The sequence below is a fragment of the Camarhynchus parvulus genome, chromosome 21, assembly GCF_901933205.1.
Source record: "Camarhynchus parvulus chromosome 21, STF_HiC, whole genome shotgun sequence".
Classification (NCBI taxonomy): domain Eukaryota; kingdom Metazoa; phylum Chordata; class Aves; order Passeriformes; family Thraupidae; genus Camarhynchus; species Camarhynchus parvulus.
Window position 1 is genome coordinate 6,920,243 of NC_044591.1, and position 65,758 is coordinate 6,986,000.

The window sequence follows — 65,758 nt, forward strand, 5'->3', positions numbered from 1 at the left end:
CACTCATTCACTGGGCTGGAAAATGGTCAAGATCTTGGACTGAATTTGATACAGCTCCATTTTCACCAGGTCCCAATAGCCAGGGTCTGTATTAGAATGTCCAACTCACAGCAACTCCCCTTCTATTCTAACTCCACATTATCCCCACTCCTGGGTGTCCCTTTTCCAAAGAGTCTCTGCTGGGAGCTGCTCTGCAGCACCACATGGACCTGAAATCCAGAATTTGCCCTGGCACAAAGAGGAACAAACCATCAGACAAAAGCAGCCACAAAGCACCTGCAGCCTGTGATGCTGGGGGCTCAGCAAGATGATAACTTTGCATTAAATTTCCTATTTTATTTCCCTGCTACCTGCAACAGGAAAAAACTCAACCTCTCATTTCCTTCCTCCCAGCCACTTTCTGTTTGGTGTTTTGAGTGGCTGCTGCAAACTAGCTGCAGTCAGGAGCCAGATTTTCAGTTTGCTCTTCTTTAAAGGCCATGGGCAGAGACAAAGAGCAGAGTCTGCTGGCTAAAGGGACAGAATGTCAGGGTGAGGAGGGGACAGTGACAGCCCAGAGCTCACAGGCACGAGGGGAAGGATGCTGGGATGCCAACAGAGCAGAACCAAGTGCACAGCGCTGGCAGAAAGGACAGCACTGAGCATGGCTTTGGCTTTCTGAATTAGCCTTGGAGATTTGATGCAAAAATGTAATGGAATCTTTGCATCCTCCTTCTTTCCATGAGCGCCAGCTGCACAGGTGTGTGCTGCTCTGGACAGCACAGCAATGCTGCCAAGCCACACTTTGTGCCTTTGGGAATGGAATGAGCACACCCCCCCGTGCTTTGGGGTGCTCTGGGGAGCTGAGGTACTCACTCAGCCCCCCAGAGAAGAGTTTGCCTTGAAAGACATTCCTCCCACCCTCAGCAGCCCCCAACCAAAATACAAATACTGACTACACATGTGATTCCTTCGGTGGCAGAGACAGAAACATTTCAGAAGCCCTCTGACACTAAAAATACATTCTTCCCGTCCTCGGACTTCTCCTTTACCAGAAAGATTCCTCTCCCTGTGCCATTTCCTAGTCTGTCACCCTGGTCTCTTGGCTCCCACCCTGGAGCCAGACAAATGCAAAGCACAGAGCTCCCGATGGGCCAGAAGGGCTTTTACTGCCAACACCCGCTTACAGCCATTCCCTGCTAACGGGTCATGCCCTGACTGCTCCTCCCTGCACATTATTTATTTACCACTCTCCTCATCCTTCAAAGCTTCATTGATTGCTGCTCACGCTGTGTGCTCCCTGCCTGGGGAGCCACAGCAAGGACAGACACCAGCACCACTGCCTGCTCCTCAGACACAGTTCTGTCACTGTAAGGATGCACAGAGCAAACCTGGAGATTTGAACAGATCACTAAACAACAAACCCCTCCAAACCCACACCTCTTGTTTTCACTGCTGAATCAGAACCAGCAGAGGCCCGCAGGGATTTGAAATGTGCATCCCTCCTCTTGGCAAAATACAAATACAGGCATCTGATCTCATTCACCAGCGTGGCTGAGCTCTTGTCCCCCAGGGCTCTCATCTTTACCGAATCTTTGTCTTCCCTTATCTCTGGCAATGGGCACTGCAGGATGTTTTGTGGTAACAGATTTATCACAGGCACTGAGAATTGCTCAGTCCACAGCACCAGAGCGTTTTCCCTTCTCCTCTTCTTGAACCACTTTTGTGGGGTTCCAGCTGACCACAGGAGGAAAGGCAGCCAAGCATCTACTCAACTTACAAATGACAAAAAATAGCACATGAAATCCTGCTAAGCTGCAAAAAAATCAAGATGACAACACCCAACAAACTTGCACAGGAGAGAGCTGACAGAGCAAAGTCCCTCCAGTGCCTTTCAGCCACTTTGGGCAGCAGTGACCAGCCACAGCACAATCAAACCTTGATTCATTTTTTATCACCTCCTTGATGCTCCGTGTTTCCAGCTCATCACCAGATGGTTGTGCCTGTTACCTTGGCTGTGCTTTGGAGACCTCGTAGGTGCAAGCTGCTGTTGGTAAGCACATGTCCTGCCCCCATGTGAATTAGCAAAGACTGAGGGAGCCCAGCAAACTGGTCCAGGGAAAAGTGGCCTCCTTCCACTGGCAGGAGACTGTGAATTGTCCAGCAGTGCTCCCCACTCATTGCCTTGGGATCAGTCTTACAGCAGAAAATTAAATCCAGTCACACTACTTCTCTTATGTCACAAAAAATAGAGGAAGACGCCATAAAAAACCCAGCCAGCAGCATAACTGATTCTGAATACAATGTTTTTCTCTGGTCTGAATGAGAAGTCAGCAGCTCTGATTGCATGAGCACAAATTCCCCCAAAATTCCCCTGAAACCTTCCATTACAGAGAGAGACAACTGAACTCTAGTAGTAATTTAGGCTGGTACTTGTTTGTTTACCTCAGTGAAGATTATCTGTTAGATCTTATGGGTGAGTGAATCACCCTGTACTCCCCAAGTGCAGCTGGCTCTCCCCAGGAGAGGGGCACAGCAGCAGCAGCTCTGCAGATTGCTCCCTGCAAAGGGGCTTCTCCCAGCTCTCTTTTCCCTCCCCTCTTTGGCTGGTTGCCTTGACTGAAGAAAACTTTCTGGTGGGAGGACTAAGAAGAGCCAAGTGACAGGCTGTGTCCTCTAACATACAAGGCAGTTGTAGCTTCTGTGCTGTCTGTGTGCTCCACAGGTTTGCAAACCCAAAAGGATTTGCTTAGGTAATGCAGAAAAATCTCTCTGCAAGAGCTTAGAGAGCAAGGAAGGGATTCCTGCTAAATTCTAAACAGAGGTGCTGGGAAAGCTCATCATGGGAAACAGAACCAGGAGGACAAGAACGCTTGGAATTAATCTGGAAGACATGAATGAGTGTCACCATGAAATCACCAACCACCAAGTGACATTTAGCACATGGTAGAGACTCGCTGTCAAATCTTATTAACTGCATCCTTGTGTCACAGCAGACAGCTCTGCCCACAGATCAGAGACCACAGCATTACAGTGCAAAAATCATTCATGAGCCTGCTGCTGGCTCTGCGAGGAACTGTAGAATGAAGGAGAAAAAGGAATCCTGATGGAAATTTGTTCCCATCCTTTAGAAACCTGGACTAACCAACATTCTGTCCAGTTCCCTTACAGCCCTGGCACCAAATCCTACACGGATAAGTCAGGCAAACATTGCAGAAGCTGTGCTCACCTGTGTGTCACTGGCCATACCTGGCACCACTGGTAACTGCTGAAAAGTCCCAAAAATGGCACTCAACCTGCAGGAGCCTCTGGTGGAAGCAGCTTCAATGAGGGGATGTCTCCTCCCTCCCTGTCCTGCTGTCATGTGCATGCAAAGCTCATTCATTGTTTTTCATCTCTCCCCAGCCACTGATTAAAGGTGCATCTCATCCAATTCCCCATCCTTTCCCATCCCCAGCAGGGTCCTCTCTCTCTCTCTGCTTTGGCAGCTGTTTCTCCTTCTCCTCCCGGCCCATTTGCCTGCTGTTGTCTGGCTAATTATTTTTACAAGGCTCAATAATTGCCGCAATCTTGCCCATTTTTCATCTCCTTCCTGCAACAGCGTTTGGCAGGCAGGGACCTCCTGCAGCAGCTGTGTTCCTTGGCTGCCCACCCTCCTCCTGCTGAGAGCAGGGTGCCAGAGCAAGGCTGTGCAGCCCAATCCTCTATTTACCTTTCCCTCAGTGGTCATTAGCCAGAGGAGCAGCTTTGGGAATCACTTAGCAACGTGCCACAAACCAAAGCCCTGATGTCACCAGGAGAAATTGCATCTCAGAAACACCCAATTGTGTCATGCCCTGAGCCAAAGCATCCGGGCCCGTGGAGCTCCATCCCTCAAAAGCTGCTGCTTCTGGAGAATTGGCAGATGAGGCAGCAGCACAGTGATTTCTGATTAAAAATAATCTCCCATTCTCCAGTGATCACGCTGGCTAGAGCTCAGGGCTCCTGCTGCTTCTCTAACGTGTAGCATTGATCAAGAGCACAGCTCAGACACGGAAGTGACACAGCCTAGGTGGTACAGCAGCCCCCTACCCTTCCAGTTATTCACCTATGAAGATGAACTACAGATTTTAGACACCTTTCTCCACATTTTGCCATTTGCTTATGGTCAAACAAGACATTTTCCCCCTCTCAAAACAGCAGGGAGGAAACAGTAAATACAGAAATTACACTGACAGCACAGTTCCTAATGCAACTTTTTGGTGTTTTAAGAATGCTGTCAGGCCCCTAAAAACAGAAGTCATGGCTCTTGAGAATTTTCAGTTCTTTGTGAATTTTCAGATAAAATTGACCCTGGCTCTCAGTTTGGGAACCACTTCCCTGAGAGTTCACTCTTGTCCAGCTCTGCAAGCTGCCCAGGGTCATGGAAAGGGAGGGCAGCTCCTCACTGGTGCTCTTCAAACCAGATCCTTCCTCATTTCCCACACTTGACAAAGCTAGACTGCATGGTGGCTTTCCAAGCATCAAATCCCAGATTCTGCAGGAAGCAGCACCAGTGATTCAACATTCAGCATTATCCTGACACCGAGTACCTCTGACTGATCATCACAAGACTCCTAAGAACAGGACAAATTCTAGATTTGTCCATTCAAGAGCAGCTGAGGAAAACAACTCAAAGAGGAGAATGAATGGATAGTTCTGCTGCTGCACAGCACCGAGCAGGGCATTTATGGGGAGCACAGAGACAGCACAGCATCCCCTCCTCAGAGCCACCTCTGTGGGACAGCATCACACCTGGGGAGCACAAAAACATGCCCTGCCTTTTCCAGAGCCTGCACCCAGACCTTCTGCAGGTGTTTCCAGGGGTTCCTTCCAACTGCCAACCCTGTCCTGCTCTCTTGCAGCTTGTTGTTTCTAAGAGCAGTGGTGTGAAAAAACAGGAAGCCATGCAGAGGAGAGAGAGAATACAGATTGAGGCATGAAACTGCAGTAGCCCCAGCTTCCCCTGCACTCACCCCACCCCCTCTTCCCTTCCCACCCCCTCACCACAGGCCACATTCTCGATGAGAAATGCTCAGTTCTTGACGGGAAACTGGGTAGGGAGCTGGGCGGCCAGAGGGGAGGGAGGGGAAACCCAGCAGCAGTGCAGCTCCTGGGCTCTTGTGGCCACAGGGTACCAGGAACGGCTCACATCAGACTCTGCTCCACAGCTGCCTCCATTCGAGCCTTCAAGGAAAAGCTCATAATTCCCTTATCCTCAAAAGTTCAGATTCGCTGCTTCAAAGATCCCCTGAGACCATCTGCAGGCAGTCTGAGCTCCATCTATGGTTTGCTGCAATCCAAACAGGTGTTTGCACCACACTATGCCCATGTAATCGTTTAAGGAATAAGGGCTCTGAGTCACATCTCTCTATTGAAGAAAGCCACCAGATCCTCTTGTCTACAGTTCTCTACTCACAGCTCTCCCAGCTCACCTCACTCTGGCAAATTGTGACACGAATTTTATGTTTTGCAGGACTCTTCATTGCTCACACCCTTATCTCTTCAGTCTCCAACACAAGGCTGAGAGATTAAAAGGGTGGAAATGAAGAAAGACAAGAAGCTGGGGCAGAAACACTGGTAGGGGACAGAAAAGTCAAGCAAACCACCAAGAATACACCAGCACCAAAAACACACCAGCACCTCAGCTTCTAAGGCAGAGAAAATATTCCCAGCTTCACCCAGCACATAACTCTGGCTGTGCTGTGTCAACCAATTGTCTGGATAGAAGAGGAAAGGACGAAATGTCTTGGGCATGCTGGTGTTGCTGGAAGCAACAGGACAAAGCCAAACACCACACACAGCTTGGCCAGTGCTCGGAAATCCAGGTGAATTCAGGTGGGATGAGCCTGCACAGCCTGGGCCAGTGCACAGGGGGAAGGCACAAACGACCTGGCACCTCCCAGAGCCAGTGACAGCCCAGCATCAGATCAAGGCATTAACACCCAGACATCAGCACTGCACCATTCTTGGGTTTGGTCAGTCAAAAGTCTTTTACATCTGTACTCACCCAGCTTCATGCAGATAAATTGTCCTGCTTTTCTACATAACACATAAAACCATCGTTAAACACCAAAACCAAGGAGGAAGGACAGGCATGAGCCCACACAAATAATTAAGCAGTCTGATATCTACTGGTGGGAAAGGGGAATGCTCTATTTCCTTAGTCCGGCCCAAAGCCTCTCTGCTGCTCACAAGGGGATGTGCTGGGCTGGAGTTTATTTATAAAACCTATAAGAATGTTGACCCAAGGCTATAACTCTGAGAAAAATAAGCAGAGGTCAGGTTTTCTAAATGCAGTCACAAACCGCAGGGAGAATCTTACCAGCAAGGACCCTCGGCTTTCAGAGGGAAGCAGAGCTCAGGAGAGGCCCCAGCACTTGTGATCTGCCAAGGAAATTGGGGACCATGAGCCATCCCCTGGTTTAAGTGCAGCCCATGCTGCAGCTCTCTGTTCCAGCCACAGAATCCAGGCAGGGTCTGCAGGGAGCTTGAGGGCGCCTGAGTGAGCCTGAGGGGGATTCCCAGCACCTCTCCTTGCTGGCAGAGGTTGCCAGCCTTCCCAGACTCTTAGATTTTTTTTGTCTTTTTAAATCACTGATGAAGAGAGATGCTCCTACAAGTGGTGATTCAGAGCAGGGCCTTTATCTAAATGCTCTGAATCATTCTTTGTAAGAGACCATCCCTGCTGACAACTGAAGCAGCCTCTGGAGAGGGCAGACAGCAGTGGTGATTAACTCTTGTGTGGCAATGGCATCAGAACACCCATGTACGAGACTGAGCTGTTCGCTCAGCTCGTTATCCAAACCTGCTCCAGCAAAAAGCCAAGGCTGGTGCAGTTGGAGGAGGAAGAACACTCAATCTGCAATCCAAACCCACAGATAACTCAGCCGTGGCCATCCCTACTGCTCTGATTAGCAATCCATGAAGTCCCCCTCACCTCAGGCAGGATTGCCCAGCCCAGCACGATGGGGATGCTGCTGGAGGGGTGGGCAGGAGGAGCCCGCAGGTGCAGACGGCGCTGACCGTTCCCATCTCCGCGGGCAGACTTTCAGAACGGCTCTTTGGCACAGCACCAACGCGCATTTACGGTTCCGTTTTCCTGAGGGGCCCCGGTACCTCACAGGGAGCCCCTTTGGGCCCCGAGCGCCCATCCCCGGCGCTGCGGCACCGACGCCCCATCTAGCGGCAGCAGCACCGGGAAGGCTCCGGAGCCCGGACAGCGCTCAGCACAGCGCTCGTCTAGCGGCAAGTTGCTGTAAATGGCCGCAAATATCTGTAAAAAAAGCGCTTTATTTGTGTGCTCCCCCTGTCTGGGCCGGGCCCTGCAGCCCATCGCCGCTACCGCAACACAAAGCGCTGAGGGAAGAAAAATTCCTCACTCTGAACTCGCAACAGCCAAAACTGCCCGAGCGCCTCGCCGCCCCTCAGAAAACACCCCTGGCTACGAAATTCACTTTACACGCTCTTACAGTCTCTCGTTTTTAAGAGGAGCAATCCCGGCAGGAGCAATCTTTACTCGAGGCACACAAAAGCAGCTCTGCCCGTGCCTTTGCTGAGACCTCACCCGAGACAGCCCCGCAGCTGAGGGCAGCGGGTCCCCAGCCTCACGGAACTGACCTCGTGGGAGAAATGGTCACGGCTCAGCTCCGTCCTTCCCGGCCAGGTGCGTGCCGGGCTGCTCCAGAATCAATCCCTGGTCAGGCACAGGAGTTTGTGGGGACCCTTCCCGATCCCCCCGGGGCGGCGCGTCCGGGTCCCGTCAGCACCGAGCTGCAGGTGTGAGGGTGAGGAAGGTGAGGGGTGTGAGGGGCACCGCCCTCACAGGCCCCGCCCCTCAGCTCACCTGGGCGCAATCACTACCCGGCCCTTCAGAACTGGGCACAGCTGCTGCTCATCTACAGGAGAGGGGCTTCTTCTTAAAAAAAAAACCAAACAAACCCACCCACACACACACAAAAAAACCCCAAACAAAAAAACCCCAAACAAACAAAAAAAAAAAAAAGAAAAAAACACCCAAAACCAAACCACAAAACCCCCCAACAAAACCTAAAAAAACCAAAACAAAAAAAAACAAACCCAAAAAACAAAACAAAAAAAACCAAAAAAACCAAACAATTAAAAAAACCCCCAAAAACCCCCAAAAAACAAACAAAAAAAACCCCCAAAAACCCCCAAACCAAAAAACAAATCCACCACCAAAACCCCCAGCGAAGCCCTCTTAAAAAACCCCTCTTGGGGCCGGTTTCAGCCTGCACTGGGCCCACCACAGGGCTCCTGAGGAGGTCCCATGCACTGGACCTGGGCAATGGAATATATAACTGTATTTCCAGCACTGTTTTCATCGTGTTGGTGGAATTTAAATATGACACTTAGAATCACTTTTTAAGTATAAAAGTTACAAATTAACAACTATAAAACTGAATTTCAGTTGTATCTTCTTTCAAGAAAAGCATCAACATAATTTAAATTATGAAGGGACAACTCTTAGGAAATACTCTTTATTAATATAACATACAACAAGTGCTGCTCCTCACATAACAGTATTTGAACTCTTCTCTCTCATAAACTTAAAACATGGTTCTTATTGGAAGCATATCTTGTCTCTGAACACTTATTTGGAGAGAAAAGCATAAAAACTACTCCCCCTGAAATCAAAAGGGAAGAGATCCTTACACAGTATTTACAACATAGTTTATAAGAAACACATTAACAATGAACGTATGCAAACATACATAACAGCATCAATATAAAATAACCTGTATGAAAAATCCCGTATAAATTCACTTTAAGTACAAACCCACAAGATTTCCAGTATTAATCCAAGTATCTTTGGTGTTCGTTGGTTTAAGGTATTTTCCACCAAAAACAGACCTATATTGCTTTTCCACAGACCTTGAAATAAAAGCTCCAAAATAAATTAAGGACACTTGAAGGAATAAGCGCCCTGCATGAGGCAAGGACTGGCCTGTGCAGGACGCCCTTCAGACCAGAGGACGCGCGGCACCATTCGCTTGCCCGGTGCTGCAGCTCCCTCTCAGGCTGCCTGGAGGCTCAAACAACAAAATCACAATTTTCCCCAGATCCAACCCGCGGGGGCAGTGGAGCAGCCCGGTCCGGTCCCCTCGGGGACCAGGGGCGCATCTCGGGCCCCGCACGGCGCTTCCCTCCGGGCGGGCTTTGGCGGCTCTCAGGGACCCGGCGGCGATGCGGCGGCGCCCCGAGCCCTGCCCCGAGCCGGGCTCTCATCTGAAGGCGGGGGACAGCCGGGTCCCCAGCTCGCAGGTCCCCGCCGTGTCCCGCTCGGCGGGGCGCAGCGCCCAGGCGGGCAGCGGCAGCCCCGGGGGCACGGCCGGGCTCCGGGTCGGCAGCTCCGGGTAGCGGCGGGGCAGCACCAGCGCTGCCCAGGGCCCCTGCGGCCAGCCCGGGGGCACCGGAAAGGCGGCAGGGGCCCGGGGCGCGGCGGGGGCCCGGGCGGAGCTCGGGGAGCTGCGGGGTCTCGGCGGGGCCCGGGGGATCCCCGAGAGCGGCGGGGCCCGGAGAACGGCGGGGAGCGAGGCCATCCCCGAGAGCGGCGGGGCCCGGGGCGCGGCGGGGCCCGGGGGGATCCTCGAGGGCGGCGGGGGCGATGCGGGCGGGCGGCGGCAGAGGCCGCGGCGGCGGCGGAGGTGGTAATTCCCCCCCGGGTACATGTCCTGGAAAGCGGGGTCCAGCACCCACTCGCCGGCGCGGCCGCGGCGGCAGGGCAGCCGTCGGAAGCAGGGGTTGAGGCTGAGGTTGTGGCGGACGCTGTTCTGCCACTGGCGGCTGGGGCCGCGGTAGAAGGGGAAGCGCTCCGCGATGTAGGCGTAGATGCCGCTGAGAGGCAGCCGCTGCCCGGGGCTGGCCCGGATGGCCATGGTGATCAGCGCCACGAACGAGTAGGGAGGGCGCCGCGGCCACCCCGCCGTGCCTGCCTCGGTGCCCGGCCCAGTGCCCGGCCCGGTGATGCGCTCGGTGCCCGGCTCGGTGATGCACTCGGTGCCCGGCTCGGTGATGCGTTCGGTGCCCGGCCCGGTGATGCGCTCGGTGCCCGGCTCGGTGATGCGCTCGGTGCCCGGCTCGGTGATGCACTCGGTGCCCGGCCCGGTGGCCCGCTCGGTGATGCACTCGGCGCCCCGCTCGGTGATGCACTCGGTGCCCGGCCCAGTGACCGGCTCGGTGATGCATTCGGTGCCCGACTCGGTGATGCATTCGGTGCCCGGCTCTGTGATGCGCTCGGTGCCCCGCTCGGTGATGCACTCGGTGCCCGGCCCGGTGCCCGGCTCGGTACCACATTCGGTGCTCGGCCCGGTGCCCGCCGCCCGCTGCTCGCCGGGGTCGGTCTCGGCCATGGCCCCGCGCTCCGCTCGCCCCAGCCCCGCGGGCCCTTCTAAAGCCTCTCCCCGCCACCCTTCCGCCCCCGGCCCAGCCCAGTCTGGTCAGTTCGCGGTCGCCGCCGGGTCAGGACGGGGCACGGCTCGGGGCAGAGCTCAGCGCTGGGAGCCGGTCCCTGCCAGCAAAGCCGGTGGAATTCCCATCGTTTCCTACCCACGGCGGGATGAGCTGCACACCCGCCACGTCCAGGGGCAAACACAGCCCTGAGCCCCGCCGGGACCCGGCCCCGGTACCTCCGGGTCCCACCGGTACCAGAGGGTGGTGGAGAAGCTGCTCTGCTGCAGCAACGTGGATTCTACCAGTGTCACACCTGTGCAAGCACTGCGAGTCATTAAATCCTTCAAAATACACCTGTGTGTGCAGAATTAGTAGCGAGCTGTTGCCAGTCATTTAATTAAAATACATCCTCATTTAAAAAATGTTGATTTGATCAGCTCATGCCACCTGCCCCCTAATTTACATTACAAAATAAAACCATAATTTAAAGACCATACAATAATAGATAAACACCCCCAGTCATGATTTCATAAAAAAAGAAACCACTTAAATGCCTAATGAACACAGAAGTACGGTGTGCATAGAACTGGACCACTCACACTAAGGTGAAAACTTATCCGGTTTTATTTTTTAAAGAAAAATATTCCTCTTTAAACACAAAGCATGAACTAAAAACCTCTGAGGAACAGCTTCTCCTTCCTTGGAGCATGTTTAAACTGTACAGTGACAGAGCTCCCCAAGGAACACACACATATAACATACAGTCTTTCTTTCACAGGAAATAAGGTTTAGGACTTGAAATTGTCCTCCTCACCCTCTCTAGATACCCATTCAATCCAAAAATACTCAGTACCTCACTCCTGCCCCAGAACACAGTGATGATAATTTCTGGATGCAACATATATCTAAAAAAAAAAAAAAAAAAGGATGGGCCAAATTGGCCCATTCTAGCCTTTTAACAGATGTCTGTGAGAGAGGTTAAGGGTTAAGACCATTGTTATTTCCAGGAATGGTGCTTGGAAGAAAAATATAGCAGCATCCACAGGCAACAGAAGCCCTTCAATCCAGCTGCCCTGTTACAAGGACCCCAGCCAGTTCAGCAGGGATTTGCAGATGTTCCCAGCACCCAGGAAGAGGGAGTGGGAATTAAACATTCACAGGCTTCATCTGTTGCTTGAACAAATAGCCTAAAATTCAGTGAATCTGGCCTACATATGCCAGCAATGAGGTTTTTTCCCCCCCAGAGACCAATTTAATGTCTAAGATTTTATGTTAAAAGGTATGATAAACTTCAGAAACCAGCAACTTGTTCTACCCACTCCCTCTATCCCATCAAATAGATATGTGCATAAAATTTCACATCTGCCAAACTCCCCAGACTGCGGAACTGGAACCAGACTCCAAAATACAAATTCTTTCTAATTCAGAACAGCAAAATCATCTAAAGTATCTGCAAGGTCTCAGAACATGCCTAACAAGCCCATGGCCAAAGAAGAAGTACCTGGACATTTTCAATGGAAAGTAGGAAATGGAAAAGGTCTGTAAATAAATCTCATTTATACTCTACTTCATCATTAATTGTTGGTATTATTAAGTCACGTTCAGATCTTTATCAGGCCATTTTGTAAAGATCTTTCCCACTCCATACACTCCAACAGTTTTTACAGTAGGAAAAGTATTAGAAAAATAAAATCTCCCCCCTGAACAACACTGTATGAAGATCAACATCATCAGTCACAGATATTTTTACAGGGGACCAGATAAACTTCTGCTTCCTCCAAACCAGCTTTGTACAGAAAAGAGCAGCACGATAGACACAGTATCTACGAGCTAGATTAAGGCCAACAATATAAAGACAAACATGGGCTCAGATCTTCTGAAATGAAGAAACCTTGCAAATGTTTTTGTACATCTGCACGCACACACACACTCACACACTCACACTCACACACGCTCGTGTGTTCCTCAAGCAAAGGCTTCACAACCGTGAGAGCACCACGGGAGAGAGTTCTAGCACCAGAATGAAAAACTTCCCTCTGCAGTAATAAACCCCAAAGTCTCTCTATTGCTTTGGACAAGGTCACCAAACCCCCTCCCAAGAGCAGTTTGAGTGAGCAGCTCAGAGGTGCAGCGACAGTTACGGTGTTCCTGCTCCGAACGCTGCTGGGAAGAAGAGAGGTGTGGAGATGCTGCAGCTCCTGGGCTGTGGAGAGGAGGAGAAGGTTGGTATTGCAGTCTGGTCCAGCGTGGTGGTGAAACTCAGCGCAGCTGGGAGGTGGAAGGGGGAGGTTTGCATACAGGAAGTCACAGTGCACTTCTGCTGGGTGATAAGGACAAGCACAGCCACGGCATCTTCTGGCAGCTTGTCTCTGTGTGTAGGACAGGGATCACACACTGCACCAGAACATCAGGAAACCCGGAGAGCAGAGGCTGAAATAGGAGCTTGGCAGCTGCTCTGCCATCATCCTGCCTGTACACATGCTCGGGTGAGCATGCAAAGTCTATAAAAGGGACAAAAATCTCTTTACTACAAGGTTATGGGTCCGGTTTGGCTACAAGGAACAATTCATGCAAGTTACAACAGAATTCATCGTCCATCTGCAGCACAGCTTTGCGCTGCAGGGCTCTCCTGGCTCTGGGCCTGTGTCCAGGAGGTGCTGGCTCTGCAGCCCTGCACAGCTCTCTGAGGAGGCCGAGGGAGATGCAGGGTCAGGAGCGACCTTTCCTCAGCCCCTCAGATCAGCGCCTGTGTGTGCAGGCACAGCAGGCACCAGTCTCACCCACAGGGAGGGCAGGAGCAGCAGCTGGAAGTGGGCAGCTCAAACCATGCAGGGAGACTTGGAAAGCACAGAGACACTCAGTTTTTCAGTGCTTGAATCAGCAGCAAAGTCCCATTTCTGCTGTCACATGCACGCTGATCAGTCTGGCTAGGGCTCCCATGGGCTACCAAGTGAGGCTGGGGAGGGACTCAACTAAAACATGCAACAAAATAAAAAACAGAGTGAAAGGAAGGGTGATCATCACTGCCAGGTGGGGCTCAGGTTCAGAGCAGAGAATGGTCAGCAGCAAATACACCTTGCTCTGTGCACATGCAGGAACACAGGAGAGGAACAGCAGTGAGCTGGAAGGGAGGGAAAGCCACAGTAATCACCAATTCAGGATGCAAACACGGGGTGGGGCAGTGAAATTTGAGGTAAAGGAGCCCAAAGGAAGAGACAACAGAAAAACTCTTAATAGATCCATGTCCTGCTTCAGGAAATACACAGCTAATGCCAGTCAACTCTCTTCTCACCAGGTGTTTTTCATACACTGGTAAATCATCTCCCTACACTTGGTTTTTGGGAACTAGAACATCAAGATCAGGATTTCTTTTTTTCCCCTAAGATGCACTAAATGATTCTGAGTGTTCAGCACAATATTCTAAATGGCCCCTGAATTCTAAGCAATGCTGAAGGCTTGCCTAAAAGCAGAAATACCCAAATTACAAACTGCTTTTGAAAATCTACTACTTTCCTTGGGCTAGAAAAGAAGAATCTATCCAGAAAGCTGAATTGTCCAGAAGCAGGTTTGGCATTTCTCACTGAGAGCACCTGGGCATTTTACTAAGTAAGAAACATCTTAAACAGTTACTTAGCAAACCCCAACATCAGACTGAGGTGTCAGGTTTCTGGATAGATGTATACAATCAGACAGCTCCTCACCTACCCCTAACAGAACAGATTTGTGCGATTTACAGCAAGAACAGCCTCTGCCACTCACTGCTTCAGTGAAAGCTCCAGCAGAGCTGAGACCTGAAGCCCTTTGTGGTGCAAATCACACCGGGATCCTTTCTTTTTGCCACTTCAGAGTAACAGTCAATGCCTGCTGGGGCTCCCAGGCTCCGATGCAGCCAGCACAGGGTGTCTGTCTGGGCTGTGCAGCCCTGCAGCCACAGGGCTGGCTGGACACAGGCACACACAGGGCTGAGAACCAGCACGGCCACAAGGAACTGGTGAAAGAGGCCTCAGGGCCAGGTCCAGCTGGAAGCACAAGGACATCTAAGATGCAAGAACATGACAGAGCAGCCAAGGTCACCCATGTGCTTAGGCAAGCTTAAGGCAACTAAAGAAAGTTCACTGACAATATAGAGGAGAATGCCAGAGAGAAGAGGAACCACTGAGCAGAGCCTGGGGATGCTGCTACAGTAGCCAAAGCCCAGCACCAGCTACTAAGCCATCCCTCTTCTTCAGCTCATTTGCTCTAATTCTCCCCATTTTACCAGCACCATCAGCACGAGGTCAATATGTCAGAAAGAAGAGCTGGGGTAGGTTCCTAAAAACGCAGCTCACACATCTTCAGGCTCGTGTCTCAGGTCAGTTCTTTTGAAAGGAAGTGTGTGGGCCATTGGACTGGCCTCCTGCTTTGAGCTGGAGCTGGGAATGCTGCCTGCCATCTCCAGGGACAGTCCTGGGATATGTTCTACCTGGAAGGGATGGCAGCAGCTGCCCAGGTTCCTTTTCATGCCAGTTGAGTGTACAGCAGTTTTTCAATGAACAGCATGCACCGGTGGCATGGCCTTGGCCATGAAGCCGTGGCTGAGTTGCTCTCATCTCCTCGGGACCAGGCGGAACCAGAGGGACAGGGAGGGCTGGCAGCAGTCAGCGCAGGCTCCTGTAGACATAGGCTGATGTGAAGACAGCATTGAGGGTCAGGCTCACGGCCAGCAGGCCCCGCAGGGCAGAGGTCCCAAAGCGACCTTGGCAGAGGGGAGAAGACAGAGAAAAAAGGGAATAGTAAAAAGAGATGTTAAAGATCTGATAAGTAAAAGTGAACATATGTTGTGTATGTTGTTGCCATGTACTGTTTCTCTCTGGCCGGTGTTTCAGCACAAGCAGAAATTGCTGAAGCACTTTTCCTGTCAGGCAAGACTCCACTGGTCTCTTTTAGCTCTATTTTCATCTCATCTCATGCTCTTGACACCTGCATCCCCACCCCTCTTCTTCTGTCTTTGTCAGTGCCCTTCAGACAGTCCAAAGAACAGCAACAGCTTTGTTAAGATCTTAGAATGGCAGGCAGAAGGTCCATTTTGCAACTACTTATTAATTTGATTTCCAGGAAAGATCTCAGCTACCCTCACAGAAATGTTCACACGTGCATGAAGCAGTCACCAGACTTGCACTCACCTCTCCAGCCTGCCAAATCTTCCCCTTTGGTAGTTGTGTCTACCACACAGGTAGATGAGTGCGATGAGTGATCCTCCTTTTTGATGGAATTATCACTGCAAATACTCCCCCCTTCCACAGCCGATCTCATATCTGCAAGGAGAGAAAGACAGGAGAATTCACCAGCTGGCTTTCTCCTGCAGGTTCCCCAGGTTGTGGCCTGGATGCTGCAGGGCTGTTCCTCTGCAGGGCTGTGCCTCTGTTCCTCTGCAGGGCTGTGCCTCTGTTCCTGTGCAGGGCTGTGCCTGTGAGCTGCCCCCTCCCGCTCCGTACCGGGCGCGCTGCGCTCGGGGAGGCTCCCGCGGGGGCAGCCGGGCAGCTCGGGGCCGAAGGCGTTGCTGTCGGGCTGCGAGTGCTCCTCGGAGCCGCTGGGGAACAGCAGCAGCTTCTGTCCCTGCAGGTTGAGGCGGGCGGGGCTGATGAGCGGGCGGCGGAGGCGCAGCGAGCCCGAGCTGGAGGTGACCGAGCCGGCCACCGAGGGCGCCGGGGACGGCAGGCGGGACGGGGCTCGGCTGCCCACCAGCAGCGACAGGGGATCTGCAACACAAACAGCGGCAGGAGTTACAGATCCTCCGAACAGAGACACACATGGCTCTCCCAGAATTTTAAAAGCCGTGAGAAACTTAAAAGAAAGAATTCAAAATTATTATCTCTCTGTCTGTAACCATTGTTTATAGTAATAGTTCTCCAGAGTGTGCTATTCACAGTTCACCAATAGTGTGAGAGATTTCTAAAAGCCAATCAAGACTTAAGTCCACCGTTGTTTCTATAAAACCTGTATATTTTAATAATAAAGTGTCTTTTTCATACCTTCTAATGATAGAGCCTCTGTATCACCTTTAGCTGTCCCCAATACCATTTGGTAATAACACCCCATGGACAAACCCACTAGGTTATCATCCCACTGCAACAGGCACAGTTCTCTTTAACAGGACTGCAAGGAAAAGGAACTGGAGTTGCAAATGTCCACCAATGTGTCTTGTACTAAAATCCATTATTTATTTATTTGAGTCCCCACACTGCAAAATACAGAGAAATCCCACAAGTACTTTAGTACACTCAGGAGCGACTCAAGAATCAGGTTATCAGGAGCCTGGTGAGCTTTGTCTTAGCTCAGCTGCGTCCATCCAGGAGAGCCTGCACAATCCATTCTGCAGGCGAATGAACTGTACTGGCACGTCCCTGAGAGCTGCAGTGCTGAGGAGCAGGAGGTTTGCACAGCCCAGGGTGTGACAGCAGCACAAACAGCCCAGGGATCCGTCTGGGCCAGAAGGGCAGCAGACAGGTCACGGAGCAGCCAAACCAGCACCTGCTGCTCTCTGCTGGGAAAGCTACAAAAGAGCCGCCCTGGAAGCAGCTGAATTCTCCTGTCCAAGCAGGCTCAACTCTGCTCTAATCAGCAAAGGGCTCCTTGTTTTGTCTCATTGATGCCACCGTGAGCTCTCCCAGGGAAAACATCCAACACACACAGCAGCTGACTTTTAACGCCATCCCACCTCTAGCTGGGGCTCTCCCTGCAGTATTTCTAGCAGCAAAATGGACATTTTCACTGGAATGCGAGCAGGGAGGAAAGAATTCAACCAGACCACGTGTTTCAACCCACTCAGTGCAAATCCTGCAAAGATTGTTGCTCTGAAAGGCCTGGAGCAGTACCTGACATAGGGGATTCCTTGGAGTAGGATGACTGCGAGGCCGGCCGGCTTCCACTGAACAAGTAGCCAGAATCTAAAAGCAAAAACGAAACTATTTGAACCCACTTGGCTCAGCTGCTGCCAAACCCCAAACCTTAATGCTGCCAAACCATAGTGCTGCATATACTGCTCTATGCCACAGGAGCAGCCATCCCTGAACAGGACTACAACATGTGAATCCAGAGCCATTCCCTCTGGGACAGCTCCTGCCCTCACCTGGATCCCCCCCAGCCCAATTCCTCCTGGAATCGCAGCCCCAGTGCCCCGTGCCAGCCCTGACCTCACCTGGATCCCTCCCAGCCCAATTCCTCCTGGAATTGCAGCCCCACTCCCCGGATCCCTCCCAGCCCAATTCCCCCAGGATTTGCAGCCCCACTCCCCGGATCCCTCCCAGCCCAATTCCCCCAGGATTTGCAGCCCCACTCCCCGGATCCCTCCCAGCCCATTTCCCCCAGGATTTGCAGCCCCAGTGCCCCGTGCCAGCCCTGCCCTCACCTGCCCGGGCCAGCGAGGGGATGGTGCCCAGCGAGAGCGCCCTGTTGAGGCGGCCGGGCAGGGAGGACGAGCCCGTTCTGCGCGGGGACCTGAAGAGCTGCTGGTTGGTCAGGTGCAGGATACTGGGTGGAGTTGGGACAAACAGAGACGTGGCAGGTGAAGGGAAGGCTGTGCCAGGGCTGCTGGGAAAGACGGTGATGGAGTCCCCAGAGAGGTACCTGCAAAGGACACGCATGACAGACGCTTAGCAATGAGAAATCCCAGCAACTGCCTCTCTCGTGCTTGCAGAACACTTGTTTTGTTACCAGGTTTGGACTAGCTTTTCAGTGGAGGAGTGCTGAAGTTTTATGGGAATGTTCCTACACTCTGGGAAAAGAAGAACTGCCCAACATTACGTAAATTATTGTGCACCAACCTGTCCCACAATACAGGGTGGAACAGTTTAGGAATGCCAGTGAAAATACCCTGGATAAGGAAATTACCCAGAGAATGCTTTAAGAAGTCCAGATGTTAAAATACAGGAATTTTGTATTATTTTTAACAATTGAATGAAAATACATGAAAGAAAGTCTAGAATATGAACCAGAATCTCTGTTCCCCTGAAAGATTTTTTTAGTTAGAAACACGTAATAGAACTGTCAAATAAATCATGATGAAGAACTGAGTATGAAGTGCACATGTTTTTAAATGGAGATATCTGACTTTGCAGACACAATTTAGCAGATACAGTATTTGGAGGCTTAATCTCACTTCTGATGGAAACAGAGGCAGATGAGAGCAGCAACATGGTTACATGGCTTTTCTTCTGTCAGAGGAAAGCCAGGAGGAAATCAGAGAGTGAAGACAATCTCAGCCTTCACTGTGGGGTGATTTAGGCACGTGTCATTCTGCCCTGGAGATAAAAAGAGGTGGTGCAGCAATATTATGCTGTGCTAACTCTAGAGCGAAGATTACAATTTAAAGTATCTTATAAACTACTTATCTGCTAGTAGGAGGCAGCCATCACCAATCCTGACCAGCTTAATGAGGCTGAACACGTGAGCCAAGCAGGGTGCTGGGGCAGGAATGGCTCTAACAGCAGCCAGGGACGTGCTGGTCTGGCAGCCCCAATGGCCCAACCTCTCCAGGATCCAGAGGACCTGCAAAGGGGGTCCTGCTCTGCACCCACAGGGAGCCTCAGAGCACACACATCTACCCCACCACACACACAGATGGAGGTGCCCAGCTCGGATTTGTAGGAGGAAATGAATGGGAAAGGGAATTAGAAGTGCAGCTCAGGACTGATATGAACCATAGGAGAAAGAGTGATACCTACCCCTCACTGTGCCATGGCTGTGGAGAGCCAAACCAGAGCATCACCCGTGAGCCACATGGCTCTTTTGTCCTAACCTTGCACCTTCTGTGTCTTTGGGCCAAAGGATCCAACTTTACACAGCTCCTTGGTGCAGCAGAAAACAGCTTAACTGGTTTATGGGCTTTTGCAAGTCTTTCATTTAATGGGCTGGAAGCTATTCTAGTAATTTATCACTCATGACCACAGTCCTGGGACTGTAACTGCTTTGGATCAGGCTTCCAACGGTTCTGCTGCTCAACAGCCCCACTGCTCAACCTCACCCAGTCAGTGCAGCCAGATCCTCAGGGCAGCGAAGAATCATTTGTCTTGAACCATCCAGAAAAGGAATTAGCAAAGAGGAGCTGAAGGGTTTTAAGTATAGCTTATTAATGCCTTAGGACTGAATTCTGACCAAAGTGTGTCCTAAACACTGATCTGTTCTGAACAAATTCCTGCTAAGTGTGCAAAACCCCGTTCCTGTTCTCTGCACTCTTTAGTGTTTGCCACTGCCATGTCAAGAGGGCTCAGTGCTAAAAGCTCTCATGGCAATGTGCTTCATGCCTGAGAATGGGCAGCTGAACTAAAACTTCTTCCAGAAGCAGATAAAAAAAAGGTGAGGAGATCAAGAGGATCAAAAGGCAGGAAGCAGCCCCATCACAGCCCTGGGATGGAGCACTGCAGCTGTGCCTTTTGTCTTGTGCTAATAGTGGTTCTGGCAACAGTAAAAAAAGCAACATAAAAAAAAGGGAAAAAAAGGCTCTGAAGTCAGATAGTTTGTGGAAATAGTCAAGGCCCGGAAGCCGTTTATTTCAGAACTTGATATTGTGAACATCCAAAGTTGGGTATCTTAATTAGTGTTTACAATGATCACAATGTTACTAGACAGTCGGGCACAAGTCTGCTACACAGATACTTTAAAAATAAATAAATAGAAGGTTAAAGAAGGGTATTACATGGTATGGGACTGTACACGGTCCTGAAGGAACACCTCCTGCCAGGAGAGCCTCCCCTGCTCTGTCCCAACAGCTCCCTGTCATCCAGACACCACCATAGGTGTATGCCTTTTGAATTCACATTTTACAGAGATGCTGCACCAGCCCTGGGACAGACACAGACACGGGAGGGCTTGGGCAGGCCAGGCTGCAGATGGACCCACTCCTCTGTCAGAGAATTCAGCCCATGAAGAAAGAAGGGGAGATGCAGTCGCAGGCAGGCAGCTTGGGGGATGTGCCCAGCCCTGGCAGCTGGGGAGCCAATGGCAGCCAGGGATGAAACATTTCCTCTGGACCCAGTGTCCTCTCAGAACTGAGCACCCATGTACAGCAGGGACCTCTGTCCCTGGGGTGCAGAACAGGTCCCTGCCACCCCAGGAACAGGTCACTGTCACTGTGCCCTGACACTGCTCTGCTGCACCTCCCCACTCAGGGCACAGCCTCCTGTCAAACCCACAGAACCAGGAGTGAAGAGCAGTACAGGAATAAAAAACAGGCACAAGGACAGGGGAGAGTAGTGCTAAAATGGGCACAGCTCTCAGACACATTAATATTTTGATATGTGGCTTAGAGAGCTACAAACTTCAGCTGCCAAGAAGAATTCCTCTCTTGCCTGTTGTCCTGCTTTGGATGAAAAAGGAGGGTTGAATTAGAGCTGCACTGAGGCCTTCTAGAGCACAGATGCTTGGCATCAATTGTGCCTTTCCCCCCTCAGCTGGGGCACAAAATGGGGAGTGTGTGTGTGTGTGTGTATGTACATCCTATGCCTACACAAACCCAGACTTGCTGGCATGCCAAAAATGTCCAGGGCACCTCCTCCTGCCTGTACACTCCAGAGCTTTGGTCCCAAACGAGGCTTTACAGGGGATGACTTCAGGACTGAGTACTGTCCCTTTCCCTGGAGAGCACTGCCGTGGCTCCAAGAGCCAAGTGTCCTCACAGGTGACAGCACACCTGGAAGGAACTGGCAGCTGTATGTGACAGCACACAATTTCAACAGCATCTCTGAAAACCAAAGCAAAGCCATATAGCACAGCTCCCTTCACCTTTCATGAGTGCAGTCAGTCTGGAGCAATTATCTGGCTATTAATTATATTAATTTTTATAAGAGCATAAATACTTTGTCCACATTACATCAATACATACTTCCTATAGCATCTAAGCATGATTATTAGCTTCACATAATTTCAGCACACTTGAAAAATATTCATAAAGCCAAAATAATAAGCCACTACACCATTTTTATATTCCCACATGTTCTCACCCTTTGACACACCCAAGCTCACTAGGGCATGCAAAGCATGGCTGTAGGAGAGGAAGAGTTAAGAGAAAGGAAAGAACTGGATATAAACACAGAGTATTTAGAATGGTAAAGGGCCACAAAGGCGTCAGTTTGCATGCACTGATGTCACTCAGGAAGAACAGAAGCAGTAGCAGCAGAGATGCTGACCTGGCTGCTGCCTCTGGGTTCTCCTGCAGAGTTGCTCAGAAATGTTAGCCCAGGTGTCCCCCTGTGCCCTGCCACGCTCGGTGGTGGCACAGGAGGGACAGAAGTGCTGGCCTGGCAGACACATGGGCACTGCTGCAGCCCTGGTCCACCAAGCAAAGCAACACAGTGTTGTCCCAAATCTTGTCCAGGAAAAGGCACTTCATGGACCCACATTGGCCCCTTTATAAATCTGGCTCTGCTGGGCAGGGTACAAGAGATTTTGAGCTGGCACATCAGCCATGGCCACTGAGGGCCAGTCAGGCACTTGGGGATGGAGCAGATTTGATTCCAAGTGACACACAAACCCACTAACAATCCCTCAGCACCTCAGATCTGTTCTGCTGCTACCATCCCCTGGTCCAGACACATAGTTAGTATGAGAAAGCAGCACCTCGAATTAGGGGCTTTTGAGCTAAAACCCTCTAATATTGTTAAGATATTCACATGCTCTGGCCTGCATGGCTGAGAGAACCCTCAGGTAACAAAACTGCACCTGGAGACCACGATGTGTTCCTCTGTGGCCTGAAGTAAGAGCCCAGCTAAGGGAAAACAAGAAGCTCAAAGCAGTGACCAAGTGGTTCTGGATGATTTTGTGTCAGCTGTGGTTGTTAGTTACCAAGCCTTTGTTAGCTCTTATCCCACCCAGCAGAAGGAAATGTGTGACACAAAATAGCACCTCAGCTGCACAGGAGATCACCACTGTGCAGCAAAACACACACTTTCTCCTGCTGGACTCACTGTGGGGCGAGGAGTCGTGCAGTTAGATGATGTACTCAGATATCTACATTTACATGACATAATCTAACTGCTGAGTGAAAAATGCAAAGCACCTTCCATACAGAACCTATGGCATGGCAGAGTCTGGAAAAGCCTATTTGGCTTTGAAATCAGGTGTGGCAAGAACAGTCTCAGCAAAGGCAGCAGTGGTTTGACTATTTTTTTTTTCCACAGTCAACAGTAGAATGCTGCTAACTTACAACTTCTCTGCAGGGCTCCTTGTCTGAGACACAACTGGGATGGACTGAATGCTACAGTTTATAAATCAGAACACCTCTGGACAAAACCCACCCTTCTCCTCCCTTCTTCCCTTAGCCCTAAAGATCCATCATCCTCCACCATCAGCTAAAGCACGTGAGACAAGGAGAAAGAAAGGAGGCTGTCAGCATCAGAGTCTCTAAAACACCAAGAATTCAATTGCTGCAAGGTTGGTTTTGAGGCTCTGAGGTTGTTGTTTTTAGAAGCAGCAGCACAGAGATGCTGAGGCACCGAGAAGTGGGGAGAATAGGCTGACACCTGAGCAAAAACAAAAGCTTCTTTGGCATTAAATGAACCCCACTTCAACATGTACTCTGTTATTCTGTTTCACCTTTGAAATTTCCCAATTACAAGCACGAAAGTTCTTCAATTTTAAGTTGTGAACAAAGCACCAGAGATCAGTTGTACAGCTTGGCCATAAAACAAAGTAGCTTTCTGATGTTCTGACATATAAATTAGTGCAACTAGTCAATATACTTCATTTGTATTAATCTGCATAAAGTGAAGACAAACGGATGTCACTTGCAGTTAACATATCTCCCACATTAAAGGACTTTAAACTCAGTATAGATTTGCACTTGCTGTGCAAACAGAGCTAAGACATTCCTTAACAGGATTATTCAGGCTTCACAGTGTAAATCCTCTCCTTCCCACAGTTCTAGCAACTGCCTGCTCCCAACATTTCGTGTGCACCCTCCCCATCCCATCCCTGCACTGCACAGGGAAAAAGATAACCAGAGAAAAGAACAGGCATGGTAAACCAATGTAACATTTAACAGCAAAACAGCACAAAAGGTGCCTGACCCCAGGGAGCTTGAGGAGGAGTCAAGTTTAAATAGAAAGAAAAAATCAAAGTGCTCCTAAAAAGGGAGGAAAACAGATACTTAGAGGAGATAGGAGACAATAGGAAACAGGACACAGTGAAGCTTAACACAGCCTTGGCTTTCAGCTCCTGAATAAAACATCTGGAGAGGCTGCCAACCATCTTTAGAAGCTGCCACTGAGAGTTTCCTTCCTACTGGGCAAGAGAATTTGGACAGATACATTTCATTCTTATTAATAAAAGGGCATTACTGACAAATCAGGCATGACATCACCATGACCATTCCCACTGAGTTTGTCAGCTTCTCATACCCCTCCTCTGAGCCTTCTCAGTAAATCCTTCAAATAGGAGATTCCTCCCATTCCTTGGACACGTCTCACAGGAGAACAGCAAGAGAACTTTCAATCCAAATTGTACAGGTAAATGCAGAAGACAATCACAGATAAAAGTCTTTTCTTACATGTACTTTATGAGGAAAATTTGGAAGTCCTGAAGCAGGAAGAAGGGAGGAATTAAAAAAAAAAAAAAAGTCCAGATGCCTTATTTCACTTAATGGCCATAATAGCTCAAGGTTTGCCATGCCTGTGAGCTGGAAGACAAATGTTCTGGGTCAGGACTGATGGGTGATGGGAAGATGGAACCAGACTTTGCAGGTTCTGGATTCCTCTTGTGGGTAAGTAAGTAAACAACCCTCAGCATCATTCACAAGCACCAGAATGGAGCCAGGCTCTGTGAGCTTGGATATTGCAGTTATCTGAAGGCACCAGAAAAAGATTCCACAGGAGAGCCCAGGTGGGCACCAGGTCTGTGTGCCACTCCCTTGCTAAGGTACAGGCACACAGCCAGGAGCTGCACCTTCCATGACTCAGCCTGGCTTATTGTTAACAAATTTCAGAGCTTTGGGCAGTGCTACCTTTATGCTTTCACAATGAATGCCAGCTCAAGGAACAGTAAGTATGAACAGCTAGGAAATAGCTTTTGTTTCCTTTAAAAAAGCTCCTCTAATTTCATCAGCATCTGCAGCACCCAGTTGTGCCTGCATTTTTCAGCAGGAGTTGCAGATACTTCACAGTGAGAGCTCCACTCTGATTATTTTATAGTTTATACACTGGAAGATCACCAATTAACTTATATCAGACTATTAGTGTGGTGGGTTCCACTGTGCTATTCTGAACAGAAGAAAATAGCAGATGTTCTGTAAAAGTGCTATTTCCTCTTGAAAAACCAAAGTCCATATGAGAAACTCAGTGGAGTGCCTTTCAAACAACCATGCAGGATAATCAGACTGCTTATCCTAAGAGGCCCCAACAAGTTAATCCTAAAAAACCCAAACAGCTGGAAGTTCCCTCCTCCCCACACAGTAATGCCCAGCCACCCCAGCTTTCAGCAGAGGAGTGCCAGGCACTCAGCTCAAAGTCACAATTTCCAGACCCTTTTTTCAGCGGTATTAGCACAATGCCAGACTGCAAAAAGAACCCCTGCAAGTAACCCAAAAAATCCATCTCTGTTGCCATGCAGTCCCACAGCAGAGCTCCCACCCGTTCCTACAGCACACCCCTCCCATCTGTGTTCTCAGCAATGAACACTGAGCAGTGGTGTACAATGAAAACTGACCAGATATCACAGCATGAGCCTGTCAGTCCCAGACTTCTCTTTCTAAGGCTATAGGAGTGGAGGAACAGAGGCATTTTTATCCAGTTGTGCTTATATACAGATGTTGCTCAGGGAGCAGGTGGGTAAAAAACCCAAAGAAAACTGGCATTGAAAGCAACAACCACTGGTAGATCTGAAAACTTAACCTCAGCTGCACGCTTTCAGGTATTAAGACACCCTGAGCTATATGACTTTTGAAAGCACCTTTTTGAATTAATTACTGAAGTTTCAGTCAAAAGCACTTAAGGACACTTCTCCATTTGAAACAGGAGCCAGGAGAAGGGCAGAGCGAGAGAGGGTGCAGGTAAGTGATGCTACACAGTAGAAGCCAAGAAAAACCAGGAATGGGCTCTGCGTGGTCCCCTCCTCGCGTGCCTGGGCACCACAGCACGTGTGAACAAGGACTCCAAATCCAGAGGCAAGTTCCCATCAGTTCCAAATTAAAATGACCAGCACCATTAGGAAAGTGAAGGTGGCCTGGGCCCCATGGTGGATCAGGGCAGAGGGTTCCTCTGTGAGTGGCTAAGGATGGAGAGGCAATGAGAAGAACCAGGAGGACAGGAGGAGCCAGAATCTCTTTGGCTGGAGGAGCAGAATGGGGAGGAGGCTGCATTTATGGAGCAGTTTGTGAGGCAGCTGCTGAAGAACTGACTTTGGGGAAGCTGGATATTTGTACTGCTGACGTAGGATGCAGGAGGAAGGGAGAATGGAGGCAGCACGAGTAGCTTCCATGGCCAGCAGTGGAAATGCTAGCACAGTGGTAAGCAAGGACAGGGAAAAAATTATATATATATATATATATATACACACACACATACATATGTGCATATATAAATATATATATTTTATAAAAAAGGAAGAAGAGATCTTCACTGCTTATCTAACTTTAAAAAAAGAGACACAGAGGAAGGGAAAATAACAAGAGGAGAGAGAAGCACCAGTCGCAAAGAGTTCACAAGGGTTTTTTCCTGCTTCCCCCAGCGTCACTGCTCTGGCTCTGACCTTCGGGGCCGGGGTCTCCGCTGGCCCGTCGCCTTCCGCGTGGCCACGGCTGCGGTGAAGCCCACCAGGCAGCACAGGGACGTGGTGCCAAACTTGGCCGTGTCCAGCCAGCTGGGCGTGTCTGCCTTCAGGTAGCGCTCGGCCAGGTGCAGGCTCATCACCAGGAACCACAGCAGCGAGGCAAACGCGTCGATCCGCCGGAGCCTGCCACGGGACGAGAAACCAAACAGGACTTCAAACACTGCTGAATGCCCTGGTCAGGTCTGTACTGCTCTGATACAGCACATCCTGTGCAGCCCTGCCTGCTGCTGGGTGAGTGTCTGAGCAGATCAGTTCCAGCTTTTCATTCACAGTAATTAAGCTTAAATGGAATGAATCAAGGCATGCAGTACTACATGTGCTATTCTGGAAAGTGTTTACCCCTGGATCATGAGGCAACACAGCACTGGAGAGCTCCCACCAAAGCAGCCTGAGTGAGACAGGAGCCCAGCACACCCACCTGATGCGCCCAGCCAGGAACATGGCCAGCAGGCAGGTGAAGAGCCCCAGCACAGCCACTGCCATCTGGTGATTCTTTCCGTAGGCCCAGGCCACGCTCAGGTTCTCCAGCAGGCGCTCCGGGAGCAGGCGGAGCAGCTCCCGCCAGCCGCGTCCTGAGCTGTCACTGCCACTGTCACTGTCACCGCCTGCACGGGGGCCTGCGCCAGTCCTGTTCCACACGGGGCCAGCGGGGCCAGGAGCAGGGACAGCTGTGCTGAGGGAGAAGGGGTCGCCTGACCCGTACAAGGCCATCAGAACCAGGAACGCACAGCTGAGGAAGGCCAGGAACCGCAGAAGGATCACCTGAGCTGGCGTGGTGATGGAAGTGGAAGAGGAGGATGAACACAGGTTCTGCAGAGGAAGGGAGAAACGCCTTGTCAGAAGCTGAATGAACTGCAGCAAGGTTTTGAAATGGTGCTGTATGAAACACTTCCCGACTGTATGGTTTACTGGACTGCTCTGCTCAAGTCTTTCTAAGTCTCTGTACTGGGCTGACACCACATGGGATTATTGTAGACTAGCAAGGAGCAATGGCAGAGATGTGAACAGAAGCCAAGGTCAGGCAGGGCAGTGAAACAAGGAGAAGGTCGTAATTCAATTCCCATTGTTCTTTTTTTTTTCTTTTTTCCCCTGGTACTCTGTAATTTCCTGCACTACACTCATAAATTGGCTTCCCTACCTCCCCTTCTCTGCCTGTCCCATTATATTCCTTCCACTCTATCATTTCATCAGACTTACCTTCTGGCAACTGTGCTGAATGACACCAGCAAGAGGAAAACCTCAAACTAGCATTAGAAGCATCTATGGCAACTCTCCTGTGCTCTCCCAAACTGCAGGCATGCACCAAGCTCCCAGGGCTAGAGAGCCCAGGCTGCTCCTGCCTTTCCCAGCTGCAGGTGCAGTGGCAGAGCTGTCCCTGTCCCTGCTGTCCCTGGCGTGTCCCCACACACCTGGCTGTAGCTCTTGTCCGTCTCCCGGCGCCTGAAGTGGTGGCTGAGCAGCAGCGCCCGCAGCTGCCGGTTCTGGTGCTTGATGTAATACTCCACTGCAGCCTGGCACGGGCGGCACAGCTTGTAGGTCTGCTCCAGGTGGTGCTTGTACACCTCAATCTCCTCATCATACTTGCCCTGGACAGAGAACAGCAGGGGAAAACTGGTGAGAAGTGCAGGTGCCTCACCAGCTGTCATGTTTGCCATTGACAGAAGGGCACAGCATGACCCCAGTCTCACAGGGACAGCTCCCAGAACCAAGCTGCATGCCAGGCATAGAGCCAGCCTCACACAGAGCTGACCCAGCCTCTATTCCAGAAGGGATGGCAAAGAAGAGCCTTGGAGAAGGCTGCTGTGGCCCAACATCAGGATCTTGAATTTCCATGCCTGATTTTGCTGTCTTTGTTGAGATCTTAGGAATTCCACATAGCTGAGACAAGTAACTTGAATTGCTCTTCGTCTCCTCAAATGAGGGGACACAAAATGCCTGTGGCTCCTTCACTCCAGGCTCATCCCTCCCTGGAACAGCCAGCCCTGCTGCCACTGACACCCTTATCCAAGCACACTGGATAACACAGTCCCAGGTTTCTCAGCTGGCACAGGAACTGCAGCTCACTGAATGCTTAAAAAGGGGCCAAAGACTGGCAGCATGTGAGCAACTGGATAGCTCTGGCAAGAGGCAGGGACTAGAAATAAAGCTGAGAAAAGGGCACCAGCCAAAGATCTTATCATTAAGCGAGATCAAATTTCAATCTGTTCTCCAGGAATCACTCTGATTAAACTCATTATAATTACACAAAGCAGACTGGATTAGGCAAGCCAGAGGATGGACACATCACACTACAGCACAGTCCAATCCCAAGGCTTGACCATGGTTGAAGGCCAAGGAATGCAGCACTAAATTCTCTGCACAGATCTTTAGGGAGCCATAAAACCGTGAAGGAGAAACCCCATTATCCCATCCTCCATGCATATTAAGTAATGGGAAGGCCAAGAAGTTGCTCAGCAGGAAATCCTGTTGCTGTAGCTGCAAAGTCCCTTTGCCCTCCTAAGTACAGATGCCTAACCAGGGAAATTGTGGCTGCACAGGATTCCTCTCCCACTTCACTTGTAAATGCACAGCAGCACAGCCAGGGCCTCGGGAAAACAAAACCCATTAAGGCTTCATGTTAACTAGTGGGCTGTTGCGCCTCTCAGGTCCCATAAACTCAGCCATGAGAAGTACTGGAGTTGTAAGATGATCTCAGAAATGTCTTGGGCTCAAGCTTCAGTTTCCAGTGCTCATCTAGAACAGGGAAACATTCCAGCTTTGAAGTAGAATTAGGTCAATTTACAACACTAATCACTGAACTTCTCTGCATTGGAGTGCCATAGAATGCTTCTGAAGACTGTTGGAACATCATTACTGAAAAACTGCTCCCTCTCCTGCTTACTAGGCTGCAGCATGGAATAAACAGAGCAGGAATAGCAGATGCATGGATGGGAATGCCTTGGACAAACATTGTCCAGTGATGGCAGTCCCTAACGAACACTCACCTCCTCCCTTGGTGAGAATGAAGCCAGCTGCTTGATTTTCATGGTTTGATGGTTGTTGCATTTCTTGCAGAGCAGAATCTGGCTGCTCACCCACTGCTGTGGTTTGCTAGGGTCACAGAAAGTTGGACTGCCCGACACAACGTGGTTAAGGTGTTCCATGTACTGGGCAGGGATGGGCTTGTTGTAGTCTCCATTCTGACAAAAAGCAGGGGGAAAAGCAAACATTCAATCATAAAATCAAAGCTAGGGTGACTGTAAGATTCCCTAAGCTCTGTCAGCAGCACTGCATTTCATTAGCATTCGCCTACGTACCAAAATAAATGAGTAAAAAAAAAAGAGACAAAATGCTTCAATTCTTCCCCCCATCTCCACTGTCCTGCACACCTATCTCAAGTAGCTGGTGGTGCTGGATTTCAGCTCAAGACAGGCTTTGCTATTTAACAGAATACAAAACCAGAGAAGAATTGTTCCATACAGTAAAATAAGTATTCTTAAAGGATATGTCAAGGCCACTTTCGCCCTTTAAACCAAGACAGAACATTTGTCTTGATCTCTCTAGTCAGCATACCCCAGAGCAGAGGATTCTCTCTCCAAGCTGAGGTGCTGAGCTCACGGGTGCTCAGCACAACCAGCAAGCTGTCCATTCACTGTCCCACGCCACTGAGGCTCCCCAGGCCCTCCCAGCCCCCTGTACCTCCTGTCCCAGCCCCTGTACCTCCTGTCCCAGCCCCTGTACCTCCTGTCCCAGCCCCTGTACCTCCTGGAAGCCGTTGTACTGCTCGCAGTTGGGGCAGTCCCAGCAGTTGCGGTTCCCGTAGGGCACCACCGTGTCCTGGTTGCAGAACCAGCAGTTCACCGTCACGTGCGTGGGCTTCTTCCTGGGGAGACAACAAACAGCTCAGGCAGGAGCCCTCAGCTCAGCTGATGGAGAGGAAAGCAATGGCTTTCCAACTGTGAAATGCAGGAAAACAGCCAATCTTCCCATTCTGTGTGCTTAATGCTGTGACTTGGAGTAGTGCTTTTAGCAATGAAAAGACAGAATGCTGAAGCAGAAATAAATTCTACCTGACAATCATCCTCTGCTCTAGTACTATGGACATGCCAGAACTTCAACAACCACCTTGTGATTTACCCACTTCACTGTTTTTCAGGGGCATATCTGGGGGTACTCTCCATAATCAGCAGTGCCATTCTGTGAGAAGGTGCAGTAGAATTGATGTTTAATACACAGGATTCCAGGAAAAGGAAGTCAGGATCCACGAGAGCTGCCTGTGAGGGTGCCTAGAAACCCAGGAAATGGGCATCCCCTGCTTTTATACTAGAACTGAAGGGATAAAGACTAATGGCCTTGATCCATGAGCCCCTTGTTCTCTAAAGCAATCCTGTTAAAACAACAGCCAGTACAGACAAACAGCTGTAACGTGGCCCCATCAAAACAGGTTGTGACAGATGTGTGAGCAAAGAACTTCAGCAGCCCATTCACTGAGCCTGCCTGCTAGAGAAGCTCTGCATTTGTCTCAAACCTCAGTGCAATGCCCAAGAGGATCTCCCTGGCCAAGGCACCACAACCCAGCTGTCTGGGCTCATCAGGACCAGTCCCAACCACATTTCCAAGGGAGGGCACCTGCCCAGGACTGGCTATGGCAGCTATGCAGACAGATGGACCCAGCTGCCACAGCCCAGCTCCACCAGGGAATAATTAATCTGTGAGGCTCCACTGCAGCAGCAGAGCAGAGGAGCAAATAACAGTAGCCAAAGTGCTCCCAGCTGAGAGCAACTTCTCCCAGCTCTAGGGAATGTTCTCTGCTGCTGAAACATCTGAATGCTGCAGAAGTGCTGTCTGGCACCCTGCAACCAAACAGCCAGGTGGGTCTCCACCACTAACAATTTTCCCACTCACATTTCTATAGACCACACCTTGAAACTCGGTTCATAAAACATCAAACCCTCAAGCAATGTCTGAGTCTACTGTTTAGGCAGTAACAATGGGGATATGCTTGAAATGAAGCACTGAAAAGTCAGAATGTACAGAGGATTCCCTGCCAGATGCTGAAAGAAAATGGCTGGAGCTACTAGGATGACAGATTCTCATCTCAAAATAGATGCAAACACCCACACCCCCCTTAAAATGAATATTCCCTGCTCAACTTTCTTCACTGCCAAGGGGGCTCAACTGATCTGAGTTAAAAATATCACTGCTAAAACTAACGGGCAAAAAAACGCCCCAAACCCACCCAGAGTTTAAAGCAGACAAATCTAGGTCGATGTCTGAGTTGTCCACGAGCTGCTGCTGTCCAAAAGCCAAGCACGTGTCACAAGAGGCAGATGAAGGAAGGACAGCAGCACCTGTTGGATTAGCCCAGTCTCACTGTCACAGGGGCACAAGCTGTGCAAACACAAACACAACACGTAGGTTCAACCAGCAGCACGCAAACCCTGAGCTCCTGGGGCACAGCTGAACTGCACCCTCTGAGGGAGGTTATTGCCCAGGAACTGCAGGACCTGCCACAATCCCCTCCCCTGGCATCACTGAAACCCCTCAGCCTCTGCCCACCCCAGGCTCTGAATTCCGTGACGTGACAGAGGCTACAGCACTAATTTCAAGGGTGACAGAAGTGGAAAGCACAGGTCAAGCAATGAATAAAGCAGCCATGCTATAAAGGAAAATCCATCAGTGCCAAACCCTACCTGAGAACTCACTAGTATCAGAGACCAAATCCTCAGTGTACTCAAGGCCTTTCCATCCTTTTCCAAACAGGATTTCATTTCTTGCTCTGGAGGCTCAGGAAGTACTACCAAGGATTAAATAGCAGCACTTCATTTGCAATATATGCAAAACAAATGGCTAAGTCCTGGATTATTTAGGATAAAAGGCAATAATACTTCCTTCTGTGAACCTATAATCTGTTGCCATAGAAATAGGTGCAAAAAATCCCAAATTCCCAATCTGGTGAATGCAAAAGAACAAGGGGAGAAAAAGGTTGTTTAGGCAAGAACATGTAGGTAGGACGCTAATTTTCTAGTAATTGGGCAGGACTGAAAAAAACAAAAAAACAAGTTCTGCATTTGGAAAGACTCTCAAATACAGATTTAAATACTCTGGAGCTATATTTACCTTGACGGAATTCAGGCAGCAGCAGTTGAGGGCAGTGAGCTAAAGCGCACACTGCTTCCAAAGGCAGACTGTGGTACGAGACTGCCAACACAAATTGAACCTTTACCATGTGCTCAATCCCTACAAATCAAAAGGCAAATCATCCCTGAGGAGTTCATAATCTACCACTGTACTAATCTGAACCAGCTCCACTGGCCAGAGAACCTCCCTGCAAACCAAAACCTGAGCAGCAAGAAGTGATTGAGTTACTTCAGGCACAGAGAGACTCCACTCACAGCTGAGGTGCTGTGCTAACTCCCTGTGTAACCTGCACACCCAGCCAAGCTCAGAAAACATTCCCAGGCTTGGACAAAGTGTTTTGCAGGTAGAAAATATTTGCTTAAGACAAAATTGAGGGGAAAATACCTGCAGTAAACTCAATTGTGACATCAACACTACATGTCTGACATTGCTCAGATAATATGACACCCTGTTCCTTTGTGAGAAGCTGCTGGATTCTTTATTTTGCTCACAAAAATCAGGCTGCAGCTCTGCAGGTCCCACTGACAAACACTGGTTAGCAACTAGTTTATGTCTGTCATGTAACACGAGGAGGAACTTAGGCTCCTTCCCAGCACCCTTCACTTCTCATTTATACACACATTTAAGGTCATGCTGAAGTCCATGCTTCTAATGGATTGCCAGAACAACAGTCTACCTTGGTAAGTGCTGGCAGTAATAAAGTGGATTTGTAAATATTTTTATTTACATCTATTCCCCACCCTCTTTAAGTGAGAAGATGAAGATGTTTACTTTTCTGTAGCCTTGAAAGAGACACTGGTGGATGTGCAGCTCTTCATTGGGTTACCAAGGATTAGAAGAAAAACCCAATTCTCTATTAAAGGTATTTAAAGCAGCAGTCTCATTCTGGCACAACTGGATTACAAAGAAATTATTCAAATGGCTATGCCAGCACATCTGAACAAAAAGCACACAGGGAAGAGGAGCTGCTCTGCACAGGTCAGTTTTGACCAAGTCACACCTGGTGGCAGCTGGACAGACCAAGAGCTGGCACGGCACTGTTGGCACACCTGGGTTCAGAGCTCAGCTCCCTGGCAGGGAAACTCCTGAGGGGCACAGAGCAGCTTGTGCCCATGCCCATCACCTGTCGGGGCAGACCCAGTGCTAAACCCCATGTTCCAGTGCAAGAAAAACACATCACAGCTGCCCAGATTCCAGTGGGTGAGCTATAACATAGATGCACTTGCTCAGAAGTAGCAGCTATAGGCAAGATCTAGCCACAAGAGCAGGTTTCTAGTGCAGTGATGTAAGTTGCAATGCAGCCTGTCCTCCCCCAGGAGCCACATTAATGTCCCCTCAGCCAGGAAAAAGGTGCCCAGTGGACTCAGGCAGGGACACCCAGTGATAACCACCCCAGACTCTGTTTGTATCTGGACATCAAATCTGTTATCTCCTTGATAAACAAAAAGCAAAGGGAGAATCATATCTATGTCTCATATCACATCTGTGCCCCTTATTAAGCTGTCCTCCTTGATGACTATCATTGACTAAGATTCACTAACTTAAGGCAGAATAAGAAATTTGGAAGTATCAGGATAGTGCTGAGAAACACAACACGTAGCTTCAAAGAATTATCAAGGTCACCTGGAAGAATTTACTGGCAGTCTTCAAGGACTTGGGAAGAAATGCTTTCCATTCCAGAGACCTTTTGATGAACTCAAGCAAAACAAACCCTCTCCCCTCACTCTAAAGGCATGCTAGCCTCAACTGGGTCAAAGAAATCTTGCCTGCTTCACTGGAATTGCCTTTAGGCCACTTGGATTTCTTGGCTACCCTAAATATGTCAGAGAAAGGCCAAGTCTTGTATATGGACTAATGTCCCATTGATCATTGATACGGATAAATAAGCAGCAAATGCTTTAGAGCAAACCTTAGGCATCACATTGAGGATGCAGGAATATGCTGCTCTTGCAAAGCATTAACTTGAAGTGAACCTTAACACAGGGAGCCCTTGGGACTGGCTTGTCTCCAATAGAAGCACTTAATAGATGAGCAGGCTGCAAGGTCTATTGCTGCTACAGAGCCTGAAATCCTTCTATTCCACACATCCCTACATTCCTTTCATGCTATGCCAGATTAGAATCTGTCAAATTAAGCTTTTCTCCTTTCATGAGATCTGAATCATGACACGTCTCCTGATGCTTTTCAAACCTGGCTTTCAATTGCTCTGAATTTGTTCTAAGGTCAGGAACGTTCTGTGTGCAATTAAGAAACAAGTAACCAAAGAATTTTGGTCCCTAATCAATAATTCTGACTTGGATAGAATCTCCCCTAGTTCTAGCACTGTGCTAACAGCTTTGATATTTACAAACCTGTTCCCCAGCAATCCATCCCTCACCCCACACCAACCAGGAGCAGGATCTTCTCTTTCCGTGCCTCAAAGACGCCGGACAAGGAGCAGGGGAGAGGCGATGGGCAGCGCGGGGATGCTCAGCCCGGCACACAAAGCCATTCCCGGGCACGGGGCAGAACGCTCCCAGCCGCGTTCCCGGCGGTGCCGGGGCAGCGCGGGGATGCTCAGCCCGGCACACAAAGCCATTCCCGGGCTTTTGGGCTGTCTGTGCTTCCAGCCGCTCTCCCCCGCTCGGCCCTGCCCGCACCCCCGCCCGGAGCCGGGCCGGGCCCTGCCGGGGCTCTCCGGGAGCGGCCCCGCTGCTCCCACAGCGGGCGGGCCCGGGCCCCGCGTGGCGCCTTCCCGCCGCCGCGGGCCGCATCCCGCCATGCCCAGCCTCCCTCCCTCCTCCTTCCTTCCGTCCGTCCGTCCCTCCCTCCCTCCCTCCCTGGCCGCCGTCCCCGCGCCGCCGGCCGTACCTCCGCGCGATGCCGTAGAGCAGCAGCCCCGCGGCCGCGGCGCAGGCGGTGACGCCCAGCCCGGCTCCGTCCATGCCGGCGCGGCCGCGCTGCCCCGGCGCTGGCGGAGCCGCTTTGTAGGGGCGCGGCCGGCGCCCGGCCCGCCCCTGGGCCCGCGGGGGCGGCGCGTGACTCACGGCGGGGCCGGAGTCGTGCGGCGGGGCCGCCGTGACTCAGCGCCGCAAAGGCCGAGATCGTGGCGGCGGGGGCGGCCCGGGCCCGGCCGGCCGGGGGCGGCCCGGGGAGGTCGTGCCTGGCCCGGCGTGCCTGGCCCGGCGCCCGGCGCACACCGGGGACAGCGCTTCTCCTAAATTTAGCGCGGCGCTGTCGGTGTGACGGCGGGGACAGGCCCGGTGAAGGGCGGCCGCCGCAGCGCGGCACTGCGCGGGGTGTCCTGGGCTGGAAGGGACACAGTTCATCCCCGGCCCTCACAGACACCCCAAAATCCCGCCCTGGGGCACCTCTGGAATATCCTGGGCTGGAAGGGACACAGTCCTGGCCCTCACAGACACCCCAAAATCCCGCCCTGGGCACCCCTGGAATATCCTGGGCTGGAAGGGACACAGTCCTGGCCCTCACAGACACCCCAAAATCCCGCCCTGGGCACCCCTGGAATATCCTGGGCTGGAAGGGACACAGTCCTGGCCCTCACAGACACCCCAAAATCCCGCCCTGGGCATCCCTGGAATATCCTGGGCAAAATTCCTCCCTGGATATCCCTGGAATATCCTGAGCTGGAATGGACACAGTCCATCCCCGGCCTGCACAGACACCCCAAAATCCCGCCCTGAGCATCCCTGGAATTATGTAGCTGTTTTTGTGATTAAAACAAAAGAAAACATCCTCAGCACAATAAAATTGCTTAAAATTCAGCAATCACGTTTTTTGAAAGGCATAAATGGAGAAGCTCTTCATAGACAAATATTTGTGCTGGGAGTGAACTCTACTTTTAAGTTTAACTGTGGTTGAGCTCTTCACTGTTCCATTTCCATCTGTAGAGATTTAACCATGGAAATTAATTCTGCGGAGTAACAGCGAATATTTCATCTTAACGAATTTAAAAGGCACATAATTTTTCCATCTCTCTCCCATTGTTTAGTGCAATTACTTAGGGATTGTGTTATGAGACCGAATGCTAGGGCAGGCAGGAACAACCCACCCAGTCCTTTGGCACGGCCAGACCTCCTGCGTGTCCTGCAGGGCTGTGCTGCAGAGCTGGGCTATTCTCCCCACACAGGGCCCTCCCTTCCTATCAGCTCTCTCTGTGCTATCAGCCCAAGCAGAGGTGCATTGTTTAAAAATGAGTTTCCTCCTTAAAGGAGCTAATGAGGAACCTGTGCAAGGGGCACAGCCAGAGCACATGGAACACAATTCCCAGCAAATGCAGGTGTTTGGAGGGCTACCGAGGCAGCCACAGGTATTAAAGGCAGGAAGGAAGTCTTACAGTGTAAAGACTTGGCTCAGAAATGCTTCCAAAATGAAATTAACCAACACGAGTGGCTCATCATATTGCAGAATGTGTGTCATTTTCATTGAACTGTTAATTTATGAATGGAAACAGGCGCAGTCCTGGTAAAGTTAATGGAATCTTTGTGATCACCTCAGCTAGCAGTGGTTTCATCACCTTACTGATAATTAAGCTACAAAGGGTCTAGTAATGAAGCCTTTACCTACCTTCCATGGAAATGACTTTCTGTAGAAGCTGGAGAAGAGGAAGGAACAGGGAAAAATTCCCTTAGATTGACTTTGACAAGCAGAGGAAGGTTGTTGGTTATTTTTAAATTCAGGTATCATTTTGGAAAAAGCTACTTCAAATTCTTCCCTCTGGTAATAGGCTTATTCCATACTCAGTGACATCAATGGGATTGCTCACAGAGCATCACCTAAAAATGGTAACTCTTTACAGGGTTTAAGGAATCAAGGGCCAGTGAATTTTAAAAATTCTATTAGAGAGAGGAAGGAGAAAGGATTTAATTATACTAATTCAGAAACTCTATTATCTCTCAATATAGCTTATTAACCCCTGATCAAATTAAGACTAATTCTGTCAGGATTGGTAGCAAAGCTTAAAGGACAAAACCAAAAATCCTGCAGAATTCCTGATTTCCCATCAGATTTAGGCAAAACAAAAATTTGCTCACTTTCTCTTGCTTTCTCTCTTACGAAGTCCCAGACTTCTCAAAAGGCCTGGAGTTCCCTCCCCTCATTCTCAGAAGACATCAGCAGTCTACACACTTGACTAAGGTTTTAGGAGCGAGCTAGTGCACTGGAAGTATAGAGGAATGCTAATTTAGGAAAGAAAATATCAGAAAATGTTTCAGAGTAGCAGCACAAGTGTCCTAGTTCTCAAAAATAGAAACACTGTTTGACAGTTTTACCTCCTATACAGAGCCTGAAGCTTCTGCTGCTCATCATCTCCATAAAAAAAGCCATGTCAATTTTACCCAACTGTTTCCTATTTTAGCCTAGGAGGAACGTGATAAGTTATTTCCAGGAGGACATTATAGAAATCAGTTATTTTTTGCAGTTTTGCCTCATAATGAGGTACACACACACTCGACTCTCTCTGCACTAAGCTCCTACATCACACTGATGTCAAACCTGATCTCAAGTACCAGTCATCAGCTGGACCCTACTGGGAACAAACAGGAAGGCTGGAATCCAGTTATCAGCCCATCCCATTTCTGCCACCAAATCCCACCTGGAGCTCCAGCTGCTCAAAGGCTCCCACTCCTCCCAGGCTGTCTCCCATCTCTGCGGGGAGCAGTCCCTGCACTCAGAGCTGTCCACAGCTCTGGTTCCACTCCAGGACTCAGCAGCTGCTCACACCATGAGCAGCTCGTTGTTGTCACTGCAGGGAAGGCCAAAGCTGGGCTCAGATGCTGCAGGGTTTGTCTCAGCTGCCAAAGCAAATGGCACTAATGAACAGAAGGCAGTGTGGCCAAAGCAAAACAGCAGCCTACATGTGAGTTCTAAAATGTTATCCTGCACCATCACTAGTAATTCATGTGCCACACTTTAGTCACAAGGTGCTGCTGCAATACAAGGGGGGGAAGACTTAAAATGAAAGCATATTCCAATGTTTTTGAAAGAACCAATCTCAAGTATGCAGGATATTTGATTTATAAGTGAAAGGTAAGAATTGTATCATAAGAACTGTTGAAAATCTTTCTCTCATGGAACTCTCACAGAGCAGCCAGGCCACAGTCACTGACTGTCCTTATGCTCCCAGGCCTGCACCAAAGCCAGGTCTAAAAGCCAGGACAGATCTGTTCATACCCAGAACCATAACCATGTATCCCAAATGCACAGGGGACACAGAACTGAAATTGCATTCTTGCTAAAAGCCTCCCACCATCATATCGCTTTTCTAAGAGATGCTGGCGTGCACAGTTCATACCCTCAAAACAGAGAGACACCCCAAGGTGTTCACACAGTGAACAATGCACCCTGAAAAAACCAGAATTACTCAAACTTATTTGGGCACTTAGGCTATCACAGTGCTCAAAAGCAATATGACCCAGTTGTAAGAACACAGTTTCAAATGTCCAAGCCAGTTCTCCTGTTTTAATACAGTTTTAATGAACATCAGTCCAAGAGATCACTTGATAGTATGAGGTACATTCCTTGACCACATACGGCTGTGCTTAAGGAAAAGGACAAACATATAATTAAATTAAATAGTGTAATTTAATTTAGTAGTATTTAATTATCAAGTTAAAAAAATTATAATTAACTATTAACATTAATGACTTGAGACCTTTTAGAACGCATGAGTCCAAAAGGAAATATCCACAGATGGTGACAGACTTGTAGTGTTTCCAAAGGCACTGCCACCTGCAACAGTCTCTTAAAGGACTATTTGTTCAGTGAAGAAATTGGTCTTCAGTCTGTAACAGGAACCTTTGGCTCTGCTACTTCGTGTGGTCTTCCAAGAGGTACACAATCAGCTCGTAGGTGGACAGGACAATGGCTGTGTTTGGGATCTGCCTGATGAGCTGGGCAAAGAGTCCTCTGTAGAAGGCCAGGTAGCCCTCCTCCCGTGCCACCAGCCGTGCTGTCTGCAGGAAAGCCTTGTACTTGGTGCCCTCCTCCCGCAGCCGCGTCCGGATCACCTCTGCACACAGAACACAGCCCACAGTTACCAAGGAGAAACCTGCCAGCACCAGCAGAGCTCCTGTGTGCACACCCCAGGGACAGGAAAACCTTCTGCACCAGCTGGCACACCCAGCCAGGAACCCTGGACACACTGCCCCTCCAGGCAAGAGGAAGAGCTAGAGAGGAGTTCTCTTTCATGTGGAATAAATAAATGATTGGCTCATTGAAGCTAATACAGCTCTAAATGCTTTACTGATGCTCACATAATCAATATTGCTTCTTCTACACAACCATGTCATTCACATCTATCCAAAAAGATTAACACTGTTCAGTTCCCAAGTGCTTCCCTCAGCCTGACCACAGAATCCAGAGGCTGTGGGTACTTACCCAGCTGAGGCTACTAGTGAGAACAGAAACATTAGGCAATCAGCTTTTTGGTGGTTTTTGAGTTGTTTGTGAACTAGCAAGTCCCAATCACCAAGCACATGTCTGTCTAGGAGTAGTGGGACCAGTACTGAAAATACCAGTGCAGAAGCCACAGTAACATGCATTTGGCCCTGCAAACAGCTAAGGGTTTTACAGCCCTAGACCCTGCATTTGTCTCGGATTCCAGACAACAGCTGTTGTAGTGCACTCACAAATGGAAGGGTTAACATACCATGAGGATAAGCAATACAGGAGGCACAGCCCTTGGAAACAGCAGCAGCAACCATCAGTCCAAAGAAGCTTGTCGAGGTCCTCTCGGTCCCATTAGAGGAAGGGGGCAGCTGGACTTCCTTTAAGTGCTTTTTTAAACTTTCATAAATAGCAAAGCAGATAATGGTCTCAGAAATCCCTGCATAGGAGGCAGTCAGGCCCCTATAGAAACCACGGACACCTTCTGTCTGGTAAACATATCTAGCACACTGCAAAGCATTCATTGGTTTGGAGCCCCTCACTCTAAAAAACAAACAGAAAAGAACATATCATGAGTCAGGAAAAATAATTAATATTAAAAAAAAATCCTTATGCCTTTCAATACTTTTTATAACTATGGAAATGGTTCTCTAAGTTTTACTCCAAAATTCTCCTAGGAAAGCTGCACAGAGCAGGACTACAATGCTAAGAGTGCACACTTGGCTTTGCTACTTCACTAATATATACTCATATTTCCTTATCTCAAGTTCAATCTAGTTTGTCACAGTTCACACCAAGGCTTAAAAGACAATAAGCACTGAAGACACACGGCTTTGTGTCAAACTGGTGATTCCACTTAAAGCCATCTTCAGCAGGCCAAGAGACAGAAGTCCTGCTGCATGAGACACAATTCTTCATTTTAAGAGGCAGCACTCAGTTCAAAGGTGCCACCCTGCAAAGTGCTGGAATTAAGTCTTATAAATTATTTATAAAGTTGTCGTGCCTTATAAGATCCTTTTAATCTGACCTAGCATGTCCTTGCAGGAAGGAATTTCCATTCTAAGCAGTCAGGTTATTAGCAGAGTCCCTTATTGCTTTGATATCCACCAGTGACTGTGAAGCATTCAACTAAAAGAAATTGCTGTCAAATTCCCTCTGTCTTCTGGATGTGTGGTTAACAGTAACATGATGCAAAAGAACATTAAACCACTGCTGCGGATCGTTGTTGCCTGTAGGAAGTTATATGAAATAAACTGCTGTGTGTTCATCCCAATTTGAAGGCAGCACCCTTTCTGTTACAGCCTCCTGAGTACCCCACCTGTCTGACCTGGGAGCAGTGCAGGTGATGCTGCCAAAGGGACACAGACTTCACCCTCATGCTCAGCCTCCCACTTAGCTCTCATGGCCCTTCCACAGCCTCTACCACTGCTGTATCACAACCTCCTGTCCTCAACACATTTATCCTCATCTTCAACCCCAGAGGTTTCTGTAAGCAACACAGAGAAATAATGCTATGCTAAACTAAAGATTTACAGTGAACCAAGAGGCTGAACCTAACCCAGCACTCAAGGCAACTCCCACATCCTTCTCAATAGTTTCTGTGCATCAAACTGAAGAAAGACACGTAGAACATAAAACCTTTAGTCTGACCACACAGAAACATGGCTTGAAAGGTAGAACTGAGAGTCAGGGGAAAACTGGGCAAGACCTATCAAAATACAAAGAGCCGTGAGTAAAACCATGATGGTTCAGTTTTCCAGAGGCTGCTGTAGCCACCCAGAGGCTCCTGTGGCCACCCAGAGGCTCCCATTCCCCCCCTCAGTCACTCACTTCCGTTCCAGCTGCATTCTTGTTTTCACCATCCATATAGGGTTCATCAGGGAATTTGTGATAAAGGCTGAAAAAACACGACCACAAGTGCAGCTGAAGCCAGGCCTTGTATTGCCATGAACCTTACATCCTGTGCAGTGAGACACTTTCAAAAGCCACACAGGTGCACAGCTTCCAATTTCATGTTAAAATTCAGGAGGCATCAACCCATGGATTCTTCCTTTTTGCACCTATTCTAATATGTGTGTCATGCTCCTAAGGGCTGTTGCAGACAAGATCCCTGCCTTACTGGCTGGATTTGGAATTCCAGCTCAAAGGAAACCCGAGGGGACACAAACCTGAACTGGACTCGTGTTCCCCAGGGCTGTAGGTGGTGCCATTGAGCTGCTCATTAACAGAACCCACCCCTAATTAAGGGCTTACTTAGGGAATGATTATTTTTAGTGACCACTCTGGTGACTGATGATTGAACTAGGGGAGCTCTTCTGCAGTATTTTTCCTACAAGAACAAACTATTTTTCCCAGCCTGGTAGGAAAAATACAACATCCTGAAACAATTTGGCAAAAGCAGTATCAGAAGTTTAATGGTGTTTACAAATATTTTTTCCTTGCATTAAGGGAGATGACCAGAGCATTGCAGTTGGAAAAAACATCCTAAAATAGTAAACAACAATCTAGAAATATTTCTGTGCTGAACAGGAAAACAGCTTCTCTGTAGACAAGGCCAGCTAGGAGCTAGCAAACTCCTGGGTTTTGGCATATACCAACCCAGATTAAGGGCACATTTTCAGCACCTGCCACACACTGGCCTCTGTTCTAGGAACTACAAACACTCACCTGCAGAACCTGCAGAACAGATGTGCACAATGTTGCTGTTGGGCACAAACATGCTGTTAAACTGCTCTTTGGCTTTGGAGTAGCATGCAAAATAGACAGCTCTGTGAGGGTAAAAAAGAAGAAAAGCAATGTAAAACAAACAATGTCACACTAGACAATTACTGTTCTTTCCCAGCCCCCTGAAAACCACAACTCTCTGAGGAGGCCTCTACTTCCATCTGCATGGACACAGGGGGTTTGTTTTCTTCTTCCCTTACACTACAATGCCACAGTTTGACTTGACACCCACAAGGCAGGAATATTTTGCTGTGGGAGGCAGCATGGTGCTGCAGACAGCACGAGTGGGTTGCATGGAAAAGCAGAGCCCTGGATTCAGAGCCCTGCTGCAGAGGTTACCTGTACAGAAACAGCATTCCCTGCCTCTGTGGGGGACATCCCACCTACCAGGAAAGAGGCCAGAGGTTCCTTTCTGACTGGAAAACTGGTTCTAACTGGTTCAGTTTCAGGCAGAGAACATCTGCCAGTATCCAAAGTGCTAATGAGTTTTATCATTTCCTAGACACAGAGATCTTCAGCCCTGCCAAGAACAGGACAAACTTTGGTGCTGCCAAAAGAGGGACGCACACCCCCTTTGGGGCTGCGTGGCAGCAATGAGACTCCTTCCCCCTCAGCTGCAGCTTTTCATTTGAGAAGAATTTAGGCAAGCAAGGCCCAGAGAACAACTCCTCTCCCCTGAAACGCAGCTCCCACTCCCTAGGCAGGCACTGCCAAGGGTCCAAGGGAAATAGGACATTAGAATAATGCAATTATTAACCTACAGACTTTTCTGCACTGCTTTCTCTTCTTTTTAAAGCTCAGAAGTAGCTCTTGTAATGACTTGGAACTTAAGCATATTGGCATTTAAGTGCCTTATTTACTCTGCATCTTCCAGTGTTATAGAAGTGCAAACCAGATTTTTATCAGTATTTCTTGATGTGTACACTGAGCAGAATGCAGACACAAATCACAGTTTACAGAAGGGACAACTTCATGACCTATTATTTTGAATCACAAATGCACTGCAACATTTGTGTTGGCACCTTAAACATGGCTTTTAGCAATAGTTTAACTATTTACCTTGATGGTGCAACTCCAACCAAGTTTGGACCCAGCCCTCGGAAGAGTGACCTTGGTCCTTCTTTTTCCAGAATTGACCTTAAAATAAAAAACAAATAGGGAGGGAGAAGACAGTATTTGAGTTAAAAGTTAGTTTCTTGTTCTCTTGGGCAGAGAGCCAAAAGAACTACACAAAATGACTTGTGGAGCTGTTAGATTTTAATCTACATGATATACTTCAAAATAAGTGGAATTATACACTGAGTAAAAACCACTGTACCATAAAATTCAGTGCTCTACAGGCAAATAGGTGTCAAATGGCATGAGGTTATAATTTCCCTTCTTTGAAAGCTGTCAGGAATTGAACTGAAGTTTCATGGAGAAGCCAGTGATAGCTGACTCTGATGAACAAAGAATATTTTTAGTGCTCTCTGTATCTAAGCAATTCAGAAGTTTGCTTCCCATACAGTCCTGTACAGAGGAATGGAAAAAGAAATCCTTTTTCCTTTCACATTTACCTAGGGATGTGCTTTTCCCCCCAAGAAAGCTGAATGTGGCAATCCCACTACCAACAATGGGAGCGCACAGTCTGCCACAGCAGCTCTCTTCACTGAGCTCACCCTGGGAAAAGCAGGCAAGAAATTCCAATTCTGGGTGGCTCTGGGCTCTGTGGGTGTTCACTGCACCCTCTGGAGCTGCCAGCCTTTCACAGTTTGCTCTCCAGCTTTTCACAGTTTGCTCTCCAGGTCACTGCCACTGCTCAGAGTGCTCCCCACAGATTTCAGCCCAACCCCATTTGACAGGAGGAGCTTCTGGAACACTTTTGTTTTCTGCAGCAGAGCTGAACTTTCTGTATAAACTCCAGGGCTGAGTGTTTCCAAGGAGACAGATCCACCAACTACTTGTTCTTTGTCACTTAACAGTCACGACTGCAGCTTCCAGCTGGGCTAACTCATCAGAATCCTAAATGGATTAGACAAACCAGCCTGCCCTTCTGGAGTGCTTTCTATCAGCAGCAGCCTGAACCTGCCCTCTGGGTACCTGTTCTCCTTCTATTTACAGCAGTCAAGGCCTTTCATACTTAACACCTTTAACTCTCACAGAGCAATTTTACTGGCAGGGCTCCTTCCTTAGCCATACAATTTTCCCAAACCATGTCCAAGTCATGTCCAGTTTGGCAACAATCAGGACTGAGAAAGGGATGAAAGAGTAAAAGCAAGGGACTGAACTTCACTTCTTTCTTCAAATATTTGTATTTTCTCAGGACATAATCAATAGCATTATCTGCTCCTCACAGATGCTGCCTGCAAGGGAATGACAGCAGAAATGCTTTGCTCTCACTTCTCAAGCATTTAAAGTAATCAGGTTGAAAGCTTGGCAACACACACAGTTAAGCAATTCCTGAAGTGAAATTAAATCAAGATCCCAGTCACCAAACTTAATGAGCTTAATAAATATATTAAAAGGCTGACCCATTTTAAATCATTTCTTCTCTCCCTAAAAATACAAAGACAACCCCAGAAAAAGATGGGCCCAGAGGATGAATTAAGATCTTTCTACCTCAAAAGTTTTCACTTCCTTTAGTTACAGCTGCCTAAAGTCCAGTGCTGCAAGGTGAAAAGACAGCAAAGGGAAGGGCATTAAAATCAAAGCAACTGGCACTGCCTTATGCATTCAGTCACGAATTGCTCTAGACTCACCTCTGAGCAGACAAAGAAATGTTTGGCAGGGGAGAGCAGGCTGTTTACAATACAGAAACTCAAGTCCCAGAATGACTCCAGCCAGAGAGCTCTGCAGAGAATTTGAATTAGCACTCCAGTGTTATATAACTGTGCAGCTTCTCCCCAGGCAGCCTGCCAGGCGTGCTGGCCTTACATAAAATCATTCAGCTCGCACTGCTGGGCAGTATTTTCCTTGGCACTCCTGCCACCTGATCTCAGCAGGACCTCTGCATCATCCTGGGCTGCCCAAGCAGCCAAACAAACTCAATCCTTCTGCAGGAGGGCTGACCATAAATCCATGGTGCTGTGCTATTAACATACAGGAGCTGAGACTGTCATAGATGCTGGTGGAACTTTGAGCAGCTGTTTGATAATTTCACATTTCCTCTTCTTTATGAGCACACATCTGAAAGGGAGCAGCTAGAGCATCAAACATTGCAGTCTGAACCACTCAAGGCTTTTAACAGAGACCAAGACAGGTATAGCCAGGACTGATGCATACCAATGATCAGCAAAGACAACAGCTAACAGCAGAGGAGAGCTCAGTAAGGCAGCCACAGCTGAGAAGGTTACAGCCCCCAGGACCCCCACAGGACATTATATTTTAGTGAAGTGGAACTGGGAATGGGGACTGGGAGGAGGAGCAGCACTCACTTGAGAACACTGAAGAGCCCAGGGGACACAGACGTTGGCCTGACCATTCCTTCCCCACTGATGGTCCCCAGCTGCACCTGGGGGTAGTACACAGTCCTGAAGGCCAGCTTGGAAGATTGAAGCCTCGTCTTTATCACCTCTAAGGGACAGGTAAAGATGGCTCCAACTGTTCCTCCACACCTGCAAAGTACAAAGAGAAGGCAGAATGCGACAAAGGCTGTTGCACAGATGTGCAGAAGCACAGCACAGAAATGAAGTCTGAAGGCTGCTCTTGTTATTCCACACTGGACAAACAGGCAGCTTTGGCACCAGGCAGGGCAGACTGTGGCCATGCCCTGGTGGGTAGGGATGGGACTGGTAAACACAAAGGTGATTCCAACACCAACAAACATCCCTGACTGACCATGGGGTCAGGGGACCAGTGACTGCTCCCACGTCCTGCCAGGACCTGGGAGCTCTGCCTGTAAAAACTTCCATGGCATCCATCTCTCAGAGGCTGCTGTCCTAAAACAGACACAGCCTTGCATGGATTTTTCTTATGGGAAGCAGGAAGCTGCCAGATGAGAACAAGCCACTGGGGATTAGGACACTACAGAATGAAAAAAATAATATAATTCTTCACCATTTCAGTACTTGTGATTAAAGAACTGCCTTCAGAAGTAGCAAGTATCAAAACTACACTAAGCTAGGCACTTTTAAAAACAATGGATATCAACTTTTTTTTAGGGGGGGAAGGAGGGAAGGAAGCAGCAAGGATGAGAAGGAGGAGAATAACAGGGCAGAAAGGCTCCTAAAGAACATAGTCCCATACTCTGATAACAGAGGGACAAAAATGAAATATTATACACATATGCCTATATATAGGGATATATTCATCTTAATACAATCCGACTGAGCCTCAAAAAAATCACATTGGGTCAAGAATATAAAGTGTATGAGTCCTAATTTGAATTTTTATCAGTGATCTGGAAAGTGACTGGTCAAACTATTTCTCTCTCTGCTGCTGTTCCTCTTAGGTAATTGAATGTTCCTTCTGGCAAACTTCATGATTAAACATAATGCTGAGGTTGGCTAAAAGGTAATATATCTACATTTTATTGCTCAAACACACTGGGATTTAGGAAGACTTAAGTAAATATTTTGGGTTTCTTGCAAGGGTATTTACTACAGCTGAACTGGCTAGGAAATATTTTCTTTGTTTGCACAAGTGTCAAAGCATGTGATTGCTTCAGAAACCTGTGTTTATGATTTTCCTTACAAAACACCAGGGGTCAACAACTTAAATCTCTTTGATGTTCATGTGAAATTGCAATTTTGGTAGTTTTCCATGAAAGGGAGATGAATTTTAAAAAATATCTGTACCCTTTTTCTTGTGTACAAAACCCCACATTGCTTGCTAAAGAACATTGCATGCACTAATTTAGGAACAGAGATCCACAGAAGGCCATTAATAAAGGCATTAGTGGGTATTTTCTAAAGCCCCTTCCAGACATAACTACCTTACTAGGAGGATCTTTTTTTAAACACAGGGAAAGGGCAATGAAAGAAGGGCAGAAAGCTCCAAGCTGTAGATGCACACCAGCCCATGAATGCAGCTCATTTTGCCTGCTGAAGCAGTGTGTTTTCTGTGAACATAAACCATTCTCTACCAAAGCCCCAAAGGTGCATTAACAGCGTGGCCACCCAGGCTGTGCAGCCACAGAACTCCAGGTTCTTCACCAGGCTCCAAAGAACACCCCAAGGAACACAACTTCCTCACCACAGCTTTCAGGTCCTGCAAGATTCTTTCCAATTAGGAGCCCAAACTCTGCTTTTCAAATGCAAATGCACCCACCAGAAGAAACTGCTTTCGTGGAGACTGGTAATGTGATTTAACAGCATTGTTCAGTTCCTCTTCCTTGCTGAAAGGGATGGAAACCTAAACTAGGGCCAATCCACACGTGCACAATGGCAGACCCTGTAAGAAAGAGCTCTGCCTTCATCCCTCTGAAAGCTTTTGACTGTTGACTGAAGTCACTGAGCTGATCATGAACTCAGCACACAGCAGCTGAAATTGTGTCATCTGGCTCTGAAACACCCAGACCTTATCAGCCTCTGATTATTGTGTGTACTGGAGCAGGGCTTGGAGCTGAGCCCTCTGTGGCTCCACACAGCTCAGGAGGAAACGCTTCAGTTCATCCTTCTCTCTTTTGTCAGGCGCCTCTCACACTTCTCTGAAATGACATTTCAAGGGAAAGAGGCCCATCAGGAAAACCTTTCCTGTTCCCACAGCTCAGACATTACCTGAACAGAAGGTGTTCTCAGGGTCCCCCCACTGCTGCCTTTCCAACTGTGTCCATCCAATACAGACACACATATGTGCAATTAACTCCTGACTAATCACCACGCTCCAGAGCAACTGCAAGTCTGGGGAACTTCATCAAGGTGATTGGATTGCCTTAATTCCCCACTCCTTTATCTACCAATGCTCCACTACTGTGTATTCAGTCCTCAGTCCCCATTTATTTCACATTAAACAATGCTTTGACAGTAACAATTCATAAATTCAGAGCACTGAAACTTTATTTTCTGTTTCTGAACTACCAGCTGCTCAGTCTAGTGACTCCTTGCCCCACAATTTTTTAGCCTCTCTGGTATATTCTCTCCCACATCAGCTGTCTTCTTGCCTTCTTAGCCCACTCCTTGCCTTTCAGCCTTTTAGTCTGATAATCCAGTTAATCTATGCAGCCTTTAATATTTAAGTACTTCTGCTAATGCATATATAATCCTCTGATACCCAGCATGACAAGTTAGTATCTGCAACACCAGTTTTAACAGCTCAGAGTTTATGTTGTCATAACATTTAAGAAAAAAAAATATTATCTAACAGCAATTCTCAGAGTGTCACCTGGGTGCACACACACATTATGTCCCAACCATAAATACCCTGCAGATAGTTCAAGTAAGGACTTTGATGTACTGGGCAGTTTTTTCAGATTAGATGATTTTCCTTTGCATGGGAATTCCACACATCATCCCCTGGGAAGATGCCTGAAAAACAACACACTGTGCACAGAAGAAACACTTTGTATTCCTAGGGTGTCCCAAATGCCTACAAACAACCTCAGCTGCATAAACAGCCACAGACCCTGAAACATTCAGGGATATGAAGCAGGATAAATTTGATTTGGGAAAATCGTGAGCTGCAACCAAGGCAAAACCTCCAAGCCCTCACACTGTGAGTCAGGGTTTTTTGCTGCAGCAGTGCAGCACAACAGCTCCAGAGATGTTAATGCAGTGCTCACTGCACAAGCCTCTTGCAAAAATCCTCAAACAATGTCTAAATCTGTCCTTGGTGAACAGCACAGAAACCCCCTGGAAACAAAACACCACGGCAGAGTGTTTTCAACAGGTCAAACATGGAGATACAGAATGTACTCTCTATTAACAGCCGAAGAAAAATAATTTACTTCCATAAAGAGAACAATGTTTAAAAAACAGGCAGAGGACACACATCAGAATCCAATTCCCATTTTTCTCTTGCTGCCAGGTTTCTATCTGTACAGAGTCCACCCCCAAAGTATCAATGACCTGCATTTGAAACAAACTCTCAGCACCCACTAGCACAACTGACAGAGATGCCAAGAATCTTAATTAAGACTTACTTCATCAGTCCTAGATTTAATCACTGAGCAATATTCTTAATACAGACACCAAGCCAACCTGAATGTTAAAGGAAGTCCTGCAGAACAAAGTCCTTCCAGCAGAGCACCACTGACTTCTCCAAGGTCACAGAGATGATGGAGCTGCCTGGTTACAGCAATCACAGCTCAGAACCAGCCTGACACTTTTGGCTTGTATTTGATATGATATTGATTTTCTAAAACATGCCACATGCTCTAGCATGACACGCACAGCTGCAGCAGCAAAGCAGGTTCCACCTTTGATATTTCATTACTGCATCGTCCAGACTGTGAACTAAACAAGCTTCTGCATTCTCAGATGCCAAAGAAACTGAGTTTCAGAACTCAGACTACAGAATACAGACTGCTCCTAATGCTTTAATGCTATTAACCATTCATTCCATTTCCACCTAATCATGTTGTTACCAGGTGTAGCTATTCCTGTAAGCATTTCCTGTGCTCCTTGAGCTGCCACACTGTTAACGAGGTAGGGAATGCACAGGAACCTGAACCAGGAGCAGGGTGGGACAGTCAATCCCAGCACAGCTCCCAGTCCTGGACTACAAACATCTTCAGGTGAACACTGCTTCTCTCCACTTCATAGGTGGAAACATTTCCCAGCATCAGCACATTGCTTAACACCACCACTTAGGAAATCTCTGTAGCAACCAGCATTCCTCTGGCTGGAAAAACAACATGGAATACAGCTTTTCCCAAACACAAACAAGCAACAACTGCACCGACTTCAGCAGGGAAACAGGAGCCCTGGGCTGTAAACACACTGGTGTCTGTTGTGCAACTGGGGCATCACTGTCCCTGCTGCCCCTGAACCTCCCCAGCCCTCAGAGCCAGGCTCCCACCACAGCCCCACAAGGACTCTTGGCTTGCTGGTGCTGTTGGAAGCCTGGAAAGGAACTAACAGAAACTAAAGGGCCAACGAGTCTGTCTGCCTGAATAACCTGGTTAATAGGAAACCATCTATTTCAACAGCTGGAGAGCACTGTGCAACGCTCAGGTGCATTTCATCACTCGCAGCCTCTAAAGTGCCAAACATTCTATTCTGGCCCCTCAGACCATTTCAGACTGGCCTGCCTGCTTTGTGCAAACACAGAGATATGAATTACTTTTTAATCTGACACCACAGCCCATCCCCGCCTTCCCAGAAAACCATCACAATACCAATAATGCCTCTGTCAAAATTATTTCAAGTGAATGGGTTCCTTTTACCTTCTCTGCAAAAACCATTTCACAACTGAACCCAGTACTGGGATCCCTGCAGAAGGCAGGGGTACAATAAATCACCAAGGAAGATGCTGATTTCCCTGAGCTAGGTAAAAACACTGATGAGTTTAAAATTCCTATTTATTTATAGTCTGAGGAGTTACATGAGGACAGCAGGGGCTCTGGATGGGCGCTGTTACTGTCCAAACAAATTCCATGAGTACACCCAGGTCCAGCTTCTGTCCCAGGCTCCAGGTACTGCTCTGATGCAAGTGGAGGAGGCAGAGGGGACAGGGAAGCAGAAGGGCAGTGTCTCTGAAAAACTCAAGAGTTGTTTGGTTTAATATTATATTAAATAAACCTTTTACTCCAGGGACATGTCAGAGGAAACAGAAGTATCCTGTTAAGCAACAGAAAAACCAATGATCTACTATCAGACACATTTAAGCTAACAACAGGTTTCATGTTGGCTTCCTAATTACTGTCAGCTGACAAGAACTAAGGAACAGACTATTACTTAGACAATTAAGCTGTTAAAAAACTGAAATAAAGTATTTCTGACAAGGCCAAAAGTGCACTTAATCTGCACAACAGATGATTAAAACCTAATTTTTCACCATACAATTATCTTCCTAAACTACTATTAAAATAACTGCAACAATTTAATTTTCGAAGGGTTTCTGGTTGGTGGTTTATGGGTTAGGGCTGTCACTTTTAGCTTTTAACACAACAAACCCAACACAAGTCCTTGCAGAACAGGACAGAAGTGGCGTGCCACGCCAGCTCATTCACCCACAAGTTCCAGCACCTTCTCGGCCCCTGTTCCCCTCCTGTGCCGCTGCTGGAGCTCCTGCAGGCCGGAGTGACCCCGGGATCGCTGAGCAGAGCTCGCCCCGCTCTGCAGCACGGAGCTGCGGCCCCGTGGGGAACCGGGCCGGCATCCCCCGGCCGTGCGGAACCGGGCCGGCATCCCCCGGCCGTGCGGAACCGGGCCGGCACCCCCCGGCCGTGCGGAACCGGGCCGGCATCCCCCGGGCCGGCATCCCCCTGGCCGCCCGCACGTACCGGGTCACTGACCGCCCGGGCCGGGCTCTGTCACCGAGCAGCGCCGCGTGTGGCGACAGCGCGGCCCGGAGCGCCCGGGGGTCGGGAACGGGGGCGGGAAAGGCCCCGCTCGCCTCCTGCGGGGAACGGAGCGGCAGCTGAGGGCAGCGGCCCCGGCCCGGCCCGGCCACTGCGGATCCCGGGGCACAGCGGGTCCCGGCCCTGCCCCGGTGCCCCGGGCACAGCGGGTCCCGGCCCTGCCCCAGTGCCCCGCACTCACCCCCCGGCGAAGAGGTGCAGCAGGGTGTTCTCCTGCGGGCCGCCCGCCATGGCGGTGATGAGGAGGATGAGGATAAGGATAAGGATGAAGATGAGGATGATGATGATGAAGGGCAGGGCGGTGCCGGTTCCCGGTGACACCGCCGGGCCGCGCGCCGAACGGGCCGCGCGCGCGTGACGCCGCCGGGTGGGCGTGACCGGCGGCCGCGCGTGACGTCACTGCAGGGAGAGACACCGCCCCCTCCGTGACGTCACGGGGCAGCCGAAGACAAAATTAATTTCATTATAGGGATCATCTAATCCCAAACCTGCCGGGAACGTTTAGGGACGATGTGCAGGTTATTGAGAGGTGTTACAGTGTCGGTAAAGCAGCTACAGGCTTTGTGTGGGGCGCGCTGTGGGTAAAGAACGCCGCTCAGCAGGGAGGCGCCACACCAGGCCAGCTCCACGCGGCTCACACGAGATTTTCACCAAAACGATCCCTTTATTACCAACACTGTCCCTTTTCCACCCAAACGGTCCCCTTTATTACCAAAACAGTCCCTTTTCCACCCAAACTGTCCCTTCCCCCCGCAAACTGTCCCTTTTCCACCCAAACTGTCGCTTTGCCCCCCAAACTGTCCCTTTTCCACCCAAACGGTCCCTTTCCCGCCCGGTTCTGCCGCAGCGCCCTCTGCCGCGCTGTCGCGGCCGTGTCCCGGTGCCGCGGTGCCCGCAGCGCTGCTCCGCCACCGAGCCCGAGCCGCGGAGAGCAGAGCTCTGCGGGGGGATCAGCCATCCCGCCCCATGGCCGGCAGCACGCTGGAAACAGTGCCAGACCCTGATCTGATTGTCCCGCTGAGGAGGGACAATCCCCTCCATGGAGCAGTGTGGCACGCGGGGTCCGGACCCGGGCTGGCCCGGGTGCGCTCCGAGCCGCTCCGAGGCCGAGCACCGCTGTCACAGAGAGCAGCCACAGTTACTGAGCCCGGTGCCACCTGCCCTGCACCGGCCGGGGCTCCTTCCTGCAGCGCGGCTCCAGCCCGGTTAGCGCGGCTCCGGCACGGTTAGCACAGCTGCAGCCCGGTTTGCGGGGCTCCCTGTTAGCGAGCTGCAGGCCAGTTGCAGGGCTCCAGCTTGGTTAGCACGGCTGCAGCCCGGTTAGCACGGCTCCAGTCCGGCACAGCGCTCCTCACCGGGCTGCAGGACAGGACGCTCGGCAGGATCCCCGGCAGGATCCCCGGCAGGATGCTCGGCAGGATCCCCGGCAGGATCCCCGGCAGGATCCCCGGCAGGATCCCGGCAGGATGCTCGGCAGCTCCTTCCCCAGCAGGGAGCACTGCAGGAGCAGCGTTAGCAGCAGAACCGCCCGGGAGCTGCCGGGGCTGGGCATAGGGTTGATCTTGGGCAGCCTGGCTGCACCTCCAGCTCTACCTGGAAATGCCTAAATGACTCTGAAGGCGCTCTGTCTTGTGGCTCCTGTTCCCTCTCACCAAACACGTCTGCAAGGAGTGATCAGCTCTAAAAAGCTCAGATTTCTCTGAAGCCCGGGCACACAAAGCCATTGTGCTGTTTGTTTGAGCCAGACAGCAAAAGATCTCCCAGCTTCTTGGGCATCATCACCTTGATTTTCCTTGTCCTCAGCCAGGTGGGATGAAGAGCTGTGCTTGCTCATAGCCGCTTGCCCAGCCTCAACATCTGTACAGCTGTGCAGAGAATGCCCCCCATCCCCATTGCCATTCCTGGTCCTGATCCCAAACTGGGCTGGGTATGGACTGTCCAGTCCCCCACATGCTGCCCTGCCAGAGGGACATGGCTGGAGAATCAATCTCTTCCTTGCCTCAGCCATGCAGGGTTTGGGCTCCAGGGGTGCAGCACCCTGGGATGTGTCTGCTCCTCCACCCCCTCACCCCTGAGAGCTGCAGGGCTGCAGGGAAACCAGGGCAGGTTCTGTATCATGCTGAGAATTATGGAAGCACCAGCAGAGAGGGCCAGATCTGGGAAAACTCTGTGCTCCAGACACTGCTGGTACAGCCTGCTAAGCATTTCTAGGGAATTTCATCAGGACAAATGTGTACAGAGCATTGTGGCCTCCGCGGATCAGACGCCGCAGGAGCCACTCAGGGGAAGTTCCTGAATTACTGCCATGCCAGTGCAGCAGGAGCCCAACCAGGGAAGGCTCGAGCTGGCTATTCCTGGGCCTTGTTTTGTCTGGTGGCTTCCTATAAACTGGAGCAAGGAGTCACCAGCTTGTTCCACATCATTAGCTGCTGGCAGCTTCCCAAGCATTACCAGCACAGCCTGGATCTCACCCAGTGTCTTTGAGATGAAAGACATTGCAGCACCACTGCACTCACTGTTTCAGGTCCCAGTCCAGCTCCCACTCAAGGCAGTTCCTCTTTCTCCGCTGACTGCAGCTGGAGCTGGGTCTGACATTCCTGTAGCACATCTGTCTCCAGCCCCGAGTTAGGTGAAATATTGGTAAAATAGTCCAAAACAACAGATAGGGCTCTGCAACCCTGCTATTTCCTGGCATCAAATAGAAACCAGCCCCACAGTCAAGCAGGAGCATGAGGAATTCTGTTTCCTTCCTGGAAACACTGAAGGTCTGAGCTCAGAGCAGCCCAAGCCCCTGGTGACAGGGGTCTGGAGCCTGCTGTCAGTGGATGTCTGTGAGGGCTCTCACTCTTTCCAAGTGCATCCCTGCCCTCACAGGAATCTCTCTGGTGGTGGTGCACAGCCTGGTAACAGCACTCATCTGCCCTCAGAGCAGTGGGGTCACTGATTTTGGGTTTTGGGAGCAGCCCTGGGAGGCATGCATGTCCAAAGGAGTATCCAAAGGCATAACGAGGACTGTGTAGTACCCAAGAGCACAGTGAGGCAACACACCATGGGCTGTTCTGTCAGCAAAGTCTTGTTGGGAGTACTTTGTGTGATTTGATGGATATGCCAAAGGCTGTGAAGCAAATGCACACAGCTTGAATTCCTCCTGGCCCTCATTCTGGTTGCTGACTCCTCCTGTTTCCCATGTGGGTGATGAGGCATGGGGACACAGGAGGAGCAGGCAGGGATGAGGCCAGGGCCTGCAGGGTGAGCAGAACTCCTGTATCCTTGGCAGTGCAGTGCAAATTCAGCCCAAAGAGCCAAACAGAGGGTGTATGGTCAGATATAGGGTATATGGTCAGATATAGGGGATATACACGGATATAGGGGATATACACAGATATAGGGGATACTGTCAGACATAGGCAGAAAGAATTCTGATTTTTGGAGGATTAAAAGGGGATCAATGGAGCAGAGTGGCAGCACCCCCCATGTGAACCAGCTTCCCTCCATCAGCATAGCAAGCTCCTCTGCAGGCAGGACTGGGATTAATGGGAAACAGATGGGAGGGGAGTCAGAGATCCAGGGCTCAGGAGGAGCAGCTGAGGCAAAAGGAGCTACCTGGACCCCATTCAGGAGTGAGCTCAGGGACCAAGCATGCCGTGAATGGGGAGTGGGCTGGGTGGGGAGCTGAGGAGGGTCCAGTGTGGTGCTTCCCACCCTGCCAGGGCAGCACGCCAGGCTGGGAGGAGCATTCCAGCTCCAGCACAGCAAGGGGGGGTCACTGACCACAGCCTGCATCTTTCCCGCCCTCCCAGGTTAAATTGTCATTAAATTTAAATTGTTAAATTGTCATTAAATGTCACCAGGGCCACTGAGGGGACACAGAAGGGACATTGCTTCCTGCTGAGGACTAAGGACAATGCTATACTCTATATATATAGATATGCTATATATAATACAGGTGAACAGAACATTGCTATGGAGCAGAGTGAGAGCTGCTCCCAATCTGAGCCCTGGTATGATGGTGACAGCTGCAGCACCCACATGCTCTGCCATCCCCCAGCTGTAATCACAGCAGAAACGTGGTGGGAACATTCTCAGTGTGACACACATCTGTCTGCCCTGCTCCTGGCTCCCTGCAGTTTAACTCATAAAATACCTGCAAGGTGAAATCTCTGTCATCTCAGCAATACCTCCCACCTCCTTGGGTTTGCAGAGAATCACTTGATGCAATCTTTCCCTTAAAACAAGGATTGGTGATTTTTGAAGAGCAATTAAATAACTGGAGGGAGGGTGGAATGCACAGAGGAGAGGAGCTCAGTTACCAAAGGCCCTGCTGTTTTATTAGCTAACATCAGCATAAAGTGCTCAGTAAAATGGCTGCCCATCCCATCACTTTTATTGCCTTCCACATCTGCTTTTTTATTGTCATTAGCTTAGCTTTAAACAATCCTTTCCAACCTTTCCTGTGTCTTGATCTTTGCTGTGCTCGCTCCAGAGCTCAGTAACAAGGTTGTAACCAACATTTTCCATGCCTTACTGTGCAAGGTTCACTGGGTCATGCCAGGAGCTCTTCCTTTCCCTCATCCCTGACACCCTGGCTCTGTGCACACTCCCTGAAACCTCCAAGGCTCTCCCTGCAACATTAAAGCTCTGCCTGACCTTCAGATTTGTCCCAGTAAATCTTCTGTCCAGCATGGCCTTAAAACAATCTGCTCCAACAGCCCAGGATGAGGATTAAGTTTTATAGGAACAAAAGCCATAATTGCTACAATTTGAACATATTTTCCCCTGGATTTGTTTTTATTCGGTGAACGAGGATTTTCATTTAAATGTGCTCTGTAACATCACAAATGGATACAGGAGCAATGAGCCAGCAGCAGGGCCCTTGCAATAAACCCCTCAAGGACTGTGTGTCCTATTGTCACAGCTTTATGGGCACTGCCTCTTTTTCTATGAATCTGACACTGTCAGCCACCAGATCCTTCCAGAAATCTCCTCAGCCAGCTCCCCCAAGAACTCCAGAAGCTGCAATGCCCTGAAACATCTCGGGATTTCTCTGGGGGCCGAATCTGAGCACCAGGATCTCTCAAAGCTCAGCCCTTTCCCCTTTTCCTGCTGCTGCAAGAGCTTCCCCAGCCCAGGCAGTGCCCTGAGTGCTCCCATGAGCACCTGGGACAGGTGGGACAGATGTGGCAGATGTGGCCTTGCTCCAGCTGTGGCTGCTCACCAGAGGTGAATGCTGCGCTGCAGGCACAGGGACAAGGTGAGAGGATGAAGCCTAGAGGGAGGGGAACCTCTCCCACCAAGGATCTGTGCTTTTACCCTCCACTCTGCTTCTCAGCCAGCCCCTGAAATGCAAACCATGTGGAGGGGTGGAGCAGGAGGGCAGGGATTTATGGGTTGTTTTATAGGAGATGATATAAAACACTTCTATGTCAAGTTCTCTGTTGTGTTAATTTCCTTTCTCCTTCTCTCGCTGGTTCCTAAACCACATGCAGGAGAGATCCAGGCTCTCTGCAGTGACAGAATAAATCTACCTATGGAATTCCTGTGGCCAGTGCCCAGCCCACCCTCTCTGTTAGCCTGCCATTTATTGTGGATTATGGGACATAAAACCTGGAGCCAGGGCATGTCTTTGTGCTGTGGGCACCTCAGCCTTGCTGGTTCAGCAGCTGTGCTGAAATGTGCCCTGAATGCCACCTTTAAATCTGATCCTCAGGATCCCACTGCAGGTTTAATCCCACTGTAAGGCCTGCGTGGCTCAGTGTAGGGGGATCAGGCAGGTAAATGAGGGGGAATTATTCCTGTTTTGTGGATTTCTGGAGATGCTGGCTGCAGGGGATGCAGTGTGTGATCCCAGGGTTTGTTGGCCACTGAAAGAAGCAGATTACTCTGGAAAATGTCATTATTTGATGTAATTCACACTTTGTCCTCTCTGACTGAAACAGTGAGGAAAGGCAAAGGCTGAGAATGGGTTAAGAGGGGAGGGGAAGCAGCACGAGCAGATTTTAAAACATGAATTACTCCATCCAAGGCAAAGGGCAGCCTGTTGATATATCTCACCCAAAGGGGACGGACAGAGTGACCTCATGCTGCCTGTCAGACACAGCCCCATCCCTGAGGATGTGTTTGACAATCCTCCAGCCTCCCTCTGCCTGAGGTGAGTCCCAGCAGAGCAGGGCCAGCTCCAGGCACGGCAGAGCTGTCCTGGGCAGTGGCTCTGTGCCTCACTGCCCTGCTCCAGCCATTCCCAGGAAATCTGGGAGAGCAAACCCAGCCCTGCCCTGTCCCAGGGACACGGTGTGCCGTGGCTGAGGGCTCAGGGGCAAGCTTAGGCCATGCTTTACAAACTCTGCAAAACCCTTGACTCGTCTCAGTATCACTGCTGAGCCTGGAGAGCTGGGCTTGGGTCACACAGGTACAGCCTCAGGTACCCCACAGGTACCTCAGGTACCTCACAGGTGCCCTGTCACAGCCTCAGGTACCCCACAGGTACCTCAGGTACCTCACAGGTACCCAGTCACAGCCTCAGGTACCTCACAGGTACCTCAGGTACCTCACAGGTACCCCGTCACAGCCTCAGGTACCCCACAGGTACCCCAGATACCTCACAGGTGCCCAGGCCCAGCCTGAGCTGCAGCCTGCCCAGTGCTCCCTCTGTCTTTTGCATTAATTCCAAGGATAACCCCCAAAGGAAGCTGTCATTGGATAATTCCAGCAGTTTCTCTGGTGCCAGACCCCCAGGCTGCTGCTCGGAGGCTCTGGGGCGTGCCAAGGGGGAGCAGCCTGGGCTAAACCTCCCCCTGGCTGTGTTCATGGAGCAGGCAGAGTCCCAGCAGAGCCCAGGAGGGCAGAGGGAGGTGGCAGTGAGGGGTGTGATGGTGACAGGACCCGCTCGGCCTGGCTCGGCCTGGCTCGGCCTGGCTCACTCTGCTGGGAGCTCCCAGCCCAGGCCGAGCTGGGCCAGCCTGCCTTGCACCAGGAGCTTTGCACCGAGGGTTTCATGGGCCTCCCTGGGGCCAGGGGCAGCGGCAGCCCCCCTCCCCTGCCTCCTCACCCTGTGTGAAGCTATTTTACAGTTTAATCTGAAGCCAGTGTTTAGCTGTTGCCCAGGTGACAGCTCAAACACGCCTCACCTCCTGGCCTCCCTGCAGCTCCACGGGGCTGGGAAGCAGAGCTGGTGCCAGGCCTGAGGAAATGAGCTTTGCAGCCTCCCCAGGACAGCCCAGAGCTCTGCAGAGCTCTGCGGATTCCAGGGCAGGCAGCTCATCCAGCACACAGCGCTGACACAGCCCCCTGAGCATCCCCCTGTGCAGAGGCACCACCCCAGTGCCCCAGCAGCTCTGGGATGGAGCCTCGGGGCAGTGCCCCGCTCTGGGGGTGCCACAGCCCCACTCAGCCCTGCAGGACACTGCCCTGAGCCACAGCACCAGCACTGGGGTCCCAGAGCCCTGCAGGGGCCAAAGGAGCTGCAGTGGCAGCCACCCAACAATCCTCACCCAAGCAGCTCCCTGGAGTCACAAGGAACGTGGTCTGGGTGAAGAGGATCTGTCAGGGCTGCTGTCCCTCCTGCAGCCCTCACATCTCCTGTGCTCACCTCCCAAGGCAGAGCTCACCCCTGGCACTGCTGCCTGGTGTGCCACGAGCACAGCTTCACCTGGTGTGCCACGAGCACAGCTTCACCTGCTGTGCCACGAGCACAGCTTTTCCTGGTGTGCCACGAGCACAGCTTCACCTGCCCAAGCTGCCAAAAACCATCAGGAGCTCCTGGAGCTGGCAGCTTTGTGCTCCTGCAGCCTGGAGCCCTGCCTGCCTGCCCCACAGCCACCCCGAGGTGTTCCACACTCACAGGCAAACCACACCAGTTCTGTGCCATGTTCCACACTCACAGGCAAGGCAGAACAATTCTGTGCCCCTGTTCCACACTCACAGACAAGCCTCAGGAGATTTTTCCCCTTCATTCTGAGGCCAGGGCTGCTCTGGCACGGCAGCAGCACAGGAGTCCCTTGCCAAGCCCCCTCTGGAGTCCTGATCAAACACTCTGGGGCAGCTCTTTGTGCTGAGAGATGAAACCAGCCCTCTCATCAATCTGGGTGCCCAAAGCCAAGTTTAGAGCCAGTCTAGACGCAGCAGGGTATTTATAACCCTGGCAGCCAGTGGGGTATAAACAACATTCAACAGCCGTGAGCACAATGTTATTTATACATCAAAGGGCTGGGGGCAGGTACCACAGCCCCAGGGCAGCAGCACAGCTGGCTGGGCACAGGGAGAGCTGCACCAGCACTGGGACTGGGGTTTACAATGGGACACAAGGGCAGGTGAGAGCTGACCCAGCCCCTGAGCTCCACCGGCCACATCTCACTGGCAATCATCAGTATTCAGGAATAAATTTGATTTTACCTATTGCCACAAGGAATTAAAATGAGGGAGGAGCAGCTTAATGGCTCAGCCATTACCTGAGATGTAGGCAAATCTCCATTCCATCACAACAGCAAAACCATCCATATTCAGCAGGTAAAATTCACAATGAAGCTCTGCTGGCAGCCTGACACGACAGCAGCTCTCTCTCAAGGGTCAGAACTGACTAATTCATGACAGTAACACAAATCAGGAGCTCTACTGCCCCTTGAACACGAGGGAACATGAGTGCAGTGAGCCTGCAGCTGCCCAGGCACGAGGGAGAGAGGCATTACTGGATAGTCCATCTCTGCAGATCCTTGCCATTAATTCAATTTTACGCCATGTAGGTGCAGTCCACTATTAAACAAGGTTTGGGTGACATTGTCCTGAGATGACAATGCAGATACAGGTCTAGCTGAGAAAACAGAAGAATTGCAGAATTATTTGTCCCAGAATATTGGCCTGGTTTTGGGTAAAACTGATCTCCTTGATCTCTTGGACTGAAATGGGATGGAAGCACTTTTGGTTTTGCCTGGGAGCTGGCTCTGGTTTCCTTGTGGAAATCCCACCCATAGAGGAGGCTCACAAGATTAATTTATTTCCATCTTGGCCTTGGTACAGCAATCAGGTAAGGGCTTTAGGTGCCTGTATTTCTGCCTCTCTGGGGTGTTATCAGCGTGGCTGGGTCTGTCTGGTGGCCACTGATATCCCAAACCTCTGGAAGGACACCCGAGACAGCCTGGCGGGCAGGGATGGAGTCTCTGAGAACAGGCTGAAGGAAGTTTCCATGTCAGATCTGCCTCCAGCCCTTCAGGGCAAGGAGAGTCCCACCAGGAGCCTGGACAGACTCCCCTCCCTCTCCTCTCTGCTCTTGCCTCACAGGGTTTGGGTTTCTGCCTCTGGGAGGGAGAACCGGTTCTGCAGGTCACGCTGGGGACAGAGAGCCCGTGTGGCAATAAGTGCCCCTCTGTGTCCTCCGTGTGACCTGCTTGTCATGAAACACCTCAACCTTCCACCCGGAAAGCAATTTTTACACACATAATTGGCTGTAATAACAGCCTGCAGAAACACTCCACTTTCTCCCGGGGATCCCACGCACCGGGCAAACATGTGACCTACAAACCTGAGCACAGAGGTGTCACTGTCACCCAGAGATGGATCATCCCAGCAGAAAGGCACTGCCTGAATATTAGCTCATCCTAGAAGTCAGAGAGAGGTCGAGGGGCTGGGTCCTGCTGTGCAGGCACTGGGAGCGTGTCCCTTCTGCCTGGCAGGGGAGGTGAGGATGCCAGGCTGTGCTCTCGGGGCTCTGCTGCCTTTTCTGGAGGTGAAACAGGCTTGGGGGACAGGGCCAGGCACCACAGTCCAGGGACCCACAGACAGGGGCAGGCAGCACAGTCCAGGGACCCACAGGTCCTGGAACCCTCCTGGTGGATCTGCCAGCACAGCCTCTTCCTGTGCCCATCTGAAATGGAAAATTAATTCCTCCCCATCTGAGCTGGAGGAATTACACCAGCCCAGGCACTTGATTTGAGAGAGAAAGAATTGGGGAGCACAGCGAGCCAAGCTGAGGAATCCTGCCCAGCACAAGGGTTCTTTCTCTGATTTTAACCTGTGAATTCTGCTAGAGCCTCACAAGAAAGAGGGTTCTGGGCAATTTGCTGAGTCTGTTGCAAACCCCGTTGCTCGTGGGTTGATTCCTCCCCGCTGGGTGTGCAGACACTGCCCTGTGATGAGGGGATCATTGCTGAGCAGTTATAAATAACCATCAGACAATCAGACAGGGCCACTCGGGCTGTGTTACTCACAGCAAACGTGTCAGCCAAAGTTCTTCCAGCAGGAAACTGCATTTCCCACCCTTTGTCTGCCTCCCTCTCTCCTCCCTTCCTAGAGGTGTCTGAGGTGTTAACTCATCTCTCCCCAAAGTGCTTTTCTCTGCAGTTCCCACTGCCTGCCCTTCCTGCAGCATGGCAAGGGGACAGGGAGGTGCAGACACTCACTTTGGGGGGACATTGGTCCTTGGGATCCTGTCCTGACCCCAGGTTTGGGAAGAGCATTCTGGCACAGCGGGGATGTGCTTGGCCAGAGGGGCCCTTGTGACAGTGATTTGTGTCATTTAAGCAATAAAGAAGCTACAGTCAGGTCCTGGCAGTGAGTCAGAGCAGACAGAAAGGAATAAGGGATGGAAAGTCACAGCTCTGAGCTGCTCAGGACAAAGGGCCCAAGGCAGGGGACAAGACCTGGCAGAGGCAGCAGAGAATCCACCCAGGACAGGGCAGTGCTGTGTCCAGTGGCCCTGTGCCACAGTCCATGGGAATCACAGCTGGGAGACAAAATTGGTGCCAGGCCATTTTTAGGTAGCAGTGAAAAGGCTGGAAGGGTGATGATGCTGTTCCCAAAGACACAGCTGAGATTACAGAGAAATTAATGTTACACAATTGTGCTTTATAGAGACCCAGGGCAGGTGAAAGGGAGGGCAGGGTTGTTTGTCCCTGAAGTATCTACACGAGCTGTTCTCAGAAGTTACTGAGCAGAACACTCAATTACACCAGTTCCTAATATAGCAAGTTATATGATCATGGGCTATGCTGTTGAAAATTTTGAGTCACCCATTTGTCCACTACTAATGGTAAAGGTCTTTACTCTGTGGAAACTCTTCTATTGGAGATTGAACTGACTCAAGGGAACATTTATTTTGGGAGACTGTCCTTTAAAAAGAAAACAGGGTGAAAAAAAAAACCCAACTCTGAGCACTATTCACGTTTATTCACGTCTCAGTGAACTGCTTCCTGTGCAGACAGAGCAACAGAAACCAGGCAACACCCAAAGCCAGAAGCACTGTGTCCTGGTGAGGAGAGCTCTGGACAGCAATCCAAGAGGCTGTGGCTCAGTTCCCAGCTCTGCCCTGGCCTTTTGCTGCCATTCAGTGAGTCAGTTCATTGCTGTGCCTCAGTTTCCCTGCTCTGTGATGCACACAAGTGAGGCTAAGAAGGTGTTAAATATCCCTTCTGGAATAAGGGATATTTGCCTAATTCAGCCTCAGCTCTTCCCCTTCCCAATGAGTTTGCTGCACTTCGTCCCCTCTAAAGGATCCTGCACTTCAAACACTTCTCCTTAGAATAAAAGGGGGAAAAAAAGCACACTAATAAGTAAACAAACCACAGCTCCATCAGGCAGGAAGAAAAAACAGAAAAATGCAGACAAAGAGACTCATTTGGCTAGGTGACATCCTGCCCAGCAAATCCCTGGTTGCCTGAGGTGCCTCTGTGAGTGGAGCAGCTCTGTGTGCTCGGTTTGGGGAGCAGGAGGAGATGGAAACCACACAGAAATTAAATTATGGAAACCACACAGAAATTAAATTCACTCCTGCCGTGGGGGAAGGACAGGGGGACCCCAACAAGGCCACAAGGCTGCCCCCCCTTTGTGAGCCCTGCTCTCCTGAGGGCAGCAGGGTGGAGCTGGCCCTGGTGTCTGTCTGTCAGTCTGTCTGTCTGTCTGTGGCACCCTGAGGTGTGCGGTTTCAGATCCTGTCTGCCCCGAGCCCTACACTGAGAGAGAGAGGGAAGGGAAAAGAGAACAACCTAAGCCAGAGCTCTGTGGAGGAAGCCACAGGCCAGATGTTCCTGCCGTGGTTGTGGCTGCTGTGTCTGGAGATGGGAGAGGCTGAAAGTGCCCTGGGAGCTCCCCCAGCTCCCCTGAGCACCTGCAGCAGAGCCTGCACACCCCAGCCAGCCTGCAGAAAGGTGCCCTCCCCTCAAAATAGGAGAGGGGTAAGCATGGTGCTAGTAAAAGCGTGCTTTGGACTGGTTTTAAAAGAAATATGTCAAAAAGCACTGCTCCCTTCAGCCCTTTATGCTGAGGAACCAGGAGGACTTAAAGACATTTATATAACAGAGAGAAAGGTGCCTTTTGGGCTCTGCCTCTATAGGCGGCCAACAGCTTTGACACAGAAGTGATATTCCCCTTTCCATCCAAATGAAATATTTTTGGCAGAAGAGAAAATGAAATGATTCCCCACAGCCTGCCCAGGAACCTCTTTTGTATCTTGTTTTACTGCACACAAACCTTCTGACTCCCTTTTGTGGTGCAGGTGAGTGAAAGAACCACGTTTCAGTGAGAGAAAACACAAATGCATTATTTTAAAACTGTGCTTTCTTGTGGTGTGGAGCAATGGAAAGGGGTTTCTTTAAACCTTCTATTTCTTTAAACTTCCTATTGGCATGGTGTCCTGTGCCAGGGAAGGCTCCAGAAACTGGGAGGATGTATAGAGTCAGGCATGAAATGTGTACATTTAGTAAATACCATTATATTAGATCATGTTTCTTCACATTGCTCCTCTGTAACTGGCTGCATATGTACAAAACAAAAACATAAAAACATTTGTCTCCACTTCAGAAAAGAAATTGTAAGCAGAGAGCAAGCAGACCAGTGCAGGGCAGGTTTTGGCCATGCTGGATCAGTGGGGTGTGTAAGATGGGCCAGCATGAGCACACATAGCTAAAAACAACCTGCTCACAGGTCCTGAGATCAGAGCACAGCCAGGAATCCAGAGCAGCTCAGAAAGGCTGGGCAAGTCTGCACCAAAGTGCAACTAGAAACAGGCCACAAGCAATTTCTCTAAAATAGTGACCAGCTTAATAAACCACATTAGTTCTTTCCCTGTAGGTAGAAAGCTCCTTTTTTTCTGCTTGAGATGCAGAGAGGGCAGGAAAACAGTCTCTGTGAAAACATGTGCAGTGACAGAGCAGAAGGGCTGCTCTTCCCTTCCCTGGCACTCTTTTAAATAAAGCCATGAAATCCAGTGAAGGGCTCTTCGCAGGGATCACAGCAGTGGGGTGACCCTGGGAGGATGGGGTGTCATTCCTGGGGGTGTCATTCCAGCAGTGGGGTGACCCTGGGAGTTGGGGGTCTCATTCCTACAGCCCCAGGTGACAGGAGGAGCTGCAGCCAGAGTCTGAAGGAGCAGGATCAGCCTGGGGAGGCCAAAGCAGCAAGAAGTGAACCCGGGGCAGGGTGGAATTGAGACTCTGGGTGTGCCCAGGTGGATTTTGAGCCTGCCCACCCCCAGAGCTGCCCAGCTGTGAGCAGGAGGTGGCAGGGGCACCGTGAGCCCAGAACCTGCTGGTGGAAGTTGCTGCCCAGCAGGAGCACAGAGCTGCTGGTTTTTGGGTTGGTTTTATTTTTTTTTTTTTTTTTTTTTTCCTTGAAAACACTAAAGAGATGAGCAGCTGAAAGAGGAACCAGCATAGTTCACTGCCTCCTTAGAAACGCCTGGTGGAATCTGAGCCAGCAGGGAAAAGGGCTTGGGATGAGAAATGAGAAGGGCTCCTGGTGCCAAGCCCAGGCAGGGAGCCCTGGCACAGGGCTGGTGAGAGCATCCATCCCTCTCACACTTCCCTGTGAGGAGGGGAAAGAAAAACTGACAAAAAAGGAAAAGAAGCGGGGAAAAAGAGAGAGAGAGAGGGAGCAGCAACCCAGCGTGGTTGGAATAACTCAGCT

At 50.0% G+C, this 65,758-nt stretch overlaps 3 protein-coding genes across 4 annotated transcripts; all 3 read right to left on the bottom strand.

Annotated features, from left to right (window-relative positions):
• Positions 1–9,242: 9,242 nt before the first annotated feature.
• Positions 9,243–10,370, bottom strand: LOC115912474 (forkhead box protein E3-like). The gene has a single exon (XM_030964049.1). The coding sequence runs from the start codon at positions 10,368–10,370 to the stop codon at positions 9,243–9,245; it is 1,128 nt and encodes a 375-aa protein (XP_030819909.1).
• Positions 10,371–11,021: 651 nt separating this feature from the next.
• Positions 11,022–35,304, bottom strand: TMEM201 (transmembrane protein 201). Of its 2 annotated transcripts, none has more exons than XM_030963809.1 (11): positions 35,176–35,304; positions 29,947–30,067; positions 29,190–29,384; positions 27,615–27,791; positions 26,624–27,015; positions 26,125–26,328; positions 17,798–18,015; positions 17,265–17,336; positions 15,885–16,148; positions 15,573–15,704; positions 11,022–15,145 (listed from the first exon to the last, which is right to left on the bottom strand). In XM_030963809.1, exons 1-11 carry the CDS (start codon positions 35,247–35,249, stop codon positions 15,048–15,050), a joined length of 1,947 nt encoding a protein of 648 aa, XP_030819669.1. In that variant the 5' UTR covers positions 35,250–35,304; the 3' UTR covers positions 11,022–15,047. The 2 variants fall into 2 exon arrangements, with proteins under 2 accessions (XP_030819669.1, XP_030819670.1); XM_030963810.1 differs by lacking the exon at positions 35,176–35,304 and adding an exon at positions 34,677–34,926.
• Positions 35,305–38,761: 3,457 nt separating this feature from the next.
• On the bottom strand, positions 38,762–52,239 carry SLC25A33 (solute carrier family 25 member 33). Its single transcript, XM_030963971.1, has 7 exons — positions 52,053–52,239; positions 45,846–46,025; positions 43,492–43,569; positions 42,376–42,476; positions 41,539–41,605; positions 39,971–40,251; positions 38,762–39,331 (listed from the first exon to the last, which is right to left on the bottom strand). Exons 1-7 carry the CDS (start codon positions 52,100–52,102, stop codon positions 39,129–39,131), a joined length of 960 nt encoding a protein of 319 aa, XP_030819831.1. The 5' UTR covers positions 52,103–52,239; the 3' UTR covers positions 38,762–39,128.
• Positions 52,240–65,758: the final 13,519 nt, after the last annotated feature.

What these genes read in the sequence shown, in the direction of transcription:
- LOC115912474 (XM_030964049.1), bottom strand. Translation starts at nt 10,370, where the DNA reads ATGGCCGAGACCGACCCCGGCGAGCAGCGGGCGGCGGGCACCGGGCCG.
- TMEM201 (XM_030963809.1), bottom strand. Translation starts at nt 35,249, where the DNA reads ATGGACGGAGCCGGGCTGGGCGTCACCGCCTGCGCCGCGGCCGCGGGG. An exon ending in CTCTACGGCATCGCGCGGAG is followed by an intron (nt 30,068 to 35,175) that starts GTACGGCCGGCG and finishes TTGTCTCCCCAG; the next exon opens with GAAGAAGCCCACGCACGTGA. An exon ending in CAAGGAATCCCCTATGTCAG is followed by an intron (nt 16,149 to 17,264) that starts GTACTGCTCCAG and finishes TTTGTGTTGCAG; the next exon opens with ATCCCCTGTCGCTGCTGGTG.
- SLC25A33 (XM_030963971.1), bottom strand. Translation starts at nt 52,102, where the DNA reads ATGGCGGGCGGCCCGCAGGAGAACACCCTGCTGCACCTCTTCGCCGGG. An exon ending in CTGTTCTGCAGGTTCTGCAG is followed by an intron (nt 41,606 to 42,375) that starts GTGAGTGTTTGT and finishes GTGTTTTTTCAG; the next exon opens with CCTTTATCACAAATTCCCTG. An exon ending in CTGTATTGCTTATCCTCATG is followed by an intron (nt 39,332 to 39,970) that starts GTATGTTAACCC and finishes TTCTGTGTGCAG; the next exon opens with AGGTGATCCGGACGCGGCTG.